The following is a 72,089-nucleotide window of genomic DNA, read 5'->3' as shown; positions in this document are numbered from 1 at the left end:
GAACTGTTAAAATTTCCGACCAAATTGTCTTAACGAATGTCTTGTATATTCCTGAATTTAAATTCAATTTATTTTCGGTTAATGCTTATCTTGAACATTGTCCTAACAAAGTTACTTTCACTTTTGATCAATGTTTGGTTCAGGATCCCTCCCTGACTTTTACGATTGGGACAGCTAAGAAAGTTGGACAACTGTTTTTCTTTGAACAGGATCATCGTCTTCTTACTACGGATATTTCTGTTTTTGCAAACACTACATGTAATTTGAAGGATCCCTGGCATTTCCGCCTTGGACATCCTTCTATGAACATTTCTACTATCTTAAACAATAGTTTGCAATTTTGTGACAAACCTATCAATTTTATGTGCTCTATATGTCATTTTGCCAAACAAAGGCGACTTCCTTTTCCATCTAGTAATAATTTTGCTAATTCTGCTTTTGATTTAATACATCTTGATATATGGGGTCCTTTTCATGTTAGTAGTATTGAAGGTTACCGCTATTTCTTAACTATTGTTGATGATTTTTCTCGCTATACTTGGGTTTACATGCTCACTTGCAAATCTGATGTTTCTTTCATTATTCCCCAATTTTTTTCTCTCATCGCCACTCAATTTTCAGTCAACATTAAAGCTGTTCGTTGTGACAATGCTAAAGAACTAAATCTATCAGCCTTCTACGCCACCAAGGGAATCTCTATCAACAATTCTTGTGTTGGTCGTCCTCAACAAAATTCTGTGGTTGAGCGAAAACATCAACACATATTAAATGTTGGTAGAGCCTTATTATTTCAATCTCATTTATCTTTACCTTATTGGAGTCATGTCATTAATACTGCTGTTTATCTCATAAATCGTACTCCATCCAAATTACTTAACAAGAAAACTTCTTTTGAGATACTATATAACAAAGCTCCCAATTATACTCACCTCAAAGTTTTTGGTTGTCTTGCTTTTGCTCGACATTAGAAACCAAACGGCACAAGTTCTCTTCGAGATCTCAACCTTACATTTTTATAGGTTACCCCCTGGTATGAAAGCTTATAATCTTTTAAATATCGAAACTCAAGAGATCATTTAATCTAGAGATGTTTACTTTCATGAAGATATTTTTCCCCTTGCTAACACTACATCTCCCACATCTATAAATGAATTATTCTCACTCTCTTTAATTCCTTCTACAGGACATTCACATACTTCCTCTGAGGACCCTCCACATGTTCCCACATCTGATGGAACTTCATCCCCTAACAGCTTACCTGTCACAAATATTACTCACGATGAAGTTCCATCCACACCTAAGAACATGTCTACTACTCCTCCTATCACTTCAACAATGGGAAGACTTTTATCTAAACCAAAACGTCTTTCTGATTACATTTGCAATACTACTACTGCTTCTTCTACTGCTCACCCTATTAATAAACATTTGTCTTACAATAGGTTGACACAGCCTTTTCGAGCCGCAGTTCTCGCTACTCATACAATTGTAGAACCCACCAGCTACAAAATGGCAGCAAAGGATCCTATATGGCGAAAAGCTATGGACACTGAAACTGATGCTCTAGAAGCCAATGACACTTGGATAGTTGTGACTCTTCCTGATGGTCACTATGCCATTGGCTGTAAATGGGTATACAAAATAAAATACAATGCTGATGGCTCTGTTGATCGATGTAAAGCTCGATTAGTTGCCAAAGGCTTCAACCAAAAACAAAGTATTGATTATCTTCACACCTTTGCTCCTGTTGCAAAGTTTAATACCTTAAAACTTATGCTTGCCATTGCGGCCATTAACAATTGGTCTCTGTACCAACTTGATATAAACAATGCCTTTCTTCATGGCGATTTAAATGAAACTGTCTATATGACACTACCAAAAGGGTATAAACCCAAGGGACAAATTCCCCCAAATGTTGTTTGTAAGTTAACCAAAAGTCTCTATGGCTTGAAACAAGCCTCTAGACAATGGTACTCAAAACTCAGCAATTACCTTCTATCCACTGGCTTCACCCAGTCCCTTTCAGATCACACATTGTTCATCAAAAATGATAAAGGTCTTTTTCTTGCCCTTCTAATATATGTTGATGACATTGTAATTACCTCTAACAATGATGATGCTATTTCTGATTTTAAACAGCAACTTAACTCTGTGTTTCAACTTAAAGACCTGGGTCCTTTACGTTTTTTCTTGGGATTGGAGATAGGTCGTTCTTCCTTCGGAATATCTGTCTCCCAACGCCCTTTTACACTTCAACTTTTAACTGACACAGGTTTTTTAGGAGCATCTTCTGCCTCTACCCCAATGGAATCCAACATTCGGCTCTCATCCGATGTTGGAAAACCATTAGACAATCCCAAAACCTATCGCAGCCTCATTGGTAAACTCCTTTACTTAACTATTACACGGCCCGATATCTCATTCGCCGTAAACAAGTTAAGTCAATTTCTATCCAATCCAAGGGTTCCCCACCTCACTGCTGCTCACAGAATATTACAATATCTCAAGGGTACCTTTGGTCAAGGACTATTCTTTTACTCAGCATCTTCTAGTAATCTATCTGCTCATGCTGAAACTGATATGTCTAGCAAAGACTTTCATCTCAAATTTTTTTCAGATGCTGATTGGGCCTCTTGCAGTGACACTAGAAGGTCTGTTTCTGGCTACTGTGTTTTTCTTGGCAGATCTCTCATCTCTTGGAAATCTAAAAAGCAGTCAACAGTTTCTCGCTCTTTTGCTGAAGCTGAATACCGGGCTATGGCTCATGCCACATGTGAGATCACTTGGTTTTTGGCGCTTCTTCGCGATTTTGGCATTCTTCACAAAGATCCCGCCATCCTATATTGCGACAACACCGCCGCCATTCATATCTCTGAGAATCCCGTCTTTCATTAACGCACCAAGCACATAGAGATTGACTGCCACGTCGTCCGAGAAAAGATCCAAGAAGGCACACTAAAGCATTCATGTCACCACAAAAAACAACATTGCTGATATACTTACCAAACCTCTTCTACCAAGCTATTTCCAATCAATTGTAATCAAAATGAACTTAAAAAATAAATATAGTTCATCTTGAGGGGAGGGTATTAAAGTTATTGGCCCACTGGGCCTCATACTCGGCCCATTCCTCTAGGGCAGCTGCCTCATTTCCCCTATATATACTTAAGTTGCTCTAATCATTTTATTCTTTTTGGCATATAGCCGGGTAAAGCATTATAGCAATAATAAAGAGTTTTCTTTCTATTATGTGATGAAAAAAAAATAAAAGAAATTTACATGGTACACTAATTTTTGCTATTTGTTTACAAAAATACTGTCAGATGGTATTTTTTCTTTTACTTTTTTACTGTGTTTTTTTTATAAGTTTCATATTGCAGTATATTATATTAAGTTTTCACTGGTATTTTTTAGTTGTTCTACTGTTGCTTTGAGTTGTTCTACTTTGTGTTTTACTGGTGTTTTATAAAAACGCATTATTTTGAAAAGATTTCTGTGTGATAGTATTTTTGTAAAGTTAACCTAAATTTCAGTATTTTTGTATGTTTTTTTTAAAAAAAAAACAGGTAACAAAGAAAGAAAGAAAGGACTCACTATAGGCATTTCAAGACTAGCTCAATGGTAAAAGAGAGATAGAAAAAGGGAGGGAATGGATTCGATTCAAACCTAAAACGGTAAGTTATTAATAAATTGTAATGCCACTAAGATATATTAAAAAAAAAAAAAAAGAGACATTTCATCGAACAAGTAGAATAGATACCAAAAAAATGAAAAAAGAAAAACAGTACTCAACCCCATATCTCGACACCACACAAACTCATTATATAGGTGTGCGTGTGTTGATGTAGTAGAAGTACCCTTGCGTCTTTGATTTTGAGAACGAGATCGACCAATGGGATTCGTTCAGCGATGGCGCGAGAGGCAGCAGCCATGTGAGTGCCAATGTCATCCTCACGTTGGCTCTGTGTTTTGACTAGATTTCACCCTAATTCTCTAGCTAAACAAAGAGTAGTAGCCATTTTTCTAGAACTCAAAAGATTTGAAAAATGGTATCTCACAGTTGACAGTTGGAGTCTTCTTTTTTCAATAGAATACATCATTTATATGGGCCATATCCTTCCTAGCCCAGTCCGTTGAGCCCCAACAAATTGCTCTTATTTATGAGTTGGCATTTTTACGCAAACATTTTTGTAGAATTTACACAAAATATGAGAAAAAGTTTTAGAGTTTACTTTTTTATGGCATAATTTTTTAAGTAGAAATTACATTATATATGGGAAAATTATAAAAGTTTATTTTTTATGGCATAAATAAATAATGCTAAGGGGTTATGTGTCTATTTTTGTTTTTTTAACATTTATATGGTTTTTTTTTTATACCATATTTTTATAAAAAAAGATGGAAATCCCATATTTGTAAATAATAATAAGTTTTTCCAGAAAATTCGTTGGCATGGGAAAAGTCACCGGTGCCGAAAAAGTCGCTGAAAAAGTCATTAGCGCCCGAAAAGTAATCGAAAAAGTCACGGTCGCTCAGAAAAGTCACCGTCGCTGGAAAAGTTGCTGAAAAAGTCACCAGAAGTAGATGTCTTAAATATAAACAAAAATCGAACCGGTTCTATAATATAATAAATGAAAATAAATAACACCAAAAAACTCAAACCGGTTATAATTGAAATATAACCGGTTCTGTAACATAAAGAGTAAAAACAAATAAAATAAAATAACCAAACTAATTATAATTAAATTAGAACCGGATCTATAACATAATGAATGAAAATAAATAACACAAAATAACTCAAACCGATTATAATTAAAATATAACCGGTTTTGTAACATAAAAAATAAAAACTAATAAAACAAAATAACTCAAACTAATTATAATTAAATTAGAACCAGTTTTATAACAATGTTATAATGAATAAAAACAAATAACACGAAATAACTCAAACCGGTTATAACTAATGTAGAACCGGCTATAAAGACATAATGAATGAGTATTTTTGAGGTAGATATGATATGGGTGTAATTATTTAGTGCATTGGAACATGTTGAATGGATTTTTTTATTTAAGCAATTTTATTTAACTGATTTTTGTTTGTGAGTTTTTTTCTTAGTTGCCTTACGGAACCAGTTTTTTTGTCTTAAATTTTTAACTAGTTGATAAATATAAACAATTTCTTTATCTTATATTTGAGTTATTGTGTGTTATTATTTGTGTTTATTTATTTTGTTATAGAATTGGCTCTTTTCATATTTATGCCTCAATATTTTCTAAAATTGATCTCTATTTTTTTTTTAAAAAAAAAAAATATAATCGATTTTATGAGGTATATTATGTGTTATGAGATTTTTATTGTAGAACTAGTTTTGTTTTTAATTTATGTTTCAGGTTTTAGGAACTGATTTCCCTTTTATTTTTTAATTCTAATATCGGTTTGAATTATTATGTGTTACTTGTTTGTATTCATTATGTTATATAACCGGTTCTATTTTAGTTATAACCAGTTTTGAGTTATTTCATGTTATTAGTTTTTATCCATTATAACACTGTTATAGAACCAGTTCTATTTTAATTATAACTGGTTTAAGTTATTTTGTGTTATTTATTTTTATTCATTATGTTACAGAACCGGTTATATTTTAATTATAACCGGTTTGAGTTATTTTTTGTTATTTATTTTTATTCATTATGTTATAGAACCGTTTTTTTTTTTTATTATATCTGAGATATTTGATCCCCACATTTTTTAAAAAATAATTATAATCGGTTTTATGAGGTATTATGTGTTATGAAGTATTTTATTGTGAAACTAGTTTTGTTTTTAATTTATATTTTAGTGTTTTAAGAACTGATTTCTTCTTTGTTTTTAATTGTAATCGGTTTGAGTTATTGCGTATTACTTGTTTGTATTCATTATGTTATATAACCGGTTCTATTTTAGTTATAACCGGTTTGAGTTATTTCATGTTATTTGTTTTTATTCATTATAACACTACTATAGAATCGGTTCTATTTTAATTATATTTGGTTTGAGTTATTTTATGTTATTTATATTTATTTATTATGTTACAGAAGTGGTTATATTTTAATTATAACCGATTTGAGTTATTAGTTTTTATTTATAAAACCGATTATATTTTTAGTTATATCTGAGATATTTACTTCTGGTAATTTTTCAAGTGACTTTTCCGACGAATTTTTCGGCGACGGTGACTTTTCCGGTGACACTAACTTTTTCGGTGAATTTTCTAGCGATGACGACTTTTCCAGCGACTTTTCTGGCAAAACTTATTGTTGTTTTATAAATATGGGATTTCTACTTATTTTTACAAAAATATAGCATAAAAACACTCATATAAATGTAGAAAAAAAATTCATAACCCTATAGTGTTATTTATTTATATCATAAAAAATAAATTATAACCTCAATTCCCATATTTATGAAAATTTTCCACATTTGGGTTATGAATTTTTTATTTTCTTTACATTTTTATGGGCTTCCCTATATCATATTTTGTAAAAAAAAATCAAATACCATATTTTAACTTTTCCCAAAGCCCAGAGCCTCTACTACTCAAAATCTTCTCATTTTCTTTCTCTCTCTCTTTCCCATTATCTCTCTCTCGGTTCTACCTATGCAGTACTAAAGTCTAGATTGGGAGCATCGTGCTTCGACCATGCCCACCCCCCAACGAACTCCAGGTCTGTTCCTTCTAAGCCAAATAATCCCAATCCCCCTCTTCTCCCTCTCTTGATATCACTTTCTCTCTATTTTCCCTTGTGTAGCGACGGCACACTCCAGAATTAGCCTTTGCCTGTGTCAATGGTTCAGACGGACCACAAAAATGTTGTGTTTTAAGCCCTAAATAAAACTCTATTTCAATGTAATCTCTATCATTTAAATATCAATAAAGAAACAGAAGTATTTTCATCTCTTATTGTGTCATTTGGTTCATGTTATCATTTATTTGTTTATTTGATTTATAAATTCATCTAAATCCTTATCACATTTATATTTTTGTTTATTGTGTCATCAGCACAGTGGAAAGTAATCAAGATTATGTGATTAAATTTATATTCCTAGATTTATCAGTACACAGGGTTTAAATGATATGATAATCTACAACATAGTTTACTTGCACATTGGATAAGTGCTATGTCCATTGCAGGGCATTGGTTAAAGTAAAACTTGGGTTGGATGCATGGAGTATGCATCTGAAGGGACCGATATTGAACTTTGAATCAGATATGTTAAACTTACCGTAATATGTATTCAATTCAATATCATGTAGTTGATCCTAGATCAAATGATCTTAATCCTGACATGGTTAGGTTCGATCTTAAGAGTATTATACATGTTCTTTTATTTGTTAGTTAAGCCAACTTTTTGGTCAGGGTGATACGTACATTTTGGGAACATGGTAGTGCAATTGAGTGGGAGCGCTAAACATGGATATGGAATCTATAGCTTCTACCAGGACATAGAAGTGAAATGATGATTTCCTTCGAGCTTGGCTAAACAGAGATAAATGGTTGAGTACTCATTTCAGTGATTATGTTTAGTTCACTAAAATATCATTTATAGGTGGCTAAGTGTTTTAAGGATAAAATGCATTGAAGGGTGTATTGGTAAATTAATCCCTATACAATGTAAATCATCTATAGAGGGTCATTGATTATTGGGATTATAACAATGGATAACTGATAGCGTATCTATATCGTGGAACATATAGAGCGTTCTATATAACTGAGAGTGCAACTCCAAGTTCTATGGTGGATGCAATAAGGAATTAATAAGTCAGTGAATTTACTTGGTAAGTTCTGGGTCTGCTTATTGGAAGCTCAGATATATAGGCCCATGGTCCCCATACTAGTTGAGACAATACTACTTGTAAGACTCAGTTAATTGATTTTGATTAATCAATTATACTTTTAAAATTAGACAATGTCTAGTTTATGAATTTTCACTAAGCAAGGGCTTAATTGTGAAGAAAGAGTTTCTAGGGTTAATTTGTTAATTAAGAGACTTTGTTAAGTCCAATTAATAAATATATTAAATGACAATATTATTTAATAATTAAATTTTAGATATTAAATAATTAGGATTGGCATTTAAGTGGTTAAATTGGAAAATTGGCATTTTTGAGAAAATAAGATAGAAAAATGAGAAAATCGCAAAATTGCAAAGTGAGCCCAATATCCATACATCTCCGACCACTATATATCATATTTACCATTTATTTTTTTATTATTTTAATGCCAAATAAATCTAACCTAACTCTAGGTGGTTTCCTATAAATAGGTAGTGATGGCTTAAGGGGAAAAGATGATGCATCTCATTCCTTCAGATAAAATTTGAGCCTCCTTCCTAACCCTAGTCGAAACCACACACTCTCTCTCTTCCTCTCTTCTAAACCGAGCCTATAGTGAAGGAGTGAGTGCCAACACACATCAAGTAGTACTCAATCATAGTGTGTAAGGCTGTGAAGAATCCAGTTTCAAGAGAAGAAGATTCAAACTCAGATCTTGGTAATACTCTGCTACAGAAAGGATACACGGGTTAGAGTGTTGGGTTTTGTGCCCTAAATAAAACTCATTTCAATATAATCAGATTTACTTATTAATAAAGATCAGAAATAACATTTTATGTTGCATGGTTCACATAATTTATTTCATGATTATTTAATGTATAAATTCTATTAAGTCGAGAACATATGTATTTGTTAATGATTATAGTGTTGTCAGCACAGTGGAATATAATCTTGATTATATGTTCGAAAGTTAATTCCCTGATTTGTGAGTTCACTGGATTTAGACTGGCATGATAATCAGCGATAGGTATTCTTACACCTTGGATAAGTGGTATGTCCTTTCCAGGGCATTGGCAAAGTTTACCAGTATCGGATGTATGGAGTATACATTGGAAGGGACCGATATGGAACTTTGATTAGATATGTTAAATTTACAGTAATATCTATTCAATTCAATATCACCTAGTTGATCCTAGATCAAATGATCTTAATCCTGATATGGTTAGGTTCGATCTCAAGGGTATTATACATGTTCTTTGATTTGTTAGTTAAGCCTACTTTTCGGTCATGGTGATGCGTACATTTTGGGAACATGATAGTATAATTGAGTGGGAGCGCTAACGAAGATATGGAATCTATAACTTCTATAGTTATTTAGAAGTGAAACGATGATTTCCTTCGAGCTTGGCTAAACAGAGATAAATGGTTGAGTACTCATTTCACTTCGCTGAAATATCATTTATACGGAGCTAAGTGTTTTAAGGATAAAATACATTGAAGGGTGTAACGGTAATTTAGTCCCTATTCAATGTAGATCATCTATTAGAGGATCATTGATCAAATTAGGATTATAACAATGGATAATTTATAGCGTATCTATATCGTGGAACATATAGAGCGTTCTATATGACTGAGAGTGCAATTCTAAGTTCTATGCGTGGATTCAACAAGGAATTAATAAGTCGGTGAATTTACTTGGTAAATTCTTGATCTGCTTATTGGAAGCTCAGTTATATAGGCCCATGGTCCCCATACTAGTTGAGACCATACTGCTTGTAAGACTCAGTTAATTGATTTTGATTAATCAATTATAATTCTAAAATTAGACTATGTCTAGTTTATGAATTTTCACTAAGCAATGGCAAAATTGTGAAGAAAAGAGATTCTAGGTTTTATTTGTTAATTAAGAGACTTTATATGTCTAATTAATAAATATATTAAATGACAATATTATTTAATAAATAATTTTTAGTTATTAAATGATTGAAATTGGCATTTAAGTGGTTAAATTTGAAAATTAGCATTTTTGAGAAAATGGGATGGAAAAATGACAAAATGGCGAAATTGGAAAGTGGGCCCAATCCACAATCCATGGCCGGCCACACTTAGTGTATTTTACCATTTATTTTTCTATTATTTTAATGCCAAATAATTCTAACCTAAACCTAGGTGGTTACTTATAAATAGGTAGTGATGGCTTCAGGAAAAAGATGATGCATCTCATTCCTTCAGAGAAAATTCTAAGCTTTCTTTCCTATACCCTAGCCGCCACTTTCCCTCTTCTTTTCTTCTTCAATTATTCAGCCTTGAGTGATAGAGTGAGTGCCCACACACATCAAGTGGTATCTCAATCATAGTGTGGAAGATTGTGAAGAATTTAATCAACAAGAAGGAGAATCAACATCAAGGAAGGAGAGAAAGAGATCCAGGTTCAGATCTTGATAATGCTCTGCTATAGAAAGGAATCAAGGGCTAGAGATCTGAACGGAAGGAGTCATTATATTCCGCAGCACCCGATGTAAGGTTTCCTAAACTTTATATGTGTTTATTTCATTGTTTTAGAATTCATATTAGGATGTTAATGAAACATACTTGTTAGTAAATCTAGATCCTCGTAAAATAATTTCCAACATAGAGATCTGAGTGGAAGGAGACATTATATTCCGCTGCAACACCTGTAAGGTTCCTGATACTTTATATGTGTTTATTTCATATCGTTTTAGAAGTTCATATTTAGGATGTTAATAACATACTTGTTAGTAAATCTAGATCCTGGTAAAATAATTCCAACAAAAACAAGTTTCATTAACCCCAAAAAGCCCAACCTTGACCCTCTTTCTCTATCTATCGGTTTCACTCTCGCCAGAGTCGAAGCTGTCCATGAAACAAGTTGTTGTTGATATAGTGTGGTGTATTCAAGGGGGTTCTCATATTCTTCGGTTATCAGAGTTTCCTCATATTCTCTATCCCTAACTATTTCATCTCCTTTCAGTTGGCTATCATATTCTAGCTTGATGAAAAGATGAGGTTGGAGAAGTGTTGGCTCTGTTTCCACTATATATCCAGGGCACGGTATTCAGTATGTTTGTAATGATCCAAAGGTACTTCAATCTATTTTTTTCTTAATCCTTTTTCTTTCTTGTGTAATTATATGTACCTTTTGCTGTTTTTGTTTTTTCTTGATTTGTTAGTTAAAGTATTACTGTTTTTTTGCAATGTATTGATTTGGAGCACCTGCATACTTTTCTAGGAAGAAAAAGATGAAAACTAAGAGTAAAGGAAAATGATTCTATTTATTTGAATGAATGAATACAATAGAGAGTGAGTGAGATTTTATATGTATAAGCTTCACTAGAGTAGAAATCAGTTACAACACAACTAATTAGCTACTCAGCAGTTCATTGAATAACAACTAACTCCATCTCACTATAGCAAAACTATAACTAACTTCACCTAACTATAGCACACTTAATACTCCCCCTCAATATGTGGAATGAATATTTTGTGACTCCATCTTGTTTATGAGTATTTGAAATTGAGTGGGAAATAATGGTTTTGTCAATAAATCAGCAACTTATTCTTTAGTTGAAACATGAACTGTTTTGATCACTCTTTCTTGAATTTTTTCCCCTTACAATGTAACAGTCTATTTCAATATGTTTAGTCCTTTCATGATAGACTGGATTGGCTGCGATATGTTATGCGTCATAATGAAAAATTGCTGGCCCTTTTTAATTGACTTCCAGCTCCTTCAAGATTGAACACATCCAAACAATCTTGCAAGTAGTATTTGCCATTGCTCGGTATTCAATTTCTGCAAAAGATCTTGACATCGCATGTTATTTTTTGCTTTTCCAAGAGACTATGGACTCTCCAAGAAAGATTCCAATACCCTGTAGTAGATCTCCTAGTGTTTGGACAAGCTGCCCAATTCGAGTCTGTGTAGGCTTCAAGCTTTATTTCAAACTTCGATGATAGGAAAATCCCTTGTCTAGGAGTACCTTTAACATACTGCAAAATTCTCTCTACTGTTGTCATATGGATGGCCTTAGGAGTTACAAGGAATTGACTTAATTTGTTTACTACATAAGACAAGTCTGTGTTATTATGATTAGATATTGGAGCTTTCCAATTATCTTTCTATACATTGTTGGATTTGCCAATCGATCATCTTTGGTGTCTTGGCTGAGTGTTAAGTTAGCCTCCATATGGGAGTGGTGACTAGTTTTGATCCAAGGTGTCTAAGATCTTCAAGCAATCGAAAAGCATAATGCCTTTGTGAAACAAAAATTCATTTGGCTGATCTTGCTATCTCCAAACCAAGGAAATACTTTAAGTCACCAAGGTTCTTTAGTTTGAAATTGTTGTTCAATCTCACTTTCAAAACTTCCAACTGAGGCAAATCATTAGAAGCTAGGATAACGTCATCTACATACACTAGCAATATGATGAAACCATTTCAAAAATGCTTTATAAAATGAGAGTACCAGTAGTTGAGTGATGAAAGCCCTCTTCAATTAAAGCATTGAATTTTTTTTCAAACTATTGACTAGAAGCTTATTTCAAGCCATATAAACACTTGTTTAACTTGCAAACAACATTAGATGGCAACTCCCCCTTAAGACTATACCCAGGAGATAGAGTCATAAAGACATCCTCATGTAAATCACCATGAATAAAGGCATTGTTTACATCAAGCTGGTGTAAAAACCAACCATTAATGGCTACTAAGGCTAAGACAAGCTTGACAGTAGCCAATTTTGTGACTGGTTGTTGTGATAAATCCAACACACAAGTATATGTTGTCGGGTTTTGTGCCCTAAATAAAACCCATTTCAGTATAATCAAATTTACTAATAAAGATCATAAATAACATTTAATGTTGCATGGTTCACATGATTTATTTCATGATTGTATATATAATGTATAAATTCTATTTAAGTCCAGAACATATATTTTTTGTTAATGATTATAGTGTTGTCAGCACAGTGGAATATAATCTTGATTATATGTTCGAAAGTTTATTCCCTGATTTGTCAGTTCACTGGATTTAGACTGGCATGATAATCAGCGATAGGTATGCTTACACCTCGGATAAGTGGTATGTCCTTTCCAGAGCATTAGCAAAGTTAACAAGTATCGGATGTATGGAGTATACATCGGAAGGGACTGATATTGAACTTTGAATAGATATGTAAATTTACCGTAATATCTATTCAATTCAATATCACCTGTTGATCCAAGATCAAATGATCTTAATCCTGATATGATTAGGTTCGATCTCAAGAGTATTGTACATGTTCTTTGATTTGTTAGTTAAGCCTACTTTTGGGTCAGGGTGATACGTACATTTTGGGAACATGATAGTATAATTGAGTGGGAGCGCTAGCATAAATTGGGAATCTATAACTTCTATAAGAATTTAGAAGTGAAACGATGATATCCTTCGAGCTTGGCTAAACAGAGATAAATGGTTGAGATCTCATTTCACTTCGCTGAAATATCATTTATACGGAGCTAAGTGTTTTAAGGATAAAATACATTGAAGGGTGTAATGGTAATTTAGTCCCTATATTATGTAGATCATCTATTAGAGGATCATTGATCAAATTAGGATTATAACAATGGATAATTAATAGCGTATCTATATCGTGGAACATATAGAGCGTTCTATATAACTGAGAGTGCAATTCCAAGTTCTAAGAGTGGATTCAAAAAGGAATTAATAAGTTAGGGAATTTACTTGGTAAATTTGGTTCAGCTTATTGGAAGCTCGGTTATGTAGGCCCATGGTCCCCATACTAGTTGAGACCATACTGCTTGTAAGACTCAGTTAATTGATTTTAATTAATCGATTATAATTCTAAAGTTAGACTATGTCTAGTTTATGAATTTTCACTAAGCAAAGGCAAAATTGTGAAGAAAAGAGATTCTAGGTTTTATTTGTTAATTAAGAGACTTTATATGTCTAATTAATAAATACATTAAATCAAAATATTATTTAATAATTAATTTTTAGTAATTAAATAATTAGAATTGGCATTTAAATGGTTGAATTTGAAAATTGGTGTTTTTGAGAAAATGAGATGCAGAAATGATAAAACAGCAAAATAGCATAAGTGAAGCCCAAAATCCAAAGCCCAGGCTGGCCACTAGTGTAGGCTTTTATCATTTATTTTTTCATTATTTTAATTCCAAATAATTCTAACCTAAACCTAGGTGGTTACCTATAAATAGATAGTGATGGCTCACATTCACACTTAACTCTGTTAGATAAGTTGAGCCGCCTATTCTATACCTTAGCCGCCACCCTCTTCTACTCTTTTCTTCTCTAAATTTTCGAACCTTGAGTGAATGAGTGAGTGTCCACACACATCAATTGGTATCTCAATCATACAGTGGAAGATTGTGAAGAATCCAATCAACAAGAAGGAGAATCAGCATCAAAGGAAGGAGAGAAAGAGATCCAGGTTCAGATCTTGATAATCCTCTGCTACAGAAAGGAATTAAGGGCTAGAGATCTGAACGGAAGGAGTCATTATATTCCGCTGCACCCAATGTAAGGTTTCCTAAACTTTATATGTGTTTATTTCATTGTTTTAGAATTCATATTAGGATGTTAATGAAACATACATGGTAGTAAATCTAGATCCTGGTAAAATATTTCCAACAACTGGCCTCAGAGCCATGGTAATGATTTACTTTCATGAAATATGGATTGAAACGATGATATGTGTTGATTTGGATGGTTTCATGTGTTGGGTTTTATGCCCTAAATAAAACTCATATCAATATAATCAGATTTACTTATTAATATAGATCAGAAATAGCATTTAATGTTGCATGGTTCACATGATTTATTTCATGATTATATGTACATAATGTATAAATTCATCTGAAACCCTTTTCACATACTTGATCCTGTTTATTGTGCCTTCAACACATTGGAAAGTAAACATGACTATGTGAATAAAGTTTCCTAGATTTATCAGACATAGGGTTTTACTGATATGATAATCTACAACAGAGTTTACTTGCATTTGGAGAAGTGCTATGTTCTTTCCAGAGCATTGGTTAAAGTAAAGCTCAGGTTGGATGCATGGAGTATGCATCGGAAGGGACCGATATTGAACTTTGACTTAGATTTATTAAACTTACCGTAATATCTATTCAAGTCAATATCGCCTAGTTGATCCTAGATCAAATGATCTTAATCCTGATATGATTAGGCTAAATCTCGAGAGGCTATTCGTGTTCTTTGATTTGTTAGTTAAGTCTACTTTTAGGCCAGGGTGATATGTACATTTTGGGAACACGGTAGTGCAATTGAGTGGGAGCGCTATCATAAACATGGAATTTATAGCTTCTATCTGGCGAATAGTAAGCAAAGGATGATCTCCTTCGAGCTTGACCAAAAGAACAGAAATGGTGGAGTACTCATTTCACATAAGCTGAAATATCATTTATTCAGGGTCAAGTGTTTTAAGGAATAAATGCATTGTAGGGTGTAACGGTAATTTAATCCCTTTACAGTGTAGATCATTCATATAGAGGATCATTGATCGCATTAGGATTATAACAATGGATAACTAATGATGTGTCTATATGGTGGAACATATAGAGCATTCTATATAACTGAGAGTGCGATTCTAAGTTCTATGCGTGGATTCAACGAAGAATTAATAAGTTAGTGAATTTTAGTAATAAATTCTTGATCTACTTATTGGAAGCTCGGTTATATAGACCCATGGTCCCCGCACAAGTTGAGATAATATTGCTTGTAAGACTCATATAATTGGTTTTGATTAATCAATTATAATTCTCAATTTAGACTATGTCTATTTGTGGATTTTTCACTAAGTAAGGGCGAAATTGTAAAGAAAGAGTTAATAGGGGCATATTTGTTAATTATGATACTTTGTATGGTTCAATTAATAAATATGATAAATGACAATATTATTTAATAATTATTTATAGTTATTAAATAGTTAGAATTGACATTTAAATGGTTGAATTAGAAAATTGGCGTTTTTGAGAAAATCAGATGCAGAAAAGATAAAACTGCAAAATTACAAAAAGTGAGGCCCAAATCCACTATGTAGGGCCGGCCACTTTTGTAGGGTTTTTCCCTCTGATATTTCATTATTTTAATGCCAAATAATTCAAACCTAACCCTAGTGGAATGCTATAAATAGATAGTGAAGGCTTCAGGAAAATTACACTTTTCTTTTGAGACTTCTGATTCAGAAAATCCTGAGCCTTCTCTCTCCCTATCTTTGGCCGAACCCACTCTCTCTTTCTTCTTCCTTAAATTTCGAAAATTCTTAGTGTATGAGTAGTGCCCACACACAGCAAGTGATACCTCAATCATAGTGAGGAAGATCGTGAAGAAAGACATTCAGCAAAAGGAGTTTCAGCATCAAAGATCCAGAGAAAGAGATCCAGGTTCAGATAATGATAATGATCTGCTACAGAAAGGAATCAAGGGCTAGATATCTGAACGGAAGGAGTCATTATATTTCGCTGCACCCAATGTAACGTTTCTTAAACTTTATATGTGTTTATTTTATCGTTTTAGAAAGTTCATATTTAGGGTGTTAATAAACATACTTGTGAGTAGATCTAAGATCCTGGTAAAATAATTTCCAAAAACTGGTATCAGAGCCATGGTAATTGATTTACTTGCAAGAAATTTGAACTTTAAAACGATTTTTTGTTTGTTTTTGGATGATATCATGTTGTATTGAGTGTTATTTGATGATTGATTGATGTTTGTGAATTTTCGTGAAAAATAATTACGATTCTGTTTCTGGAATTATTTTTATTGGATAGTATGGAAAAAATTAAGCAAGTTACTTTTTTACAGAACTCAATTTCAATTTAATTTGAATTAGTTATGATTTTTTGAAGATTCGAAAAAATCGGAGCTGTGCTGAAATTTTCCTATGATCGCGAAAACTGTCCGTACAGCTCACAATTTTTTCGTTTTTCTTCGTTTTTTCATGTTTTTTCATGGAATTAACTTCCGATTTTTTGTGTAGTTCTATATTTATACTATTACTATTCATAATTCAATTCTAATTATCATTTTGAATTAATTTAATATTTTTTAAATTTAATTCAAGATATTAGTGGAATTTGAATTTGAAAATAGTTAGTATCTATCTTTTTGCTTAATTATCTATCTTATTTTTAAATTTGATTATATCTTATCTTATTTTTAAATTTAAGGTCAGATTTTAAATTTTTTAAATTTTTAAATTATATATTTTTTTTTAAAATAATTTGACCTTATTTAAATTTAAAATAAGATAACTATAATCATGTAATTTTAAATAGATATAAGATATTTTGCTAACTTTTAAATTTTGTTATTTTATTTATTTAAATTACATTTAAAATCTGAAAAGATATTCATTTATCTTTTTTTAATTTTTTATTTAATTTTTATTTATAAAATAACATTTAAATTTTAAAAGTAGTTAGCAAATTTTGAAATGATATTTAGGTTGGTTGAAACCTAATTTTTCAAAATTGTAGGTTTAATTTTAAATTTAAATTATTTTTAAATTTTTGAATTTTTCAAATATTTTTTTTTTTAAATTTTCGAAAATTATTTTTTTATTTAATTAATTATTTTTGAAATTAATTATTTAATTTAAAATTAAATAAATCCTACATCCAACTATCCAGCTAACCTTGTTGCAGGAGTATGTGTTTTAGCTTATGTGTAAGTTTTCAAAACCTATTATTACTTGATTGCAAATAGCCATGGTTACTTTTTGCCAGATCTAATGATCTGATGGCTCCCTTGGTTAAGATAATAATTTGTAACAGGTATATTTACAATCTTCTTTCATCTGTGTATGACCTAGCAACATGATAGGACCCATCCAAAGTGTGCCTGTGTGAGCCTATATGTTTAATTTTATTATAGATGCATATAGGTTGTTGTTGCTAAAATAAATTATCATAGTTCTTGATAGAATTTATTTAGGCCCATTTAGTTATTGGGCTTATTCAATTAATAACAGTTGTTCTTATTAAGGTTAAATTCCTCTCTTTTGGGCCTTGTGTGAGAGTTGGGAGCCATAGTAGTGGGTACGACATACTGAACCCAGCACCCCCTCACATGAACCACCCCAATTGTGAAGGCCCATTTGCCTGATTTGAATAACTGTACTAGGTTAATTAAACTAGTTTAACCTAATAAAATTGATTAGCAACATAATTAATTTCATTTATTTTAAAATTAATTTAAGAAAAATATAGTTTAAAGAATTTTTATTCTAAGCTAAACTATATGTATTTTCTTGTATTTAATTAAATATAGAATTATAACCATCTAGATTCTTTCTGGAGCTTAATTTAAATTTTTCATTAAATATTCCTATTTAAGTTGATATGTAGTTATCTACAACTAACCAACTTAAATCTGAATATCTTTGGGATTCAAAATTTCAAAATTAAGTTGAGGAATTTTAGGCATTGGTTATTAAGATTCTTTAGATATTTTTTAAGTTAATATCTTTTCGAATATTAACTTAAAATGGAATATTTTTAAATTAAGTGGTTACAACTTAATTTTTGATATTTAATTAAATTTAAATTTGAAAAATATTTAGGTTCTAGATTTTTTCTAATACAACCTAAATTAGATATTTTTTCAAATTTTGTGGAAAAGATACTTAGTCAAATAAGATATTTTCTAGATAGTTATTTCTAGACTACTTATTATTTCTAATATTAAATAGGAAAATATTATACATTGTGAAATTAATTATTTAAATAATTAATTTTGGTACAATTAATTTTAAGTATATTTTTCCTAGTATTAAACAAGAGATTAATAATTAAGCCTTCTCTACACTTAATTATTTATTTCTTGAATTTAATACATTTAATTAATTTGAAAATTAAATATCTAAGTTGATTTTCATCATGATACTTACATATTTCTTTTTCATGACACTTAATTAAATAGAAAATTATTTTTAGTTGAAATTTATTTTTTCAACTAAATTTAAATAATTTTCAAAATATATTTTTTCTTTATTTTATTAATCCAATTTCGAAATTGCATTTCTTAAATGTTGGAATTTCGAATTTTATTTGAAAAATAGATTAAAGTTGTAAATTATTTATTTTAATTTTGGACCAACTTAAATCAATAATTTTTTCATTTAATGATTAATTAAAATAAATTGAATTAAAGTATATTATTAGAAAATGAATTAATTAGTCAAAGGAAAATCTAGATAGATGATATTTTTGCTTTAAGTATTTTTCTAGTGTATTTAATTAAATAGAAAATTAATATTTAAGTTGATTTTCATCATCATACTTATATATTTGAAATTTTTCTTATATATTTAATTAAATAGGAAAATTATATTTTTTGTTGTAAATTAATTTTATTAATTAATTTTGGGCCAACATTATATTAGAATAATTTTTCCAGGATTTATTTTTTATTTTAATATGCATTTTTTCGAAAATTGTATTCTTAATACTTTAATTTTTCGAAATGTAATATATATTTATAGAAAATTAAATTTGAGTTATAAATTAATTTAAATTAATTTTGTAACAACTTAAATTGAATATTTTTCTAAATATTTATTGGAAATTATTACTAAGATGGAAATAATTCATGTTATTTTCATATCCATCTAAGTAAAATTTATAAATATTAAATTAAAATTTATATTTAGAATTTTTCATTCTAAATTGGAAATTTTAATTAAATAAATATATATTTAAAATAAATAGAATAAATAAAGAGAATCAAAGAAAATACAACTCTTTTTAAATAATGAGCTTTTAATCAAAAGATATTCGATCTCCATTGTGGGTTTTACACCGCGTTTGTTTTAGTGACTAATCTTCCCTAATGGAGGAACGTTCATTAGCAATTTCGCACCGTTTAACCTCGCATGATAAGTAGTTTGTAAGTGTTTTGTATGGTATGGATCACCCTAATGGTGGCGACCATACTTGACTTGCAAATTGCGAAACAATGGTGGAAGCTCATAAGATAGAATTGCCTTGACTCTTGCCTAAACGGGACAACCTGAATTCCAATCTTGATCGAATAAAAGGTTGCTAGAATGGTTATCATTTTAGATGAGCTGACAACTCTATTCAATGGATGCTGCTTTGACTCTCGCCTAAACGGGACACTGTATCAGTTTGTTGAAAACCTTGGAAATTATTTAGGATTGTAAGTTTTAGTATTTTCACTTGTCATTCCTACTTACTATATGTTTATAATTTCTGAATTGTTTATATTGAACCATGTTATTTTCTGTTATTAAGTTGTAGTTTAATTTCGAATCTTCATTGTTGGTCCAACATGTTTGTTTATCTAATGAGATAAATCCCTAGTGGATTTTCACCATTAGACATACATAATAGTGTTAGATCTCGAAAGATAAATATTGTATATGCGACATCTAGTTGTTCATCAATTGATGACACCTTAGACTAGTATTTTTACGATATGAAACAAGAAGATTGTATAAATAAGATTACTTTGACTTTCGCTAATCGAAGCATCGTTGGATTCTTATTTTCAACGAAATTATCCTAATTCCTCTTAGCTTATTCATTTCGAATTAGCTCAATAACATATCATTGGATGAATGGTCTATAAATCATTTCATGTCATTATATTTTCTTTTAAGAAATTAAATGACGCATATGATTATAATCCCGAAATTCTATTCCCAATTGATATAAATCCTCAATCTTAGAAATCTCCTACTTTATGGGCAAATCTGAATTAGAGTTTGTATTAGTAGTGCTGGTCCATTATGAGTTTAAACAAGTAATGGATTGTCAAGAGAAGAAACTAAGAAGAAAAGCCAATAGAACTATGGTTTAAGCCATTCACGTGGAATAACCTAAAGTTTTCTATTACAAGGACATAAAAAGAAATTTTCGTTTATAAGTCTATTCAATGGACTTAACAAACTTCATGTTCCTAGTATTATAGGTTTGAGTTTATCTAAACCTATGGCTTGTGGTATACCTGGTAATTACTTACTCTAATGCAAGCAACTTACTTTAGTAAGATGCTGAAGCATTTTCTTTCTAATGGCAATCTATAGAAGCTTCACAACTTCTTAGACATAGATTTTATTTATCTAAGGAAAAGTCTCAACTATTCCAGAAAAGATAAAGCCATGAAAGAATTTCTTATATCAAGAGTGAGAGGTCTTAGATATGCTTTTGTATGCCTTAGACCAGACACTTGCTGTTGAGTGGGAGTAATGAGTAGGTATCAGATTAATCCAGGAGAAGAACATTGGAACACAATCAAGTAAATCCTAAGATTAAGAAGATGAACTATATGTTAGTCTATAAGGGTATGTTTAAAACTCTTAGACTACACCATATAAGATTTCGAAATTTGCCTTTGTGCTAGTAAATCTTTCTGATAAGATGGTGGTTACTCTGGGGGTGGAATAGTGATTTTGGAGAAGTGTAAAAACCTATCTGAAGTCTCTAGGTCTACCAGAGAGGGGCTGAATGTTAAGGTTGCAGGAAAGGTACTTATTCAGTCTAAGGAAAGTTCTATACATTTTTGGCATCATTCCGAATTGCCTAAAACTACTAGTGTTAATTTCCTGATTAACCAAAAGTAGTTGCCAAAGATATAGAATCCAGTATCCCAAGAGAGTAGACATATAGAGAGGAATTTCACATTATCAATGATTTTGTGATTAAAGGAAGAGTAATGGTGGAGAAAAGGTTGTGTTTAATTCAACCTTTCAGATCCTATTACGAGGAGTTTACTACTACTACACTTGATTTGTATATCAAGGTGTTGAGATTATTTGAAACGCACTTTTTGTTTTATATTAGTGCAAGTGGAAGTTTGTTGGGTTTTATGCCCTAAATAAACCTCATTTCAATATAATCAGATTTACTTATTAATATAGGTGAGAAATAACATTTAATGTTGCATGGTTCACATGATTTATTTCATGATTATATGTACATAATGTATAAATTCATCTGAAACCCTTTTCACATACTTGATCTTGTTTATTGTGTCGTCAACACATTGGAAAGTAAACATGACTATGTGAATAAAGTTTCCTAGATTTATCAGACATAGGGTTTTACTGATATGATAATCTACAACAGAGTTTACTTGAATTTGGGGAAATGCTATGTTCTTTCCAGAGCATTGGTTAAAGTAAAGCTCAGGTTGGATGCATGGAGTATGCATCGGAAGGGACCGATATTGAACTTTGACTTAGATTTACTAAACTTACCGTAATATCTATTCAAGTCAATATCGCCAAGTTGATCCTAGATCAAATGTTCTTAATCCTGTTATGATTAGGCTCAATCTCGAGAGGCTATTCGTGTTCTTTGATTTGTTAGTTAAGCCTACTTTTAAGTCAGGGTGATACGTACATTTTGGGAACACGGTAGTGCAATTGAGTGGGAGCGCTAGCATAAACATGGAATCTATAGCTTCTATCTGGCGAATAGTAAGCAAAGGATGATCTCCTTCGAGCTTGACCAAACGAACATAAATGGTGGAGTACTCATTTCACATAAGCTGAAATATCATTTATACGGGGTCAAGTGTTTTAAGGATAAAATACATTGTAGGGTGTAACGGTAATCTAATCCCTTTACAGTGTAGATCATTCATATAGAGGATCATTGATCAAATTAGGATTATAACAATGGATAACTAATGATGTGTCTATATGGTGGAACATATAGAGCATTCTATATACTGAGAGTGCAATTCTAAGTTCTATGCGTGGATTCAACGAAGAATTAATAAGTTAGTGAATTTTAGTGCTAAATTCTTGATCTACTTATTGGAAGCTCGGTTATATAGACCCATGGTCTCCGCACTAGTTGAGATAATATTGCTTGTAAGACTCATATAATTGGTTTTGATTAATCAATTATAATTCTCAAATTAGACTATGTCTATTTGTGAATTTTTCACTAAGTAAGGGCGAAATTGTAAAGAAAGAGTTTTAGGGGCATATTTGTTAATTATGATACTTTGTATGGTTCAATTAATAAATATGATAAATGACAATATTATTTAATAATTATTTATAGTTATTAAATAGTTAGAATTGGCATTTAAATGGTTAAATTAGAAAATTGGCGTTTTTGAGAAAATCAGATGCAGAAAAGGTAAAACTGCAAAATTACAAAAAGTGAGGCCCAAATCTAGTAAGCATGGCCAGCCACTTTTGTAGGCAATTTAAACTGATATTTTCATTATTTTAATGCCAAATAATTCAAACCTAACCCTAGTGGAATGCTATAAATAGATAGTGAAGGCTTCAGGAAAATTACACTTAAATTTTCTATTTTTCCTTCAGAGAAAAAAACTGAGCCTTTCTCTCTCCCTATCTTTAGCTGCCACTTCTTCTTTCTCTTCCCTCTTGAATTTCGAAATTCTTAGTGTATGAGTAGTGCCCACACACAGCAAGTGATACCTCAATCATAGTGAGGAAGATCGTGAAGAAAGACATTCAGCAAGAAGGAGGTTTCAACATCAAAGATTCAGAGAAAGAGATCCAGGTTCAGATATTGATAATGCTCTGCTACAGAAAGGAATCAAGGGCTAGATATCTGAACGGAAGGAGTCACTATATTCCGCTGCACCCAATGTAAGGTTTCCTAAACTTTATATGTGTTTATTTCATCGTTTTAGAAAGTTCATATTTAGGGTGTTAATAAACATACTTGTGAGTAGATCTAAGATCCTGGTAAAATAAATTCCAACACAGAGTTCATTAGATATAAAAGATCGTTGAACTGCATAGTTTTCTTAACTTTTCTCCACCCCTATCAGATCAAAAGATCCTTTTATTAAACAAATTCTTAATAATTGGATTAGAATTAACAATTATTAATAAACATAGAAATAGTTTCTAGTGTTTATTTAATATAACTCTATGAAGAGTTGTAAATATAATAGAATTTGCATCAATAATAAAAACACTCACACATACAAACATATTGTAAATATAATAGAATTTGCATCAATAATAAAAACACTCACACATACAAACATATAAATATAATGTGGTAATTGTTGATGAAGATAAAATAAATGAAGCTCAATCTCATACATTGCAATGTATAATTTCGAAAATAAACTTTATTAATAATAAAAAATGTATTGCAACAATATGAGAAAAACAGGGATAAATATCCCTAACTAAAATTTGAAATCCAAATTGTCTTTAAACTAGAACAATTAATTCAAAAATAAATTGAAGAGCTTCATCTTCATCTGGACGATTTCACCCTTGGTCCAGCTTTTCGATCCAACTCATCTGAGTTCAAGTAGCTTGGCCTATAGGAAGAAGAAAACAAATAAACAAAGTTAGTCCAGAATCATAAATCCAATTGGATAATAATTCACTAAAACTCATAAAGTTTATAAATAGAAATACCTTGTTTCTTTGCAAGAAGTTTAGGACACTGGGGTTTCCAATGACCTTTTTCATTGCAGTAGAAACACTTTCCTTTAAGTGTAGCATCACCAGAAGGAGCAGCCTTTTTATTTTTCATGGCTTTTGTTCGCTTCTTGGTGTTCTTCCACTTCTTCTTCGATTTGGGTTTCGAAGCAGAGGCAACATTTGCTTCAGGTTTCATCGTCCCATTACCATTCCCAGGATTGTGAGGTTTACTCCCTTTCTTCTTGGGTCCTCCAATCAAATTTTTATAAGTTTGAAGGTCATTGACTAATTCATGAAAGTCAATTTCCTTCTTATTCATGACATAATTTGATGTGTATGGTAGAAATGCTGGAGTCAGGCTATTCAAGATAAGACTTACTTGAGTAGCACTGTCCATTTCAGCACCATGATCCTGGGCTTCTTAGAAATAACTTGACATTAGGAGAACATGGTCACGCACGTTTTGATGAGGTTCCATCCGTGCAATAATGTACTTCTTAGTCGCGTCAAAGCGTGACTGAAGTGATGCCTTACCGAATAGCTCATTTAACTTCGTCATAACTTCAAGAAATTTCCTTCTGCTTTAGAAAACCGAGTTTTGAGGGTGTCAACCATGCTAGAAAGCATAAAGTATAGAGCTTTGTCATTTGCTTTCTGCCAACGCTCATACTTTTCTTTCACAGCTTTGGAAGTATTGTCCCCAGGCACTTCAGGTGACGGCTCAGTTAAAACAAACAAGGCACTTTCTGATAACATGGGATTCATTTTGATAATACAGGATACTACAAAATAATAGAAATCAACAAATAGAAATTAATAATGGTTTAACACAAAATCAATTCAGAAATTATAAGCACATAGCAAGTAGGAATGATATGAGAAAATACTTAAAAAATTCAATCCTAAATAATTTCCAAGGTTTTTCAACAAACTGATATCAGTGTCCCGTTTACGCGAGAGTCAAAGCTACCATCCATTGAATAGAGTTCTCAGCTCATCTAAATTGTTAAACATTCTAGCAACCTTTTATTCGATCAAGATTGGAATCCAGCGTTGTCCCGTTTAGGCGAGAGTCAAGGCTATTCTATCTTATGAGCTTCTACCATTATTTCGCAATTTGCAAGTCAAATATGGTCGCCACCATTAGGGTGATCCATACCATATAAAACACTTACAAACTACTTATCTTTTGAGATTAAACGGTGTGAAATTTCTAATGAACGTTCCTCCATTATGGAGGATTACTCACTAAAACAAACGCGATGTGAAACCCACAATGGAGATCGAATATCTTAATAATAATAAAGCTCATTCTTTAAAATGTATTTTCTTTATTATTCTAATAAATATACTCTCATTAAATTCGAAATTTAGAATTAAAATTCAAAAATAAGAATTTAATATAATATTTATAAAATTATACGTAGATGGTGATTGAAATAAAATTAATTTTTTCCATCTTAGTAATAATATTAAATATAAATATTAAGGAAATTAATTTAATTTGAATTAAATTAGATTAATTTGCAACTTAAAAATTTCCTTGAGAATATATTTATTGTATTCGAAAAATTAAGTATAATTATACAATTTTCGAAAAATAATAAAAATAGAAAAGAAATACATTAAGCAAAAATATCACCTATCTAGATTTTCTTTTGACTAGTTAATTCAATTTCTAATAATATAAATATATTTTAAATTTATTTATTTTAAATTAATCAATAGATGAAAAAATCATTGATTTAAGTTGGCCCAAGAATTAATTAAAATAAATAATTAATTTACAACTCAATCTATTTTTTAAAATAAAAAATTCGAAAATATTGCATGATTAAAATGCAAATTTCGAAATTGATTAATAAAATAAAGAAAAATATATATTTTTGAAAATTATTTAAATTTAAGTCGAAAAATTAAATTTCAACTTAAAAATAATTTTCTATCTAATTAAGTGTCATGAAAAATAAATATTTAAGTATCATGATGAAAATCAACTTAGATATTTAAATTTTCAAGTTAATTAAATGTATTAAATTCAAGAAATAAATAATTAAGTGTAGAGAATGCTTAATTATTAATTTATAGTTTAATACTAGGAAAAATATAAAATTGTACCAAAATTAATTATTTAAATAATTAATCTCACAATTTATAATATTTTCCTATTTAAATATTAGAAATAATAAGTAGTCTAGAAATAACTATCTAGAAAATATCTTATTTGACTAAGTATCTTTTCAACAAAAATTTGAAAAATATCTAATTTAAGTTATATAGAAAAAATCTAAAACTTAAATAATTTCAAATTTAGATTTAATTAAATATCAAAAATTAAGTTATAACTACTTAATTTGAAGATATCTTTTTAAGTTAATATTCGAAAAGATATTAACCTAAAAAATATCTAAAATATTCCATTTTAAGTTAATATTCGAAAAGATATTAACTTAAAAAATATCTTAAGAATCTTTAATAACTAATGCCTAGGATTCCTCAACTTAATTTAAAATTTAAATAAAATAAAGTGTTATCAAGATCTAAGCCCGAATGTCCTTCTTCTTCAAGTTTGATCCTTCACAGTCTTCCAATCTATGATTGAGTTACTGCTTGTTGTGTGTGGTCACTCACTCTTTCACTAGGGTTCAAAATTTATGAAGAAGAAAAGAGAAGAGGGATTTCGGCCAGGTATAGAAACTAGGGAAGGCTCAGTTTTTCTGAAGAGAGAAATTTCTGTCAGAAAAGGTTATTGAAAAACTTGTGATTTGACTGAGCCATCCCTTTCTATTTATAGGCAACTACTAGGTTTAGGCTAGGAATTATTTGGCATTAAAATAATGAAAATATTAATTTGAAATCCCACAATAAGTGGCCGGCCATGATGTAGTTAATGGGCCCCACTTGATTTTGCAGTTTTAACAAATTTTATTTCTATTTTCTCAAAAACGCCAATTTTCCAATTCTAACCTTTTAAATGCCAAAACTAACTATTTAATAACTAAAATAGATTATTAAATAATATTGTCATTTAATTTAATTATATAAAGTCCATTAATAAATAAATAAACCTAGAATCTCTTTTCTTTACAATTTCACCCATGCTTAGTGAAAATTCATAAAATTAGACATAGTCTAACTTTAGAATTATAATTGATCAATCACGAATCAATTAATGAGTCTTACAAGCAGAATGTTCTCAACTAGAATGGGGACCATGGATCTATATGCTGAGCTTCCAATAAGTGAACCAAATTTACCAAGTAAATTCCTACTTATTAATTCTTCGTTGAATCCACTCTTAGAACTTAGAATTGCACTCTCAGACTTATATAGATCATATTATATGTTTCACGATATCAATATGCTATCTCATTTAACCATTGTTATAATCTTATTGTGATTTAAAGATCCTCTATATAGATGATCTACATCGAGATGGGATTTCTTTACCGTTCTCACCCCTCAATGTATTTTGCCACTTAAAACACTTAGCTACCTGTAAATGGTGTTTAGTGATCCAATAATTAGTCAGTTAAACAAGAGCTCATCCATTTACTTCTATTTCCTAAGCTCGAAGGGAATCATCACTTGACTTCTATACACTAGTAGAAGCTATAGATTCCATATTTATGTTCAGCACTCCCACTCAATCATACTATCATGTTCCCAAAATATACGTATCACCCTGACCTAAAAGTAGGCGTAACTAATAAATCAAAGAACATGAATAACACTCCTGAGTTGAGCCTAAGCATATCAGGATTTAGATTCTTTTAATCTTAAGATCAACTACTGATACTGACTTTGAAAGATATATATAACGGTAAGTTTGTAATATCTTAACTTAGTTGCAATATCGGTCCAGTCCAATGTATACTCCATACATTCGAAACTAGTATACTTTACTAATGTCCTGGAAAGAACATAACACTTACTCCAAGTGTAAGTATACATCATCGCTGATTATCACATTAGTGTAAATCCAATAACACTGATGAAACAGGGACCAAGTCTTTTGATTCATATGATCACAATCACATTCCACTGTGTTGACGATACTGTAATTGTGAATAAACATATGATCTGGATTTAACGCATTTTGTGTATGATAGTAATAAACATATTAAACCATTAGCATGTAAAATTCATGCAAACATCAATCACTTCAAATTTCTTATATTGATAACTAATCAGATTGTAAAGAGTTTTATTTAGGGCATAAAACCCAACAGGATCATCATATGTCAAATAAGATGATAGAACACTTTTGGAATCAAGAAATAAATATCTCCTTTATTTGCTACTTTATTTTCAAACTTAGTCATTTTCTTAGAAAAGTAGTATTTGTTTAAACAAACACTTTCTTATCTATTGACTATGGGATGGTCCACCCCTAATCACTTAGAATAGCTAACAAACATGCAAACCATGGTTAACAGTTCTAGCTTTTCTTAAGATTTTGATTAGGTCATCCATGAATCTAGTAATGATTTACATTAAGTATACAACCATTACATCATTCTGAAATTGTATTACCATAGAAAGACTTAGGCAACGACTAGTAACTAATCATCAATATGCAAATTGAAATTTCTGGGGAAGTAAGTTTGGATATAATTCAAAAATCAATTTAATGATCTTTGAACTACATATCTACTAACTATTTCTCCACCCCTATCAGTTCGCAAGATCTTTAACCACTTACCTTAATGGTGTTCTACCATTGCTAGAAATTAATGAAATTTTTCAAACATTTCAAATTTCTTTGCATAAGGTATAATCTAGAGTGATCGTTTTAAGAATACAACGAAAAACTCATATCCACCCCTGAATGTACATCCATCTGCGAATGAGATGAACTTACTTTCAGTGGATATAGGCATATTAACTCTTTGCAGAGATTGATCTTTCCAAAACCACTATGAACAAGATACAAATGCCATAGATTAAAAAAATGATTGTGTCTTTTGATGACTTCGGTATCGTTACATCAAAGAGTTTAGAACAGTGCAAGTGGATCCTGGTCACAGAATACTAAACTCATATTCCATACTTTAATATACAGTTTTTGAATCCATTAATAGAAGATGGATATTAAACACTTGTGAAAGTGAAACTGTATTGTATTCTGGAATTAGAAATTTAAGAAAATTTCGGTTTGGAATCTAAAATTAAAGTCAAAGACTTAAATTTATACCAAATATAATGAGTAATTCTATCTTGGACAACCACTACTAATTTAACTCTAAGTCTGATTTGCCATATAAGTAGGAGATTTCTAAGATTGAGGATTTATATCATTTTGGGATAGAATTTTGGGAATATAACCAAAAGTGTCTTTAATTTCTTAAAAGAAAATAGAATGACATTAAATGATATATAGACCATTCATCCAATGATATGTTATTGAGCTAATTCGAAATGAATAAGCTAAGAGGAATTAGGATAATTTTATTTATAAATAAGAATCCAACGATGTTTCGATTAGCGAGAGTCAAAGTAATCTTATTTATACAATCTTCTTGTTTCATATTGTAAAAATACTAGTCTAAGGTGTCATCAATTGATGAACAGCTAGATGTTGCATATACAATATTTATCTTTCGAGATCTAACACTATTATGTATGTCTAATGGTGAAAATCCACTAGGGATTTATCTCATTAGATAAACAAACCAAGTTAGACCAACAATGAAGATTCGAAATTAAACTACAACATAATAACAGAAAATAATATGGTTCAATATAAATTCATACACAAGTAGGAATGAGAATAAATTCAGAAATTGTTAAACATATAGCAAGTAGGAATGAGAAGTGAAAATACTAAAACATACAATCCTAAATAATTTCCAAGGTTTTCAACAAACTGATATTAGTGTCCCGTTTAGGCGAGAGTCAAAGCTACCATCAATTGAATAGAGTTGTCAGCTCATCTAAAATATTAAACATTCTAGCAAACTTTTATTCGATCAAGATTGGAATTCAGCGTTGTCCCGTTTAGGCGAGAGTCAAGGCAATTTTATCTTATGAGCTTCCACCATTGTTTCATAATTTGCAAGTCAAATATGGTCGCCACCATTAGGGTGATCCATACCATATAAAACACTTACAAACTACTTATCTTTCGAGATTAAACGCTGCGAAATTGCTAATGAACGTTCCTCCATTAGGGAGGATTACTCACTAAAACAAACGCGATGTAAAACCAACAATGGAGATCGAATATCTTAATAATAAAGCCCATTATTTAAAAAGTATTTTCATTATTATTTAAAATATATTCATTAAATATCGAATTTAGAATTAAAATTCTAAATTAAAATTCTAAATTAAAATTTAATTTAATATTTAAAAAATTATACTTAGATGGTGATTAAAATAAGTTGAATTATTTTCATCTTAGTAGTAATTTTGATATATAAATATTAAGAAAATTATTTAAGTTGTATTAATTTAAATTAATTTGCAACTCAAAATAAATTTTCATGAGAATATATTTATTGTATTTTGAAAAAGAAAGTATAAAAACTTTATATTTTCGAAATACTTAAATAATAATTTCTTAGAAAAATACTTCAAGCAAAAATATCACTTATCTAGATTTTCCTTTAACTAATTAATTCAATTTCTAATAATATATTTTAATTCATTTATTTTAAATTAATCAATAAATGAAAAAATCATTGATTTAAGTTGGTCCAAGAATTAATTAAAATAATTAATTAATTTACAACTTAATCTATTTTTCAAGATAAATTCAAAATCATCTTGCATTATGAAATGCAATTTCGAAAATTGATTATTAAAATAAAGAAAAAATATATTTTGAAAATTATTTAAATTTAGTTGAAAAAATAAATTTCAACTAAAAATAATTTTCTATTTAATTAAGTGTCATGAAAAAGAAATATTTAAGTATCATGATTAAAATCAACTTAGATATTTAGTTTTCAATTTAATTAAATGTATTAAATTCAAGAAATAAATAATTAAGTATAGAGAAGGCTTAATTATTAATCTCTAGTTTAATACTAAGAAAAAATATACTTTAAATAAATTGTATTAAAATTAATTATTTAAATAATTAATTTCACAATGTATAATATTTTCCTATTTAATATTAGAAATAATAAGTAGTCTAGAAATAACTATCTAGAAAATATCTTATTTGACTAAGTATCTTTTCCACAAAATTTGAAAAAATATCTAATTTAAGTTGTATTAGAAAAATCTAAAAAAAATCAACTTAAATATCTTTCAAATTAGATTTAATTAAATTAAAATTAAGTTGTAACTACTTAATTTGAAAATATTCCATTTTAAGTTAATATTTGAAAAAATATCAACTTAAAAAATATCTAAAGAATCTTAATAACCAATTCCTAAAATTCCTCAACTTAATTTTGAATTTTAAATCCAAAATATATTCAGATTTAAGTTGATTAGTTAGAGATAACTAAATATCAACTTAAATAGGAATATTTAATGAAAAATTTAAATTAAGCTTCAGAAAGAATCTAGATGGTTATAATTCTATATTTAATTATATACAAGAAAATACATATAGTTTAGCTTAGAATATAAAATTCTTTAAACTATGGTTTTCTTAAATAATAAATGAAATTAATTATGTTGCTAATCAATTTTATTAGGTTAAACTAATTTAATTAACCTAGTACATTTATTCAAATCAGGCAAATGGACCTTCACAATTGGGGTGATTCATGTGAGGGGGTGCTGGGTTCAGTATGTCGTACCCACTTCTATGGCTCCCTACTCTCACACAAAGCCCAAAAGAGAGGAATTTAACCTTAAAATGAACAACTGTTATTAATTGAATAGGCCCAAAACTAAATGGGCCTAAATAAAATCTATCAAGAACTATGATATTTTATTTAGCAACAACAACCTATATGCATCTATAATAAAATTAAACACATAGGCTCACACAGGCACACAATTTGGATGGATCCTATCATGTTGCTAGGTCATACACAGATAAAAGAAGATTGTAAATATACCTGTTACAAATTATTTACTTGACCAAGGGAGCCATGAGTTAAAATCAGATCATTGGATTTGTCAACAAGTTAACCATGGCTATTTGCAATCAAGCAATAATAAGTTTTAAAAAATTACAAACAAGCTAAAAACACATACTCCTGCAACAAGGTTAGCTGGATAGTTGGATGTAGAATTTATTTAATTTTAAATAAATAATTTCGAAAAATTAATTAAATAAAAAAAATTTATTTTCGAAATTAATAAAATTATATTTAAAATTAAACCTACAATTTTAAAAAATTAGGTTTCAACCAACCTAAATATCATTTCAAAATTTGCTAACTATTTTTAAAATTTAATGTTAGTTTATAAATTTAAATAAATAAATAAAATAACAAAATTTAGAAGTTAGCAAAATATCTTACATCTATTTAAAATTACATAATTATAGTTATCTTATTTTAAATTTAAATAAGGTCAAATTATTTTAAAAAATATTTAATTTAAAAAATTTAATATCTGACCTTAAATAAGATAGGATATAATCAAATTTAATAAGATAGATAATTAAGCAAAAAGATAGATATTTACTATATTTTTAAATTCAAATTACACCAATATCACGAATTAAATTAAAAATAATTAATTAATTTAATTATGATATTTAGAATTGAATTAGGAATAGTAAATGTTTAAATACAGAACTACACAAAAAATCGGAAGTTAAATCCATGAAATAGCATGAAAAATCGAAGAAAAACAAAAAAATTGCGAGCTGTACGGACGGTATGCTGTGCATACACGTCCGCGCGTGCAAGGGAGTGCACAGTCGAGGTTTTTCGGTGCAGGGAGGGTTCCAACATGATTTCCGCGCGTGGAACCCTGTTGCACGATTCCTGATTTTTTTGAAACTTCAAAAAATCATAACTAATTCAAATTAAATCGAAATTGAGTTCTGTAAAAAAGTAAATTGCTTAATTTTTTCCATACTATCCAATAAAAATAATTCCAGAAACAGATATTCAATTATTTTTTACGAAAAATTCACAAACATCAATCAATCATCATATAACACTCAAGACAACATGATACCATCCAAAACATCAAACAATCGTTTTAAAGTCCAAATTTCTTGCAAGCAAATCAATTACCATGGCTCTGAGGCCAGTTGATGGAAATTATTTTACCAGGATCTTAGATCTACTCACAAGTATGTTGATTAACACACTAAATATGAACTTTCTAAAACGATGAAATAAACACATATAAAGTTTAGTAAACCTTACATTGGGTGCAGCAGAATAATATGACTCCTTCTGTTCAAATATCTAACCCTTGTATCCTTTCTGTCGCAGAGTATTATCAAGATTTGAACCTGAATCTCTTTCTCTGATTCTTTAGTGCTGAAACTCCTTCTTGCTGAAAGTCTTTCTTCATGATCTTCCTCACTATGATTGAGGTATCACTTGCTGTGTGTGGGCACTACTCTAATCACTAAGTATTTCGAAATCTTAAGGAAGAAGAGAGAGAGAGAGTGGTCGGCCAAGAATAGAGAGAGAGGCTCAAGTTTTTCTGAATGAAAAGTGTAATTTTCCTGAAGCCTTAACTATCTATTTATAGCCTTAACTATCTAGGTTTGAATTATTTGGCATTAAAATAATGAAAATATCAGAGGATAATTCCTCTAAAAGTGGCCGGCCCTAGTAATGTGGATTTGGGCCTCACTTTTTGCAATTTCGTAGTTTTATCTTTTCTGCATGATTTTCTCAAAAACGCCAATTTTCTAATTCAACTATTTAAATGTCAATTCTAACTATTTAATAACTATAAATAATTATTAAATAATATTGTCATTTATCATATTTATTAATTGAACCATACAAAGTATCATAATTAACAAATATGCCCCTAAAACTCTTTCTTTACAATTTCGCCCTTACTTAGTGAAAAATTCACAAATAGACATAGTCTAAATTGAGAATTATAATTGATTAATCAAAACAAATTATATGAGTCTTACAAGCAATATTATCTCAACCAGTAGGGGGACCATGGGTCTATATAACCGAGCTTCCAATAAGCAGATCAAGAATTTATATCTTAAATTCACTGACTTATTAATTCTTCGTTGAATCCACGCATAGAACTTAGAATTGCACTCTCAGTATATAGAATGCTCTATATGTTCCACCATATAGACACACCATTAGTTATCCATTGTTATAATCCTAATTTGATCAATGATCCTCTATATGAATGATCTACACTGTAAAGGGATTAGATTACCGTTACACCCTACTATGTATTTTATCCTTAAAACACTTGACCCCGTATAAATGATATTTCAGCTTATGTGAAATGAGTACTCCACCATTTATTTTCGTTTGGTCAAGCTCGAAGGAGATCATCCTTTACTTACTATTCGCCAGATAAAAGCTATAGATTCCATGTTTATGTTAGCGCTCCCACTCAATTGCACTACCGTGTTCCCAAAATGTAAGTATCACCCTGACCCAAAAGTAGGCTTAACTAACAAATCAAAGAACACGAATAGCCTCTCGAGATCGAGCCTAATCATAACAGGATTAAGATCATTTGATCTAGGATCAACTAGGCGATATTGACTTGAATGGATATTACGGTAAGTTTAATAAATCTAAGTCAAAGTTCAATATCGGTCCCTTCCGATGCATACTCCATGCATCCAACCTGAGCTTTACTTTAACCAATGCTCTGGAAAGAACATAGCATTTCTCCAAATGCAAGTAAACTATGTTATAGATTATCATATCAGTAAAACCCTGTCTCTGATAAATCTAGGAAACTTTATTCACATAGTCATGTTTACTTTCCAATGTGTTGACAGCACAATAAACAGGATCAAGTATGTGAAAAGGGTTTCAGATGAATTTATACAATATGTACATATAATCATGAAATAAATCATGTGAACCATGCAACATTAAATGTTAATTCTGATCTATATTAAAAAGTAAATCTGATTATATTGAAATGAGTTTTATTTAGGGCATAAAACCCAACAGGTAGTGCAATTGAGTGGGAGCGCTAACATAAATATAGAATCTATAGCTTCTATCTGGCGAATAGAAAGTAAAGGATGATTTCCTTCGAGCTTAACCAAACGAAAATAAATGGTGGAGATCTCATTTCACTTAGCTGAAATATCATTTATACAGGGTTAAGTGTTTTAAGGATAAAATACATTGTAGGCTGTTACGGTAATTTAATCCCTTTACAGTGTAAATCATCTATATAGAGGATCATTGATCACATTAGGGTTATAATAATGGATAACTAATGACGTGTCTATATCGTGGAACATATAGAGCGTTCTATATACTGAGAGTGCAATTCTAAGTTCTATGTGTGGATTCAACGAAGAATTAATAAGTCAGTGAATTTAAGATATAAATTCTTGATCTACTTATTGGAAGCTCGGATATATAGACCCATGGTCCCCATACTAGTTGAGACCATACTCCTTGTAAGACTCAGTTAACTGATTTTGATTAATCAATTATAATTCTAAAGTTACACTATGTCTACTTTGGGAATTTTCACTAAGCAAGGTCGAAATTGTAAAGAAAGAAATTCTAGGTTTATTTATTAATTAAGAGACTTTATATGTCTAATTAATGAATATATTAAATGACAATATTATTTAATAATTAATTTTTAGTTATTAAATAATTAGAATTGGCATTTAAATGGTTGAATTTGAAAATTGGCATTTTTGAGAATAAGAGATGCAGAAATGATAAAACAGCAAAATTGCATAAGTGAGGCCCATTATCCAAGCCCATGGCCGGCCACACTTATAGGCTTTTATCATTTATTTTTTCATTATTTTAATGCCAAATAATTCTAATTTAAACCTAGGTGGTTACCTATAAATAGATAGTGATGGCTCTCATTCACACGTGAACTTCTATCAGATGAAAACTGAGCCTCTATCTTTTCTCTATAGGCCGAACCTATTCCCTTCTCTTTTCTTCTCTAAATTTCGAAATCCTTGAGTGAATGAGTGAGTGCCCACACACATCAAGTGGTATCTCAATCATAGTGTGTAAGACTGTGGAAAACCATCCAACAAGTAGGAGAATCAGCATCAAAGGAAGGAGAGAAAGAGATCCAGGTTTAGATATTGATAATGCTCTGCTGTAGAAAGGAATCAAGGGCTAGATATCTGAACGGAAGTAGTCATTATATTCCGCTGCACCCAATGTAAGGTTTTCTAAACTTTATATGTGTTTATTTCATTGTTTTAGAATTCATATTAGGATGTTAATGAAACATACTTGTTAGTAAATCTAGATCCTGGTAAAATATATCCAACAACTGGCCTCAGAGCCATGGTAATGATTTACTTTCATGAAATATGAATTAAAACGATGTTATATGTTGATTTGGATGGTTTCATGTGGTTTATGTGCTTATTTCATGGTAATAAATTTAGGCTGTCACAGAACCTAATTTGGATTTTTTATGAATTAGTTATGATTTCTTGAAGTTGAACGAAAATATCAGGATTTGAATGCACACACGCGCGCGCACGCTCTTGGGCTCGCTCGGACAAACACGCTTCAGACAACATGCTTGTCCGATCATGCTCGGTCAAATGAGGCTGCACGCAGCCTCGTTCCTCGGCCAAGCTTCCCCTTCCGCGCGCGCAAGGGTATGCATTGCATACCCCTGTGCCTCAAATCTTGTTTTCGTCATAACTTTTGATTCAAAAATCGTTTTTCATTGAAACAAAAGCCAAATTTTGGTAGAATTTTGTGTAGAAATTTTCTTATATTTCTAATTCCAGGATACAATACAGTTACACTTTCACAAGTGTTTAATAACCTTTTTCTATCAATGGATTCAAACTGTATGGAATATGAGTTTAGTATTCTGTGACCAGGATCCACTTGCAATATTCTAAGAACTCTCTGATGTAACTAAATCTAAGTCATCAAAAAGACACAAACACATTTTTTTAATCTATGGCTTTTGTATCTTGTTCATAGATTTTGACAAGATCAATCTCTGCAAAGAGTTAATATGCCTATATCCACTGAAATTTGTTCATCTTATTAGTAGATGGATGTACATTCAGGGGTGGATATGAGTTTTTTCGTTGTATTCTTAAAACGATAACTCTAAATTATACCTTATGCAAAAAAATTTAAAATGTTTGAAAAATTTCTGATTTCTAGCAATGGTGGAACACCATTAAGGTAAGTGGTTAAAGATCATGCGAACTGATAGGGGTGGAGAAATAGTTAGTAGGTATGCAGTTCAAAGATCATTAAATTGATTTTTGAATTATATCCAAACTTACCTCCCCAAAAATTTCGATTTGCATATTGATGATTAGTTACTAGTCGTTGCCTAAGTCCTTCTATGGTAATACAATTTAAGAATGATGCAATGGTTGTATACTTAAAGTAAATCATTACTAGATTCATGGATGACATAATCAACATCTTAAGAAAATCTAGAACTGTTAACCATGGTTTGCATGTTTGTTAGCTATTCTAAGTGATTAGGGGTTGACCATCCCATAGTCAATAGATGAAAAAGTGTTTGTTTAAACAAATACTACTTTTCTAAGATAATGACTTAAGTCTGAAAATAAAGTAGAAAATAAAGGAGATATTTATTTCTTGATTCCAAAAGTGTTCTATAATCTTATTTGACATATGATGATACCACTGCCTTTGTTGTTTTGACACAACCAAAGAGGTCAATACCATTTAGTTTTCTTAGACATAATTCACGGTACCTTGTCGTAGAGGGAGAGTTTCAAGGAACTTCACTTCTTATGACTTGGAAGACACTTGTGATTAAAATCAATTGTAAGTTTAAACAAGTAATGGATTGTCAAGATAAGAAACTAAGAAGAAAAGCCAATAGAACTATGGTTTAATCCATTCACGTGGAGTAACCTAAACTTTCTATTACAAGGACATAAAAGGAAGTTTCGTTTATAAGTCTATTCAATGGACTTAACAAAACATCATGTTCCTAGTATTATAGGTTCGAGTTTATCTAAACCTATGGCTTATGGTATACCTGGTAATTACTTACTCTAATGCAAGCAACTTACTTTAGTAAGATGCTGAAGCATTTTCTTTCTAATGGCAATCTATAGAAGCTTCTCGACTTCTAGGCATAGATTTTATTTATCTAAGGAAAAGTCTCAAATATTCCAGAAAAGATAAAGCCATGAAAGAATTTCTTAAATCAACAGTGAGAGGTCTCAGATATGCTTTCGTATGCCTTAGACCAAACACCTCCTGTTGAGTGGGAGTAATGAGTAGGTATCAAATTAATCCAGGAGAAGAACATTGGAAGACAATCAAGTAAATCTTAAGATTAAGAAGAGGAACTGTATGTTAGTCAATAAGGGTGTGTTTAAAATTCTTAGACTACACCACATCAGATTTCGACACTTGCCTTTGTGTTAGAAAGTCTGCTGATAAGATGGTGATTACTCTGGAGGTGGAATAGTGATTTTGGAGAAGTGTAAAAACCTATCTGAAGTCTCTAGGTCTACCAGAAAGGGACTGAATGTTAAAGTTGCAGGAAAGGTACTTATTCAGTCTAAGGAAAGTTCTATACAACTGTGGCACCATTCCAACCTGCCTTAACTACTAGGGTTACTTCCTGAATAACCAAGAAGTAGTTGCCAAAGGTATAGAATCCAGTATCCCAAAAGAGTAGACATATAGAGAGGAATTTCACATTATCAATGATTTTGTGATTAAGGAAGAGTAATGGTGGAGAAAATTTTGTGTTTAATTCAACCTTTTAGATCCTATTACGAGGAGTTTACTACTACTACACTTGATTTGTATATCAAGGTGTTGAGATTATTTGAAATGCACATTTTGTTTTATATTAGTGCAAGTGGGAGTTTGTTGGGTTTTATTCCCTAAATAAAACTCATTTCAATATAATCAGATTTACTTATTAATATAGATCAGAAATAACATTTAATGTTCCATGGTTCACATGATTTATTTCATGATTATATGTACATAATGTATGAATTCTATTTAAGTCCAGAACATATCAATTTGTTAAAGATTATTGTGTTGTCAACACAGTGGAATATAATCTTAATTATATGTTCGAAAGTTTATTCCCTAATTTGTCAAAACACTGGATTTAGACTGACATGGTATAATCAACGATAGGTATTCTTACACCTTGGATAAGTGTTATGTCCTTTCCAGGACATTGGCAAAGTTTACCAGCATCGGATGTATGGAGTATACATCGGAAGGGACCGATATTGAACTTTGATTAGAGATATTAGAATTTACCGCAATATCTATTCAATTCAATATCACCTGTTGATCCTAGATCAAATGATCTTAATTCTGATATGATTAGGTTCAATCTCAAGAGTGTTATTCGTGTTCTTTGATTTGTTAGTTAAGCCTACTTTTGTGTCAGGGTAATACGTACATTTTGGGAACACGGTAGTGCAATTTAGTAGGAGTGCTAACATAAATATGGAATCTATAGCTTCTATATGGCGAATAGAAAGTAAAGGATGATTTCCTTCGAGCTTAACCAAACGAAAATAAATGGTGGAGATCTCATTTCACTTAGCTAAAATATCATTTATACATGGTTAAGTGTTTTAAGGATAAAATACATTGTAGGGTGTGATGGTAATTTAATCTTTTTACAGTGTAAATCATCTATATAGAGGATCATTGATCACATTAGGGTTATAACAATGGATAATTAATGACGTGTCTATATCGTGGAACATATAGAGCGTTCTATATACTGAGAGTGCAATTCTAAGTTCTATGCGTGGGTTCAACGAAGAATTAATAAGTCAGTGAATTTAAGATATAAATTCTTGATCTACTTATTGGAAGCTCGGATATATAGACCGATGGTCCCCATACTAGTTGAGACCATACTGCTTGTAAGACTCAGTTAATTGATTTTGATTAATCAATTATAATTCTAAAGTTAGACTATGTCTACTTTGTGAATTTTCACTAAGCAAGGGCGAAATTGTAAAGAAAAGAGATTCTAGGTTTATTTATTAATTAAGAGACTTTATATGTCTAATTAATAAATATATTAAATGACAATATTATTTAATAATTAATTTTTAGTTATTAAATAATTAGAATTGGCATTTGAATGGTTGAATTTGAAAATTGGCATTTTTGAGAAAAAGAGATGCAGAAATGATAAAACAGCAAAATTGCATAAGTGAGGCCCATTATCCAAGCCCATGGCCAGCCACACTTATAAGCTTTTATCATTTATTTTTTCATTATTTTAATGCCAAATAATTATAATTTAAACCTAGGTGGTTACCTATAAATAGATAGTGATGGCTCTCATTCACACGTGAACTTCTGTCAGATGAAAACTGAGCCTCTATCTTTTCTCTATAGGCCGAACCTCTTCCCTTCTCTTTTCTTCTCTAAATTTCGAAATCCTTGAGTGAATGAGTGAGTGCCCACACACATCAAGTGGTATCTCAATCATAGTGTGTAAGACTGTGGAAAACCATCCAACAAGAAGGAGAATCAGCATCAAAGGAAGGAGAGAAAGAGATCCAGGTTCAGATATTGATAATGCTCTGCTACAAAAAGGAATCAAGGGCTAGATATCTGAACGAAAGGAGTCATTATATTTTGCTGCACTCAATGTAAGGCTTTCTAAACTTTATATGTGTTTATTTCATTGCTTTAGAATTCATATTAGGATGTTAATTTAACATACTTGTTAGTAAATCTAAATCCTGGTAAAATATATCCAACACTCCCCCTCACATGAACTACCCCAACTGTGAAGGCCCATTTGCCTGATAAAAATTTTAGCAACATAATTAACTTTTAAAATATATGAAATTTATTTTTCATTTTAATATTTTAAAATTAATTTAAGAAAAACACACTTAGTTTAATGAATTATTTTCTAGATAAACTATATGTATTTTTCTTGTATTTAATTAAATATAGAATTATATCTAAGTAGATTCTTTCTGAAGCTTATTTTAATTATTTCATTCAATATTCCTATTTATGTTGTAAATTATTTATTTCTAACTAATTTTATTTATCAACTTAAATTTGAATATCTTTTGAATTTTAAAATTAAGTTGAGGAATTCTAGAAATTGGTTATTGAATATTCTTAAGATATTTTTTAAGTTGATATTTTTTTAAAAAATATACATCAACTTAAAATGGAATATTTTTCAAATTAGGTGGTTACAACTTAATATTGATATTTAATTAAATTTTATTTGAAAAATATTTAAGTTGGATATTTTATATTTTTTTTCTATAACAACTTAAATTAGATATTTTTTCAAATTTTAGAAAAACACTTAGTAATTGAAATATATTCTAGATAGTTATTTCTAGTACTAGTTATTTTTTTTTCTAATATTAAATTAAGAAAATATTTTAGATTAAAAAATTAATTGTTTAATAATTAATTTTGGTACAATCTAAGTTAATATATTTTCCTAGTATTAAACTAGAATTAATAATTAATTCTCCTCTATACTTAATTATTTATTTCTTGTATTTAATACATTTAATTAAATTAAAAATTTAAATAACTAAGTTGATTTTCATCATGATACTTAAATATTATTATTTTCATGTTATTTAATTAAAGTAGAGAATTATTTTAAGTTGAAAATTTTCTTTAAAATTTCAGAATAACTTAAATTTGAATAATTTTTCAAAATATATTTTATTTTATTTTATTAATCATTTTTTTATTTTGAAATTACATTTCTTAAATGCAGAAAAATTTCGAATTTTATTTGAAAAATAGATTAAAGTTGAAAATTTTTTTTGGACCAACTTAAATCAATTTTTTTTCATTTAATGATTAATTAAAATAAATGAACTAAAATATATAATAATTAGAAAATGAATTAATTAGTCAATGAAAGTCTAGAGAGATATTATCTGTTTTTGCTTGAAGTATTTTTCTAGTATATTTAATTAAATAGAAAATTAATATTTAAGTTGATTCTTAATCATCATAATTAAATATTTGAAATTTTTCTTTAATATTTAATTAAATAGGAAAATTATATTTTTTGTTAAAAATAAATTTTTATTAATTAATTTTGGGCCAACATAAAATTAGAATAATTTTTCCAGGATTTATTTTTATTTTATTTTAAAGCATTTTTCCAAAAATTGTATTCTTATATACTTTAATTTTTCGAAATGCAATATATATTTATAGAAAATTAAATTTGAGTTGTAAATTAATTTAAATTAATTTTGAAACAACTTAAATTAAATAATTTTCTAAATATTTATTGGAAATTATACTAAGATGAAAATAATTCATTTTATTTTCATATCCATCTAAGTATAGTTTATAAATATTAAATTAAAATTTATATTTAGAATTTCATTCTAAATTGGAAATTTTAATTAAATAAATATATATTTAAAATAAATTGATTAAAATAAATATTAGAAGAAAATACACTTTAAATAATGAGCTTTATTATTAGGATATTCGATCTTAATTGTTGGTTTTACATAGCTATTATTTTAGTGAGCAAGGAACGTTCATTAGCAACTTGGCGCCGTAGAATCTTGAAAGATAAGTATTATTTGTAAGTGTTTATTTTAGTATGGATCACCCTAATGGTGGCGACTTTAATAGACTTACAAAAGTATGAAACAATGGTGGAAGCTCATAAGGTAGAATGGCCTTGACTCTCGCCTAAACGGGACAACGCTGGATTCTGATCTTGATCGAATAAAAGGTTGCTAGAATGTTTATCATTTAAGATGAGCTGACAACTCTATTCAATGGATGGTATCTTTGAATCTCGCTTAAACGGGACACTAATATCAGTTTGTTGAAGACCTTGGAAATTATTTAGGATTGTATGTTTTAGTATTTTCACTTGTCATTCCTACTTGCTATATGTTTAATAATTTCTGAATTGTGTGTGAATTTATATCGAACCATGTTATTTTCTGTTATTAATTGTAGTTTAATTTCGAATCTTCATTGTTGGTCTAACTTGGTTTGTTGTTCTAATGGGACAAATCCCTAATGGATTGTCAACCATTAGACAAACATAATAGTGTTAGATCTCGATAGATAAATATTGTAAATGCAACATCTAGCTGTTCATCAATTGATGACACCTTAGACTAGTATTTACAATATGAAACAAGAAGATTATATAAATAAGAATAACTTTGACTCTCGCTAATCGAAGCATCGTTGGATTCTTATTTAAATTCGAAATTATCCTAATTCCTCTTAGCTTATTCTTTTTCGAATTAGCTTACATAACATATCATTGGATAAATGGTTTATAAATCATATAATGTCATTCTATTTTCTCTTAAGAAATTGAATGGTGCAATTGATTATATTCCCGAAATTCTATCCCGAATTGATATTAATCCTCAATCTTAGAAATCTCCTACTTGTATGGGCAAATCAGACTTAGAGTTAAATTAGTAGTGGTGGTCCAAGAAAGAATTACTCATTATATTTGGTATAAATTTAAGTTTTTGACTTTAAATTTTAGATTCCAAATAAAGATTTTATATTTCTATTTCCAGAATACAATACAGTTACATTTTCACAAGTGTTTAATAACCATTTTCTATCAATGGATTCAAATTGTATGTTAGTATGGAATATGAGTTTAGTATTCTGTGACCAGGATCCACTTACACTATTCTAAGAACTCTTTAATGTAACTAAACCTAAGTCATAAAAAGACACAACCATATTTTATAAATCTAAGGCATTTGTATCTTGTTCATAGTGGTTTTGACAAGATCATTCTCTGCAAAGAGTCAATATGCCTATATCCATTGAAAGTATAATCATCTCATTCCCAGATGGTTGTACATTCAGGGGTGGATATGAGTTTTTCGTTATATTCTTAAGACGATTACTCTAGATTTTACCTTATGCACAAGAAATTTGAAATGTTTGAAAAATTTCATGAATTTCTAGCAAATGTGAAAAACCATTTAGGTAAGTGGTTAAAGATCTTGCGAACTGATAGGGGTGGAGAAATAGTTAATAAATATGCAGTTCAAAGATCATTAAGTTGATTTTTGAATTATATCCAAACTTACCTCCCCAGAAATTCGATTTGTATAATGATGATTAGTTACTAGTCGATGCCTAAGTCCTGCTATGGTAATACCCTAGCAAAAGGAAAATTTCAGAATGATGGAATGGTTGTGTACTTAGTGTAAACCATTACTAGATTCATGGATGACCTAATCGAAATCTAAAAAAAAGCTAGAACTGTTAACCATGGTTTGCATGTTTGTTAGCTATTCCAAGTAATTAGGGGTGGACCATCACATAGTCATTAGATAAGAAAGTGTTTGTTTAAACAAATATTACTTTTCTAAGAAAATGACTAAGTCTGAAAAATAAAGTAGCAAATAAAGGAGATATTTTTTCTTGATTCCAAAAGTGTTCTATCATCTTATTCTACATATGATGATCCCACTGCCTCTGTTGTCTTGACACAACCGAAGAGGTCAATACCATTTAGTTTTCTTAGACATAATTCACGGTACCTTGTCGTAGTGGGAGGGTTTCTAGGAACTCACCTTCTTATGACTTGGAAGACACTAGTGATTAAAATCCTTTGTGAATTTAAACAAGTAATGGATTGTCAAAATAAGAAACTAAGAAGAAAAGCCAAGAGAATTATTGTTTAATCCATTCACATGGAGTAACCTAAAGTTTTCTATTACAAGGACATGAAAGGAAATTTTCGTTAATAAGTCTATTCAATGGACTTAACAAAACTTCCTGTTCCTAGTAATATAGGTTTGAGTTTATCTAAACCTATGGCTTATGGTATACCTATTTAATTACTTACTCTAGTGCAAGCAGCTTACTTTAGTAAGATGCTGAAGCATTTTCTTTTCTAATGGCAATCTATAGAAGCTTCTCGACTTCTAGACATAGATTTTATTTATCTAAGAAAAAGTCTCAACTATTCCAGAAAAGATAAAGCCATGAAAGAATTCTTTGAATCAACAATGAGAGGTCTCAGATATGCTTTAGTATGCCTTAGACCAGAAACCTGCTGTTGAGTGGGAGTAATGAGTAGGTATCAAATTAATCCAGGAAAGAAACATTGGAAGACAATCAAGTAAATCTTAAGATTAGGAAGAGGAACTATATGTTAGTCGATAAGGGTGTATTTAATACTCTTAGACTACACCACATCAGATTTCTAGACTTGCCTTTGTGCTAGAAAGTCTGCTGATAAGATGGTGATTACTCTGGGGGTGGAGTAGTGATTTTGGAGAAGTGTAAAAACCTATCTGAAGTCTCTAAGTCTACCAGAGAGAGACTGAATGTTAAAGTTGCAGGAAAGGTACTTATTCAGTCTAAGGAAAGTTCTATACATTTTTGGCACTGTTCCAACATTTCTTAACTACTAGTGTTAATTCCTGACTAGCCAAAAAGTAGTTGCCGAAAGTGTAGAATCCAGTATCGCAAGAGAGTAGACATATAGAGAAGAATTTCACAATATCAAGGTTTTTGTGATTAAGGAAATGTAATGGTAGAGAAAATATTGTGTTTAATTCAACCTGTCAGATCCTATTACGAGGAGTATACTACTACTACACTTGATTTGTATATCAAGGTATTGAGATTATTTGAAATGCACCTTTTGTTTTATATTAGTGCAAGTGTGAGTTTGTTGGGTTTTGTGCCCTAAATAAAACCCATTTCATGAATATAATAAGATTTACTAATAAAGATCAGAAATAACATTTTTTGTTGCATGGTTCACATGATTTATTTCATGATTGTATATATAATGTATAAATTTTATTTAAGTCCAGAACATATATTTTTTGTTAATGATTACAGTGTTGGCAGCACAGTGGAATATAATCTTGATTATATGTTCGAAAGTTTATTCCCTAATTTGTCAGTTCACTGGATTTAGACTGGCATGATAATCAGCGATAAGTATGCTTACACCTTGGATAAGTGGTATGTCCTTTCCAAGGCATTGGCAAAGTTTACCAGTATCGGATGTCTGGAGTATACATCGGAAGGGACTGATATGAACTTTGATTAGATATGTAAATTTACCGTAATATCTATTCAATTCAATATCACATGTTGATCCTAGATCAAATGATCTTAATCCTGATATGATTAGGTTCGATCTCAAGAGTATTCTACATGTTCTTTGATTTGTTAGTTAAGCCTACTTTTGGGTCAGGGTGATACGTACATTTTGGGAACATGATAGTATAATTGAGTGGGAGCGCTAACATAAATATGGAATCTATAACTTCTATAGGAATTTAGAAGTGAAACGATGATATCCTTCGAGCTTGGCTAAACAGAGATAAATGGTTGAGATCTCATTTCACTTCACTGAAATATCATTTATACGGAGCTAAGTGTTTTAAGGGTAAAATACATTGAAGGGTGTAACGGTAATTTAGTCCCTATATTATATAGATCATCTATTAGAGGATCATTGATCAAATTAGGATTATAACAATGGATAATTAATAGTGTATCTTTATCGTGGAACATATAGAGCGTTCTATATAACTGAGAATGCAATTCCAAGTTCTAAGAGTGGATTCAATAAGGAATCAATAAGTTAGGAAATTTACTTGGTAAATTCGGTTCAGCTTATTGGAAGCTCGGTTATATAGGCCCATGGTCCCCATACTAGTTGAGACCATACTGCTTGTAAGATTCAGTTAATTGATTTAATTAGTCGATTATAATTCTAAAGTTAGACTATGTCTAGTTTATGAATTTTAACTAAGCAAAGGCAAAAAATTGTGAAGAAAAAAGATTCTAGGTTTTATTTGTTAATTAAGAGACTTTATATGTCTAATTAATAAATACATTAAATGACAATATTATTTAATAATTAATTTTTAGTTATTAAATAATTAGAATTGGCATTTAAATGGTTGATTTTGAAAATTGGCGTTTTTGAGAAAATGAGATACAGAAATGATAAAACAGCAAAATGGCATAAGTGAGACCCAATATCCAAAGCCCAGGCCGGCCACTAGTGTAGGCTTTTATCATTTATTTTTTCATCATTTTAGTGCCAAATAATTCTAACCTAAACCTAGGTGGTTACCTATAAATAGATAGTGATGGCTCACATTCACACTTAACTCTATCAAATGAAAGTTGAGCCTCCTATTCTATACCTTAGCCGCCACCCTCTTCTTCTCTTTTCTTCTCTAAATTTTCGAACCTTGAGTGAATGAGTGAGTGCCCACACACATCAAGTGGTATCTCAATCATAGTGTGGAAGATTGTGAAGAATCCAATCAACAAGAAGGAGAATCAGCATCAACGAAAGGAGAGAAAGAGATTCAGGTTCAGATCTTGATAATGCTCTTCTACAGAAAGGAATCAACAGCTAGAGATCTGAACGGAAGGAGTCATTATATTCCGCTGCACCCAATGTAAGACTTCCTAAACTTTATATGTGTTTATTTCATTGTATTAGAATTCATATTAGGATGTTAATGGAACATACATAGTAGTAAATCTAGATCCTGGTAAATTATTTCCAACATATGTATCGTTTTAAAAGTAATACTCAAGTAAGTGAGATTGTTCTCACGAGGACTGTATTTAAGTACCAATCAATTGAATTCTTAGTTCTATTTGGCAATCGAATAAATAATTTTGAAACTAAATAAACTAAGCAAAATTAAATAAAATAAACAAATAAAAAGTTTAACAATGGATAAAAAATTAGGGATATGATTTCAATTACTTTGGTTATCCAATTGTTAACACTAATTAACTATTTTTCATCCACCTATGTGATGACAGATTATAAATTAACCTAAACTCTCTCCAGATCATAAAAGTCCTAAATTGCATGTCAACTATTGTATCTTTGATATAGTACAACAAATAATTCACATTAAGCAATAATTTAAGGGTCACACAAGCTATATGATACTCGTTTCACATCAAAACTTACGTTTATTCATTTAGAGTATTTTCAATACTCACTTTTCATATTTTGTATTGAGATCATAGATCATGCATAATGTGGCCAATATTAAACATATGTTAAGTACAAAGATGAATAAATCACAATAATAAGGAAGAAAGAACAATAAACTAATATTAACTCATCAAATAATCTCAGACAATATCCATCAAATTCCTAAATTGGGAGTTTAGCTCATAATCAAATCCATAATTAAACTAAACACAAATAAAAACATAAGAAATCAAGAGAAAAGAAGAAAACTAGATGGAAAGTTGTCACGAATCACCCACGCTCGCTCCAACAGCCTTCTTCTTGTGTTTCTAGGTTCCATTCTGTCCATCTCTATATGTTTTGCGACCCCCTTTCATTAAATAGAGTTTTTCAACCCAAAAACGATAAAAGACGAAGTTCTCCTTGACCCTTACGGAGTCGGCACCGCAGCGACTATACAAAAGTGAAAAAATGGGTTTTTTGTAGTCCTTTGTTGCAGCCATAAGTCATGCTCGACGCGACCACAAATGTTAGTCGCAACTAAAATGTTCTTACTTCAACCTCTTTCATTAAAATATGCATAACTTTCACATACTAACTCTAAATGAGTTAATTCAAGATGTGTTGGAAAGCTGAAAAAGAGATCTAAAACATTTATGTTTTTATTTTTCCCAAAATCTGACGAAAACATAGTCAAATTTAGGTTTGAAGTTTCAGCTTTATTTCTTGCAAAATTTTCTCTATTTTATAGATCACCGTTTTTTGAAATTTGACCAATTTATACATTCCAAGTATCGAAATATGAAACCAAAGAAAATAAGAGTAATTCTATTCCAAAAATAATAACAAAGATGAAAAAAAAAACTATAAAAGGTGAGCCAAAACTTTTAGCCTAACCAATTCCCCCAAACTAAATCCTTACTCGCCCTCGAGTAAGACTGAAAACTACAACCAAAAAAAAACACTAACTAACAAACAATTAACTAAGCCTTCAAACGATCAAACCGCTCCTACAACCTGTAAAACTTCAATTAATTAATTAAACCAGAATTTCAATCCCAAAAATTCTAATAATTAATTTGGATGCTTACTTTGAAAACATCATATTCAATCTACTCTATCCAATCTTTCCACAGTCCAGTGATCAATAAGCTTGCATGACTTACCTCTCTCCTCCAATGTTAACAAACCTAGTTCAGAATCAGAAGGACTTTCAAGGTTGTAATCAAAATGGCTTAGGTAAAGGGTAGTTGAAAGTCATTTAAGCTCTATTATACCATAAGCACATTATAAACTAATCAATCACTTGTATATAAACATACTATCTCGAAATTCATCAAATTTACAATGCATGGTTGAGAGCCTACTGAAAATGTTTCCAACATCACTTTAATTATTCAACATTTTTTTTTCTTTTTTTTCTATTTTTTTCATCATCATTTTTTAGAACATAAATAACATTAGTGATGTTGAAAAATACTTTTACAATTCACGCATTGTCTTAATCACCCACTTATAACAATAATTTCGCACACACACAATTTATCTCCCATAAACTTATTTTTAAGCTTATGGTATAATTCAAGGGACAAGGAAAGAGAATTGCAAGTGGATTCAAAATTAGTCTCACAAAGTGTGGCTAAAAACAATTGAACAGACTAAAACTCAAGCAGGTAAACTAAAGATAAAAAAGATAAAGGTAAGCTTGAAAAGGCCCAAACAATCTAAAGAAAATTCCCTACATCATTTTTTAAACAAGCATTGTCAAGGATTTTGCCTCAAGAAATAATTCATGCAAGTTCTATCCTATTCAATCAATCTTACCACAAACCAAAGTAAAACAATTATGATACAATCCAACTATTGACAATTTACATCAATACAAAATTTTCACAAGCATCCAAATTAATCTCAGGAGTTAAAGAATCAAGCGCATAGTTTACAATTTCAGCCCATTCCATAAATAAAATTGCAGCAAAACTGACATTGACTTAATTAACCACTAAAACAAACAAATAAAACTAAACAACAAAAAATAAACTTAAGCCCCTCCTACATACTTAAAATTTCACATTGTCCCCAATGTGAAACAAAAAATTTCATGTCTAATCTTACGGTCATTACAATTATCCCACGTTAAAATGATTTCGTCTTTGACTCTAATTCTTAGGTGGCTTCCTCCACCTTGCTGTCTCTCTAAAGTACCTTGACCAAAGCTAAGGTCTTGTTCTTGAGAACCTTATCGATTTTATCGAGGATTGAACTGGTTGTTCGTTATAGGATAAGTCTAACTGCAACTCTAAGGCTTCATAACTCAGGACATGGGTTGGATTTGATAAGTATATTCTCAACATTGATACATGAAAACCTCATGGACTGTTGATAATCCTAGATGTAGAACTAGACAATATGCTACATGACCAACCTCTTCGAGAATCTTGAATGATCTTGTAAAACAAGGGCTCACCTTACCCTTCTTACTGAAGTGCTTTACACCCTTCAAAGGTGAAACTCGTAGGAAAACATAATCTCCTACCTGAAATTCTATATCTCTACACTTTGGATTTTTATAACTTTTCTACCTACTTTGGGAAGCAAACATCCAAGTCTTGATCTTTCCTATAGCATCACTGGTCCTCTGAACTGATTCTTGACCAATGCACTTTATTTCTCTAGTATCATCCCAGTGAATCGAAGAACGTCACTTCCTACCATACAACATCTCATAAGAAACTATCTCTATTGTAACTTGATAACTATTGTTATAGGAGATTTCTATCAATATGAAATACTTACTCCATGAATCCTCAAAGTTTATCACACATGCTCGTAACATATCCTTCAGTATTTAATTGGTCCTCTCAGACTGACCATCTATCCGAGGGTGGAAATTTATACTGAACTTTAGCTTTGTACCCATGGCCTTTTGGAGGCTCTCTAAAAATATGGAAGTGAACATAGAATTTATGTAAGATACCATCAACATCGGAGCCCCATATAGACGAACTATCTGTTGGGTTTTGTGCCCTAAATAAAACCCATTACAATTTGATTAGTTATCAATATAAGAAATTTGAAGTGATTTATGTTTGCATGAATTTTACATGCTTATGGTTTAATATGTTTTAATATATGCACAAAATCTGTTAAGTCCAGAACATATATTTATTCACAATTACAGTATTTTCAACACAGTGGAATGTGATTGTGATTATATGATTCAAAAGACTAAGTCCCTGTTTCATCAGTGTTTTGGATTTACACTGATGTGATAATCAGCGATGATGTGTACTTACACTTGGAGTAAGTGTTATGTTCTTTCCAGGATATTGGTAAAGTATACTAGTTTCGAATGTATGAAGTATACATTGGACTGGACTGATATTGAACTTAGTCAAGATATTATAAACTTACCGTTGTGTCTTTCCAAGTCAATATCAGTAGTTGATCTTAGATTAAAAGAATCTAAATCCTGATATGCTTAGGCTCAACTCAGGAGTGTTATTCATGTTCTTTGATTTATTAGTTAAGCCTACTTTTGGGTCAGGGTGATACGTATATTTTGGGAACATGATAGTATGATTGAGTGGGAGCGCTGAACATAAATATGGAATCTATAGCTTCTACTGGTGTATAGAAGTCAGGTGATGATTCCCTTCGAGCTTAGTTAAATAGAAGTAAATGGATGAGCTCTTGTTTCAATGACTAATTCATAGATCACTAAAACATCATTTACAGGTAGCTAAGTATTTTAAGGGGCCAAATACATTGAGGGGTGAAAACGGTAAAATTATCCCATCTCGATGTAAATCATCTATATAGAGGATCTTTGATCACATTAAGATTATAACAATGGTTAAATGAGATAGCATGTCTATATCGTGAAACATATAGAATGCTCTATATAAGTCTCAGAGTACAATTCTAAGTTCTAAGAGTGATTTCAACGAGGAATTAATAAGTAGGGATTTACTTAGTAAATTCGATTCCCTTATCGGAAGCTCAGCATATAGATCCATGGTCTCCATTCTAGTTGAGACCATACTGCTTGTAAGACTCAATAATTAATTTGTAATTAATCAATTATAATTCTAAAGTTAGACTATGTCTAATTTATGAATTTTCACTAAGCAGGGGTGAAATTGTAAAGAAAAGAGATTCTAGGTTTATTTATTAATTAAGAGACTCTATATGTCTAATTAATAATTATATTAAATGACAATATTATTTAATAATCTATTTTAGTTATTAAATAATTAGTTTTGACATTTAAATGGTTAGAATTGGAAAATTGGCATTTTTGAGAAAATAGAATAAAAATTGTGAAAACTGCAAAATCCAAGTAAGGCCCAATAACACCTGTGGCCGGTCACTTGAGAAGCTTTTTTCAATTAATATTTTCATTATTTTAATGCCAAATAATTACTAACCTAAACCTATGCTGGGTTTTATGCCCTAAATAAAACTCCATTTCAATGTAATCTATTTTATTCAAAATCAAAAAAGAAACAGAAGTATTTTTCATTCATTTGTGTATGTTTTGGTTCACTTTATCAATTGCTTGTCTATTTGATTTATAAATTCATCTTAAACCCTTTTCACATACTTGATCCTGTTTATTGTGTTGTCATCACATTGGAAAGTAAACATGACTATGTGAATAAAGTTTCCTAGATTTATCAGACACAGGGTTTTACTGATATGATAATCTACAACAAGAGTTTACTTGCATTTGGAGAAATGCTATGTTCTTTCCAGAACATTGGTTAAAGTAAAGCTGAGGTTGGATGCATGGAGTATGCATCAGAAGGGACCGATATTGAACTTTGACTTAGATTTATTAAACTTACCGTAAAATCTATTCAAGTCAATATCGCCAAGTTAATACTAGATCAAATGTTCTTAATCCTGTTATGATTAGGCTCAATCTTGAAAGGCTATTCGTGTTCTTTGATTTGTTAGTTAAGCCTACTTTTAGGTCAGGGTGATACGTACATTTTAGGAACACGGTAGTGCAATTGAGTGGGAGCGCTAACATAAACATGGAATCTATAGCTTCTATCTGGCGAATAGTAAGCAAAGGATGATGTCCTTCGAGCTTGACCAAACGAACATAAATGGTGGAGTACTCATTTCACATAAGCTGAAATATCATTTATACGGGGTCAAGTGTTTTAAGGATAAAATACATAGTAGGGTGTTACAGTAATCTAATCCCTTTACAGTGTAGATCATTCATATAGAGGATCATTGATCACATTAGGATTATAACAAGGGATAACTAATGATGCGTCTATATGGTGGAACATATAGAGCATTCTATATACTGAGAGTGCAATTCTAAGTTCTATGCGTGGATTCAACGAAGAATTAATAAGTTAGTGAATTTTAGTGCTAAATTCTTGATCTACTTATTGGAAGCTCGGTTATATAGACCCATGGTCCCCGCACTAGTTGAGATAATATTGGTTTTGATTAATCAATTACAATTCTCAAATTAGACTATGTCTATTTGTGAAATTTTCACTAAGTAAGGGCAAAATTGTAAAGAAAGAGTTATTAGGGGCATATTTGTTAATTATGATACTTTGTATGGTTCAATTAATAAATATGATAAATGAAAATATTATTTAATAATTATTTATAGTTATTAAATAGTTAGAATTGGCATTTAAATGGTTGAATTAGAAAATTGGCATTTTTGAGAAAATCAGATTCAGAAGTGTTAAAACTGCAAAATTGTAAAAAACAAGGCCCAAACCCAATAAGCCATGGCCGGCCACTTTTGTAGGTAATTTAAACTGATATTTTTATTATTTTAATACCAAATAATTCAAACCTAACCCTAGTGGAATGCTATAAATAGGTAGTGAAGGCTTCAGGAAAATTACACTTCTGATTCAGAAAACCTGAGCCTTTCTCTCTCTACCTTGGCCGCCACCCTCTCTCTCTCTTCTTCCTTGATAATTTCGAAACCCCTTAGTGATTAGAGTAGTGCCCACACACAGCAAGCAATACCTCAATCATAGTGAGGAAGATCGTGAAGAAAGATCATCAGCAAAGGAGTTTCAGCATCAAAGATTCAGAGAAAGAGATCCAGGTTCAGATCTTGATAATACTCTGCTACAGAAAGGATACAAGGGTTAGAGATCTGAACGGAATGAGTCATTTAATTCCGCTGCACCCAATGTAAGGTTTCCTAAACTTTATACGTGTTCATTTCATCGTTTTAGAAAGTTCATATTTAGGGTGTTAATCAACATACTTGTGAGTAGATCTAAGATCCTGGTAAAATAATTTCCAACAACCTAGTAGTTGCGTATAAATAGAAAGTGATGGCTCAGTCAAATAACAAGTTTTTCAACAAGTTTTCTTCAGATTGCTTTTTCAGAAAAGCTGAGCCTTCCACTTTCTCTTTCTATAGCCGACCCTATCTCTCTCTCTTTTTCTCTTCACAATTTTGAAACCTTAGTGATAGAGTAGTGCCCACACACAGCAAGTGGTACCTCAATCATAGATTGGAAGACTGTGAAGGATCACACACAAAGAGAAGGACATTCAGGCTCAGATCTTGATAATACTCTGTGACAGAAAGGATACAAGGGTTAGAGATCTGAGTGGAAGGAGACATTATTCCGCTGCCACCAATGTAAGGTTTTCTTAACTTTATATGTGTTTAATTATCGTTTTAGAAAGTTCATATTTAGGGTGTTAAACAACATACTTGTGAGTAGATCTAAGATCCTGGTAAAATAAATATCCAACACTATCCCCTTCACATACAACTCTGCATATTGATCCACTGCATAAGTTATTTTTACTGGTAAAAAGTGTTCACCTAACACACAATTTAGCTTCCCATAGTTTTTGTCCTTCCCCTCTTACTGTTCCAAGTAAAAAAACTCCCATTGAATTTCACATCTTCTAACCACAATTGCTAACACACTACTAAAAAGGAGCGCACCCATTAATATTACCACGAAAATGGAACCTTTTTTTATTTATAAAATTGAGTTAGAGTCACCACCCACAATCCAAGGATCTTTATTATTCCCAACAAAATTCTCTAAGGCTTTCCATAAATCAAGCTTCCCTTTATTATCATTAAAAGTATACACAACCAAAACCGAAACAGCAAAACTAGGACTCTTTTTTGGCTTCACATAACAATTAATCCATTGACTAGACCCTCCTTTTATATCAACCTCAAAAGAGTTCGAATTCTAAGCAATCACAAGTCTCCTATTAGGATGATAAGTATGATTTGAAGTAAAGCACTACTATTCTTGGAACATATTAATGTACAAGTTCCCCATACGAGCCCTGACCTTTGTTTCGAAGAGACCAACAAAACTAATATGATCTTATTATGCATCATTCTCATATCTTTTTATTTGTTAGTTTTATTAATCCCCTTCACATTTCTTAAAAACAACCTATCTATTTATTGGTAAAGAATCTCGCCCTCCATCAATAATGGACCTCAACTCATAATCAACTTCTCCAACTTAGACCTCTACAACATCTTTTTCTTCTAAAGCTTAAAAAGCATTGCTAATTTGAACTTTAGAAGGTATAGCAACAATGATTTTTTCCCCTTGATTGCGTGAAAATCTTGGCCATTTGAAACTACTGTTTTAGGAGCATCGACCACCATAAAAACTTTAGTCTTCCAAATTTTCTTAACTCGTCCTATCTTTTTCTCTTTCCTATAAACCTCTGTAGTGTGTCCAATACCTTTGGATCATATTTCTTTAGTTTTCATTCATAGGTAACGTCAACATTTATTTATATAAATTTTTATATATAACAAAATTTTAAAATTTAAAATTATATATTTTTAATTTCTTTTTAAAGAAAATTAAATTTTACTTTTTTTTTGATGAATCAAATGAGTTATAATTATTCAACCAACAAACTTTTAATTACATCCTAGAAGCGCCTTCCAACCTGAAATATTATCAAACTTATAAGTGATCACTCCAATTTCTATCATGTATATATAGATATTTTCTTTGACATTTAAAATTGTATTCTACTTCTGACTTCAAACATGATTTGTTTCACAATAACACGAGGACATTAGACTCTATGAAGCCAAAATGCTTGATTAGGATTTTTCCAAATATGGTATAACACAGCAGCCATTACTGTAGAAAAAACCTTCTTCCTCCACCTAGATAGCTTGCTCCTCCGAATCCATTTTCAAGAGATTTTGAATGGTAGTGGCTGAAGTGACCCAGTTCAACTAACTTTTTAGAGTCTCCAAGATTTTAATACTATTTGTGCAACCAAATAAGAGATGTTGGGTAGTCGTTTCATGGCTACCACAAACTACACAAACATTATCTATTACGATATTCAACATAGTGAACCAAAGAATAAACTTACGCTTCTAAAGACTAAGTCTATCCCATACTTCCTTCTTCCAATCAACTTTGGGTGAAGGACTACAAAGCTTAGTATATCCATCACCAATTTTATAATTCAAAGAAGCAAAACTTTTTAAATCAATGACAGGAACTAGACTATCTTTTACCTTGCATATTTGTTTCCAATACCAACTGCTATTTCCAGGAGCTTTATAGGCCCACTAATCTTCCTTGCCTATGTAAACACAATGCGCCCATTTAATCCAAAGGTTGTCCTTCTTTGAAGTTAATGCCCACACAAATCTCCCAATCCTAGCAATATTCCATGTAATAATGTTCCTGAATCCTAATCCACCCATTGATTTCGGAATGCAAAGCTTACTCCAAACAACTTTCTCTGCATCATTAGACTCTTCTATTCCTTTCCACGAAAAACTCCTTTATAAAGTATTTATTTTTTTGACAAAACATTAAATCACTAAATATAAAATTTTACATTGTTATATTATTATTAATAATTTTTTATTTTAATTTATTTAAAAATCGTACTTGACTCGTTTTTATTTCGTGTCAACTTGTGTGGACTTATTTTTTACCCGCATCTAATTTTCTCAATCCTAACCCGTAAAATTCGTGTCGTGTTCGTGTACTATATTGAACCTGTTTTACCACCCGTAGGACTCCCCCACACGCACCCCAATAAGCCCTATAGCCACTTGAGCTAGCATCACGTGGTTTAAATCACTCATTTGTACTTAACTTTATTATATTTATATAAATAGATGAGTTGATTGATATTAACCTCTTAAGAAAGAAAAAGAAATATATATATATATATATATGGGTGACTATTCAATGGTTACATTTTTATTGTAACCATATGGTTACATTTTTCTTTAACCTGTAATAGCAGGTTACTAATAGGTGGACTTTCCTTTTTTAGATTTAATTAATTATAATTAACTATTTTCTTAAAATAATTAATTAAATAGACATTCCTTTTTTAGAATTATTTAATTATAATTAACTATTTTCTTAAAATAATTAATTAAATATTTAACAAGACATCTTTTAGTAATTAATATTTATATTTAAATCCTTAGTTGAATTATTTTAATAATTAAGCCATTTAATTATAATATTTACAAAAAAATTTATTTTTTTTACAAAAATTAAACTTCTTTTGACACAAATTAAAATTCTCTTCTTATAATAAATTTTCAAATAATTAATTATTTTTAAATAATATTTAATTATTTTGTTACAATTATATGAACTAAGTATGAGGCCTCAAGCTAATCAATCGATAACAAGTGCAGCCATTTTTTTTAAAAAAAATCCTTCAACTTATTTCATTTTTTACTTTTTAAATATCTAAATAAAAAAAATTAAATAATTATGCGTAATAATTTAAAATTAAGATTACAAGTATAATAAAATTCAAATTATGAAATTATATGTGTATAATTTTAAATTATAAAAAACTTTGTTATAAAATTTTAAATAATTTAAGTATAAAAAAATAAATTGCTAAAAGATCCTTATTTAATAATAAATTGCAACAAATTAATTAATAATAATACTTAATTTAATTTTAAAATATAATTAATTTTAATTAAAGTTTTAAAAGGAAATAAATTAACAGGTTAATATCAGGTTACAGGTCATTTTTTTTTATTTTATTTAATTTCCAAATTAATCACAACCATTTAATGCTGATCCAATGGCTAAAAAAAACGTAACCATGATGGTTACAATAAAAATGTAACCATTAGAACCTCCTCCATATATATATATATATATATTTATATATATAAATATATAAATAAATGATACATGTATAGGCGAGTGTGCATGGTCCGACTCCACTCCATTTGGTCGTTTCGTTTGGTATGACAAATGACAATTTCTAATATCTATAGTTAAGGTGCAATATTTCAAGCATCAAAAGGGGGAGTGACCTAACTCCTCACAAAGTCCCACCAACACAATTAATTATCGTGGAAGACAAACATCAAAATGGTAATACTAATTTATTAATTGAGTCGATGAATGTTATAAATTTCGTATGTATATATTTCGATTGATTTATAATTATAGCTAGGCTCTGAATATATGGCAACAAAAGATATTGGAGTGATCACCGCTGTTTACAAAGCAAGCTTACATTGCCCCCAGTGTGCTCTTGATATCAAGAGGCCTCTTTTATGTGCTCAAGGTACGAATATATATATATATGTAAAAAATTCTTAATGGATATTATACATTGATTGATGATTACTAAATAATTTAATTATAAATATTAAATTATTAGATTTTGATTCAATAACAAATAATAAAAAAAAATTAAATTTTTATATTTAATTTAACTATTTAATTAAAAAAAATATCAAAAAAAAATATTACTTTTGACACTATATTAAAAATATGTTTATATACAAAATACTTAATACAAATTCATCTTTTTTTAGTCAAAAAAACATTTTTTCTTAATTTTTTTTTTCAGCCAATAAAATAATCCCAACTCATATAATATAAAAATGAGATATTTTTTAATTAGATAAAAAACTAAGCATAAAAACTCAATTTTCCATAATATTATTCATGAATGGGTAATACCCATTAAGAGTATATAAATATATATATATATAAATATATATATTATAGGCTTAATTTTGTTTTCGGAATTTTCCAATATCTTTATGAAATCAAAATCTCTCAAACATTTTAATTAATCTATAGAATTTTAATTAGAATATTACACTTAGATCAAATTAGGATCATGATTGAAGAGAATTTTTCAAATTAAGTATCACTTTTTTTCAATAATAATTTGTTTTTGTTGTTGGATATATATTAATAAACATATTTTATTTAATTAATTAATTATTTGGAGGTATATATATATATTCATGCAGGTATTCAAAATGTTGAGATCGAAATGGAGAAATGTGAAATAAGGGTGAAAGGATGCTTTGACCCCATTAAAGTTCAGAAACGAATTCAGAAATTGAGCAAGAAGAAGATTGAGTTGATTTCGCCCAAAGTGCAGATCAAAGAAACTACCATAATTGAGAAGAAAGTGACCAAGGAAATCAAACAAGTACGTAAATTACTAAAATATATATAAATATTTATATTATTACCAACATGTCTATAATTTATCACTGTCTCCTCCGTACGTGATGACTTTTAATCATCATGAACATATATTATTTACATTTATAAATGATTTTGAATAAATAAAAAGAAAAAAATTAACCACTATATATGTATATAGCCAATTAATCGGGCAACAATTTAAGAATATTACTAGATTTGGGGTAAATCTTTGAGAAATGATTCATATATATATATATATATATATATGAGTATTTATTGGGTATAGTGCCTAGTTCTATATTTGGCATCTATAATTAATTAGTAATATTGTTAAAATTTATTTTCAAGTTATATAAGACTTAATATTTAATTATACCAATCAATTATAATATGGTATTGAGAAATGATAGACTTATAATATTTTTTAGCATTTATATGTACATATATCTTTGGGGTATAACTATATATATATATGTGTGGGAGAGTGTTAACCATATAATTATCATTATAATATACCAAATCGCTTCTCTTTATTGTTTATTTTTCTTTTATCTCTTTATCAATTTGGAAGTTATCCATCTCTCTCCACGTTAGAAGAATTTTTAATTAGATTAATTATATAATATATATATATATATATATATATATATATGTATACTACATTAATTTTGCTCGCTATACGCGGCTTCCACAAAAACATAATTATTTATTTTTAATTCAAAAAGCAAAAGTTTAAGAAAACGTTTAAGGTCTTTTTCTAATCAAATCGATGAAACATGTGCATGAAAACAGCATCATTATTTGAAACAAAAAATTAATAATTAATAATAAATTATTATTATTAAGTTTTTTTGATGTATCATGTCCACCGACGTTAAATTAATATAAATTATCATCTTGGTTGTTTAAAACCAACTTGCAACAATCGAATATTGTACAAATATTTAATTAATATAATGAATGACCTCTCTGTGTCTGACTATATATGGGACAATTAAGTATTATTAACGTTAATCTCAATGATACATATTGTACATATATTTTTATATATATTCTCCTCTTCTTTGTTCCGATTAATATATTAATAAACATGATATGCTCAAATTATTTTTACTAATTTAAATTTGGGCTATTTACAAAAATATGGGAAAATAAAGATAAATTTTGATATATATGGCATAAAAACTTAATTACACTAAATATGTCATTTTTTAAAAAAACTTACAAATATGGGAAAAAGTCTTGAGGAATGCCATAAAAAACTTTAAATTTGTGTTTCTTTTTATTTATTTTTTCTTTTTTTAAAAAAATAAAATACTAAAATAAATAAAAAATGATCTCAACTATAGATATTATTTTTTTTTACAAAAATTAAACTTGTTTTTTTTATTTAAACTACTATTTTTTTTTCTTTGTTTTTTTTGTTAAAAACTAATTATTTCATTAAAAGCAGCAAAAAAAAAAAAAAAAACCAGTTTCATCAACATCATCCTGAAGAAAAAACATTATAAAAAATTATAATCTAAAGATAATATAAACTTTAAAAATCAGTTTCATCAACAATGAAAGAAACTATTAATTTCATTAAAAGAATAAAAAAAATAGTTTCATTATGTTATTAGAAATTTTTTCAAGTTACTTTTTTATTATTTTGTTTCTAGGTTGGAAACTTACACTTATATTTTGTTATTAAATTATTGGTATGCATTATGTGTTGTTTTGATTATATTTGTGATTAGTATATTTTTTTTTTTTTTTTTTTTTGTATATATGTGTGTGTGTGTGTTTTTATTTGATTGTCTGATGAAACTGGTTTCAATTAACTTTATTATTAACATTTGTATTTTGTTATGATTTTTTATAACGTCAAAACTGGTTTCACATGTCGAAACTGGTTTCACAGGTTTTAACTGTTCTGTAATGGGGTTGCTCAATTTTTATGATATTATTGTATATTTTTTAGTTTGTATAAAACCAGTTTTATTATTGTATGATATTTGAACAACAATTTTTATTTTATTTTAATTAATCAGTTTTTGACACACACATTATTTTATTATTTTCATAACTGGTTTTTTTAAGTAACTAGTTTTTATAACTAATTTTTTTTTATTGTTGTTCATAATTGAGTTTTATTCAATTTTTTATTAGTTTATTTCAAGAAACTGGTTTTTATTTGTTTGTTTTTATTTTGGTTGTTTTACTAACTGGTTTCTCACATTCCATTGTTTTCTTTTTTTTGGTTATTCTTTTATGGTTTTTATTGGACTTTTGTCTCTTTAATTTTCTTTGTTTCTTTTTTTTCTCTTTGATTTTAATTTATGATTCTCTTTGTTATATTTGCTGCGTATTGTATGTTTAAATTAACTCTAATTTTTGAGCAAGCAAATAAAAAATTAAATGCCAAAATAAAGAATGAAGTTAGAAGTTTGATTATTAGGTATTGATATAAAATTTATATGTTCGAAACTGGTTTTTAAATTTAGTATCGTTAATTTGTAAAAGTTTAGTTATTAGACATTGTGTATTTTTATTATGTTATTGATGAAACTATTTTTTTTTTTGCCTCTTTTAATGAAATAATTCGTTTCTTTTAATATTGATGAAACTGGTTTTTAAAGTTAGTATCGTCTTTAGATTGTAATTTTTTTCATTATCTTGTTGATGAAACTATTTTTTGTATTCTTTAAATGAAATTATTAGTTTCTTTCAATGTTGATGAAACTAGTTTTTAAAGTTTGGATTCTTTTTAGATTATGATTTTTTATATTGTTTTTTTTTCAGGATGATGTTGATGAAACTGGTTTTTTTTTTCTGTTGTTTTTAATGGAATAATTAGTTTTTAACAAAAAAAAAATAGTAGTTTAAATAAAAAAACAAGTTTAATTTTTGTAAAAAAAAATGAAATATAAAAATGTACACTTATTATATATATTAAGAGAAAAAAATTAGGTTGAGAAAAAAAATTAAAAAAAAAAGAGAGACACAAAGAGAAATTAGAAAAAAAAAATAGAGAGAGATAAGAGAAAGAAATAAAAAAAAAAAAGTAGCAACTGACTTAAAAGTTGAAAAGAAAAAAGAGAGCCAAAATTGACTAAAAAATATATAAAAAAGACAAAAAAAAAAAAAACTTTTTGAAGCTTCAATAAGTAAAAAATAAAAAAAAAAATTAATAAAAGTATAAAAGTAAAATGTTCTTGTCAAATTAAAAATGTAATGTTTGAAAAAAAATGTAGTATTTGGTGTAAATTTTCCAAATAAAAAGAAACCCTAAAATGTAAGTGTAAAATAAATTAAAAAATAAATAAAAATAATTAAGCTAAAAATAAAAACATAAAATATGGGATTGGATAATAAGTTTATAAAAATAGGGCATATCAAATACCATAAAAAATCTTAAATGTGAAAAAATGCCATAGAAGAGTGGCAAATCTAAAAATGCCATATTTTTTTAACTTTGTTATGAAATCTCATATTTCATGTAATTTTCACTTTAAATTTTGTGCATATATATAGCTGGTATATTTTTTTATATATATATATATATTGAAAAAGCAATACATTCTTATATAATAAATAGTACTCTCGACTATATCACAATTTTTGTGTAGTGTGACGTGAATATTCGCTTTGAGCTTTTTATAATAGATTTGGTTAGGATTTTTTTTTTTAAAAAAAGGAAAAACCTGTGATCAAATTCCTGATATATAATATACGTAATGCATATATATTTTTCAGCTATTATAGATTGATATTTTTTAAAGAACTGCTAAAAAAACAACAATGGTATTTAATACTATCTAAAGTGTTATATCGCGCGCTATTAGTATCGTACCCTAATCACAATGCTCTTTTCTTTACCATAATCATTTTTTATTTTTCAGTATGAAATCATGCTTCCATAGGAACTATATGTTAATTTATATTTATCTCTTATATATAATAAATATAAGAAAATTAAGCACATATTATATATAACTATATATATATAATACATATATATATATAAATATTTATTGTTCTAAACAAATAAACATATTTTTTTTTTAACATGAAGCCAGTTTTACGGACAACATTAGTGAAGGTACACTTGCATTGCCACCAATGCGCGAGGGACCTGGAAGAGAAGTTAATAAGGCGAAAAGGTACATAATTATCAACCATAATTAATTAATGATCCAATTTTGGTAAGTAATTAGTATAACTATATATGTAGATAATTAATTATACGATTAAATGACTGTATAATAATATATATATATACGTTCATATATAGGTATTCACAGTGTTAAAGCAGATATGAAAACTCAAATTTTGGTGGTGGATGGGAGCATTGAAGGTGAAAAACTCGTATCGTTCTTAAGAAGAAAGGTGCATAAACACGCAGAGATTATTATAAGTGGAAATAAAGAAGAAAAGAAAGTGGAAACTATTAAGCAAGAAAAAGAAGAAATTATTACTTCTATTGACTCTGGGAGCAAGGTTGAGATTAAGGAACAAGTAAAGGTAGTGGAAGCAAAATCTAAAGAAGGAAATGCTCCTTATTTTATTCACTATGTTTACGCTCCCCAACTTTTTAGTGATGAAAATCCAAATGCTTGTACCATATCCTAATTTATTTAATTATATAAATTTTTATATATGTAAATTATTAAGGCCTATGCTAGTATTATACATTATTATTATTATATCTTGATCGATGTTTAAAAATAAACTTATTCCTCCATCGATCTATGATGTTATAATTATAATAAGTCATTATTTATATTGATTTTCTATTATGTTTTGTTCAACCATGCATGTGATGTGTGACATCACGTTGTTGCTCTATATCTTATTATATTTATACTTAGAAATTTGCTATATATACAATATAAATAAAAGAATAAGCTTAATACTTGGGAGAGGTTTTAATAGTTACAATTTTATTGTAACCATCATGGTTACATTTTTTAAGCCATTGGATTACTATTAGATGGTTGTGATTAATTTGAAAATTAAATAAAAATAAATAATAAATAACTTGTAACCTGAAAGTAACCTAATAATTTATTTCCTTATAAAACTTTAATTAAGATTAATTATATTTTAAAATTAAATTAATTATAATTATTAATTATTTTTTTGCAATCTATTACTATATAAGGATATTTTAGCAATTTATTTTTTTACACTTAAATTATTTAAAATTTTATAGCAAATTTTTTTATAATTTAAAATTATACACATAATTTCATAATTTAAATTTTATTATACTTGTAATCTTAATTTTAAATTATTACACTTAATTATTTAATTTTTTTATTTAAATATTTAAAAAATAAAAAGTGAAATAAATTGAAGAATTTTTTAGAAAAAAAATGGCTACACTTGTTATCGATTGACTAGCTTGAGGCTTCATACTTAGTTCATATAATTGTAACAAAATAATTAAATATCATTTAAAAATAATTAATTATTTAAAAATTTATTATAAGAAGAGAATTTTAATTTGTGTAAAAAGAAATTTAATTTTTGTAAAAAAATAAATTTTATTGTAAATATTATAATTAAATGGTTTAATTGTTAAAATAATTAGAGTAAAGATTTAAATAAATAAAAAATTATTTATAAATATTAATTGCTAAAAGAGGTCTTGTTAAATATTTAATTAATTATTTTAAGAAAATAGTTTATAATTAATTAATTCTAAAAAATGAATGTTTACCTATTAGTAACTTGCTATTACAGGTCAAAGAAAAATGTAACCATATGGTTATAATAAAAATATAACCATGGAATAGTCACCCAAATTATATAATTATATGATGATCTAGCAAATTCTAACTAAATTGACCAATTTGAGAAAAATCCCTCAATAAAAATAAATTAGAGACAAACTACCTTCTTCTTTTTTTCCCATGTCTCATTTTTTACAATTAAACTACGGTGATAATAGAGATCGAGCAATGTCATCTTTACGATCATAAGATCCATGTTTTCTAAATATAATCATTTGTTGTATTATATTTTTCTGGGCATATTTTTACACACATAGTTTGAAATTGTTTTTTTTTTTTTTCTCAAATCCATACATTCTCAACTATTCATTATTGTATTACTCTATTTTTCTATTTTTCTGTTAGTTTGTTTTTTTTTTTTTTGTTTCATTTGTTTATTATATGATATACTGTTGAAGTTTTATTTATAGTGTGCATATGAGGCCAAGTATTGCTTGTCATCATATTATATTTGTAATATAAATAATTTAATGTTATAACTTTTATTATAACGAATGAGATTGTTTAAATTTTATGTGAAAATTTATCATAAAAGATCATTGAGTGATGCATAATACTATACTCATGTAGTAATTAATTATGACCTAATTAACGATGACAACAAAAAAGACATCGCTAAAGACTATTTCATACACACGAAAGAATATGACAATATTTTGTTCCCTAATTTCATTTTTCTTCTTTCAGGTGTATGGAAAAAAAATCTTCAATAAGAAAAAGCAAATTACTGTCTTAATTTTTACTGTCTTTGTTAAATACTCGAAAGCATAACAGTGGGGCGTTGATGAGTTTTTAGGCAAGGTCGAGCGATGTCGTCCTTGCAGTCGTAGGGGATGTTTTATATGAGTAGTTGATTTGTTGTATATTCTTATTCTGGGTTTGAAATTTATTTTGTAAGTAGTTTTAGTTTTGTTCTTTTTGTAATATTTAGTATGCATATAACACCAAATATATTTGACGTCATACTATATATTTGTGACATCTATAATTTGATGTCATAACCCTTATTATAACACAAGGTTGTTTAAATTTTATCATAAACTACCCCTTTTATAATCAGGTGAATGTACATAACGTACATTACAAAAAAATCAATACTTTTGGATCAATGACATTATTAACGATGACAACAAAAATTAAATGTCGTCGATAAAGACATTCAATATCATGCGAAACAATTTATGACGACATTTTTTATTTCTTAAATTCATTTTCCTCTCTCACAATTCATTCGAATGAGGGACTAGCTGCCTTTGACTCAAAGAGGGTAGATCATGAGCTTGATAGACTGTTGGAATCAGAATCAAGTCTAGGACCTAATGATCAGGATCTAATAGAGCGTAGTGATGATCAAATTTTTTTAATTTATATATTTTGTACTTTAATTAGAACAACATACTTAAATCTTATAGAAACCACTTTACTAGTTTCTAATGAAATTTAAAAATTAATTATTCATATATAGTTTGGTATCAATTAAATTAATTTTAAATTTTTATTGTAAATATATAAATATAATGTGCAATATTCATATATAAGAAGCAACTTTTGACCATATCTTTTCATATTATAAAAATTTTGAGGTAAATTAATATGAAATTAGTGACCAATTCATAGGTATTTAGAGCAATTACATATGTCATTGTTAGAGCTCTCTGTTTGGTTGTTGTTAAAATGTATTAGCAATGAATTATCAGCATCGACTATTAGCATTGACTCGTTCATCACTAATAACTTTGGCGATGACTTCGAGAGAATTAGCAACAATAATGATCATTACTATAGACCTTTTATTGTTCCAGAATTACTAAGAGTATCTCCAATGATAGTATTTGAGAGAATGCTTGATGAGATGAAAAGTTTAGGTGATAAAATATAAGGATGTTATATAATTCGAGATAAAAGAATGTTATTCTTGAAATTTGACCACATAATGGCATTGATGCTATGTTTTTTTTAGATAAAAAATTAAAAGTGGAATATATATATAATAATAATTTAATAAAAAATGATTTATATATATAATAATGTTTGAGATTATAATTATAGTATTTTTAAAATATGTTATACCATTATAGTATTTTTAGAAGTAAGAGTGCCAAAAATAATATGGAAAAAATAAATAAATATTATATATTTGGAGGATGTGGAGATATAACACCTTTAAAGATTAATGCTACTATTGTAAATGCTCTAAAATGCAGCATTGGTACCTAGCACTCTCTTCTGTGTCATACCGCTATTGGTGTAATTAAATATCGGGTCTCATAAAACTTAAGAAAATAACTTTCAAGGAATATCACTAATCAATCGTGAGGCGCCACCTATAGAAAATGTCCAACACTACTGATGTCCATTAACAATGCTCTTTACTATTGTAGTGTAATGATGTATGAATCGTTCTTGTTTCATGTTTTATTTAATTGGATTCTTATTGAGCTAGAAGAATACTACCAGAAAAGTCACTACAACAATAATAGGATATAGGTATTAGAATATTTCTAATTAAGGAAATAAAATAATATTATTGATTCTGATAAATGAATATTTTATATTCATTGAATCTGGACAGAATCAATTACGTAATATTCTATATATGGTCAGATTTCTATATTCATTACCTGATTTGATTTCCTGAATTAATTGTCAAAATATTCTGACAATTAATGTGGCACAGATACTGATGGAGTATCTCACCTATAAATATAGGGTCTCGGTCCCCGAGCTCCTCACTCATTCTGTTCATAACAACAAAATCCATCTAAAGAGAGTTGAGAGAGCGAGGAAGCCCGATTACCCACATCAACCAGTTTTCTTTGCAGATCAAAGCTTATGTGGGACTAAAGCTCAAGAATCAATGGCTGGAGGTATTTCGATCCTTATTCATAGTGTATATATGTTTGATTTAATTCCGCATTTTATACATAAACATATATATTTCAGTTTATACATATAAATGTCTAACAGTTGGTATCAGAGCGGATTATATATCTCTGCCTTGATTTAGTTTGAGTTTAATATATATATATGTATATACGGTGTTCATATATATATATATATTATATATTCGTTTTCGGGTTCGTATATACATTCATATTATATATATACATTTTCATACGTATATACCTATATACATTCAGTTTATATATATATTCATATACATTCTGTTTATATATACATTCAGTTTATATATATATATTCATATACTGTTTATACATATATATAGATATTTTCTTCATTTCATTAGGTATATATATTGTATATATATATATGTTCATATATTTATTATATCATATTGTTTATATACCTAAATGCTATATATAAATATATACATTTCATGATTATATATATACATACGGTACATTATTTTATTTTCTGTATATATATATGTATGGATATATGTTTATATATACATTATACATTCTGAATCAATACATTCATATATTAATGTAGATTGTTCTAAAGCATGAAAACTCATTTAGAAAAAACAAAGAAAGCTCAAAAAAAAAAAAAAATATTCGGACCCGAAATTTTTGGTGATTTTAAAGTCTTTGTTTTACGTGTTTTCGATGCATGAAATCTATATGAATGTCTTAATTTTTGCATTTAGATTCATTTGGAAAAAAAAATTGGAGTTTTTGGTCCGTTGGTTGTTTTATTTCATTTTTTTTTTCGGTGTTTATTTCGAATTCTATATACATCACTATATTCATATAGTATTATAGATCGATCTAAACATGTGAAAAATAATTGAAATTTGAAAATTAATTTCTTAAGAACTCATACGGACTAGAAATTTTTTATTAAAATTAAAGTCCAATTTTTACGTGTTTTAATTGCCTAAAACCGACATGAATCTCTTTATTTATGCATGGAGATTCAAATGGGAGTGATTCCATGAATTTTTATCGTAGGAATTCGTTTTCCTGTTCGGGATTGGGTCGGGGCATTTTTTTTTTTTTTTTAAAAAAAAAAAAAGGAAAATTCCAAATTTTTATTTATTTGGAATATTAATTATTTTCCTATTTTGTGTTAATTTAGTCAATAAATTACATTCATTCAATTTCCATTTTTAATTTAATACATATATTTAGAATTAATATGTTATTTAGTATAAATTGAAAATAGAAATTTGTTTTAAATTGGTAATTAATTACATGATTTATTTAGGCATGTAATAATTGTGCGTTTAATTATTTATTACCAAATTTATGTAATTTATTGTTTAAATTAATAAAAGTTGAAAAAAAAATTTGCCATTAAGTATATTCTTTAATTTTGCATTTAATTCATTTCATATAATTAATTGTACTAATTTGTATATTTACCTTATTTATACAAATTAATTATTAGTGCAAATATTTAAGATATTATATTGTCATAAATGCATAATTAATTATATATTATGGAATTAAGCATTTAATTTATTATCATACAATAATTGTATTAATTTGTATTTATTTGGCAAACTTATTTTTAATACAATTAATTTTGATTTGTATGATTTAAATGCTATACATAAATTCCTTTTATAGTGCTAGATATATTTAGAAATATTCAAACATTAAGATAGGTTGAATATTTTATATAGCACATTAAGTTTCATAAAACTTCATAAAATTATTCATAAAATATTCATAAAACTTCCTAAAATGAATAAAATATGAATAAAATGTAAGTAATTTTTTGGTTTGACATAAGAAAACATGAACTTGGGACAAATGCTCATATCTAGAACGGTTTTTAATGATCTTCGGACGACCACACTAGGAGCACTAATCTCAGTGATTGTCTATTATGTTAATAACGAAATTACTTTTAGGTAGAGCCCAATACCTAATGTCAAAGTGAAAATATAATTTTATATAATTAGGGAGTAGCCACAGCATCCTTATTTGTATAAAATTATATATTAATTAAAATTCACCTTAATGGACATAAATTGTAATTAATTATATAGGTATAATAATTTTACCCCACAGGGATTTTATTATATTTGTATAATTAATTAGGATAATATGTTAAATTAAATTCTCTTAATTTACCCCACAGGGAGTTATGGGGATTTAATTTAATAGTGTTATCACAAATTTAATTAAAGATAGATAATAAACCTTCATTTTCCTAAACTAATTGTTTAATTAAATCTATCATAAGGTTCATCTAATTTTATTAAATTTAAAATTTAGCCCACAGGCAATTTTGAATTTAGTAAAATTTTAATCTTCAGTTTATACTTTGGTGTCTAGTGAACCACATAATTTTAAATAATTAGGGAGTAGCCACAACATCCTTAATTATATAAAATTATATATATTAAGTGGATTAAGATCACATAATGGACATGAATTATGTGAACATAATAATCTTACCCTACAGGGATTTTATTATATTTACATAATTAATATGTTAAATTAAATTCTCTTAATTTATCCCACAGGAAATTATGTAGATTTAATTTAATAATTTTATCATAAAGTATAAAATTTTGAAACATTTATAAATAATTAAGTGTTTCATACCTTTCATTGAGATAGAAATATTAAACTTTAAGTTTTTCATAAATTGTGTAAATCTATCATAATCTACATCTAAATCTAATCTTCTTAAATTAAAAATTTAGCCCACAGGCAATTTTTGTTTAATAAGATTTCATATGTAAGCATGTTTGTTCATTGGTAAAAACATGATTCATTTAAACCTCAAAACTATATATGTAATTTTATTACATCACTATTCATAAATTTCTTCCATACCAGTAGAAATTTCCAAAAATTTATTCTGATAATTTAATCTAAAATGTACAGTTTTTACTGTATAATTAAGAAAAATAAATCACACTTTAATATCACCAATAAATTTTAATTTATTGTGTATGAATTCATTCTAATATAGTTATTAACACATAGTGGATTATTTTAGATTGTTATTCCACATTCATAATTTCTTGCAAGGTTTACAAATAAACCTAAGAAAGTCAGTAACTGTGAGCAAATCTTATCCACAGACAAGATAAGTTCTCACATTTAGAAGTTTAAGGAACAAGCAATATAGTAGTGGCTTTGTTTTAAAATTGGCAAAGACCTTTATGTTCCAAGATTCTATTGAAACTTGATTTAGACACATTTAGAGGTCTTTACTACAAATGATGTCATTCATAAAGATATGCAAGTTCAATCTGACAATAAGAAATGTGTTATTAATAAGAATTCTTCTACATTATAGCACCAAAAATTATGGAACATATCTCCATAAATAGAATAAATGTTAGTAAATGGTGGGGATATTCATTACACTTGATTTTACTAACTTTATTTAGAACTTGTGTGAATTTCATTAAAAATATGTATTCCAACAAGTCAAAATCGGTGCATACTAGAATTCTATCATATTAGAAATCATACAAGTCAATTAATTTTGAAGACATAGACTCAAATTTTGCATCTCTTTTTTAACGATTACTCACATAAATAATTTTTCTACAAAAGTATAGATTTATATGTTTCAAAGACATTTAAA

The 72,089-nt window shown here is 28.8% G+C and overlaps 1 protein-coding gene across 1 annotated transcript; it reads left to right on the top strand.

Annotated features, from left to right (window-relative positions):
• Positions 1–58,771: 58,771 nt before the first annotated feature.
• LOC115702526 (heavy metal-associated isoprenylated plant protein 4) lies at positions 58,772–65,301 on the top strand. Its single transcript, XM_030629957.2, has 4 exons — positions 58,772–58,906; positions 59,607–59,791; positions 63,848–63,935; positions 64,067–65,301. Exons 1-4 carry the CDS (start codon positions 58,804–58,806, stop codon positions 64,402–64,404), a joined length of 714 nt encoding a protein of 237 aa, XP_030485817.1. The 5' UTR covers positions 58,772–58,803; the 3' UTR covers positions 64,405–65,301.
• Positions 65,302–72,089: the final 6,788 nt, after the last annotated feature.

The sequence above is a fragment of the Cannabis sativa genome, chromosome X (genome assembly GCF_029168945.1).
Source record: "Cannabis sativa cultivar Pink pepper isolate KNU-18-1 chromosome X, ASM2916894v1, whole genome shotgun sequence".
In the NCBI taxonomy this organism is placed as follows: Eukaryota; Viridiplantae; Streptophyta; class Magnoliopsida; order Rosales; family Cannabaceae; genus Cannabis; species Cannabis sativa.
The sequence above is the reverse complement of the archived record's forward strand: the minus strand, read 5'-3'. Positions and strand labels throughout refer to the sequence as shown.

What these genes read in the sequence shown, in the direction of transcription:
- LOC115702526 (XM_030629957.2), top strand. Translation starts at nt 58,804, where the DNA reads ATGGCAACAAAAGATATTGGAGTGATCACCGCTGTTTACAAAGCAAGC. An exon ending in GCCTCTTTTATGTGCTCAAG is followed by an intron (nt 58,907 to 59,606) that starts GTACGAATATAT and finishes ATATTCATGCAG; the next exon opens with GTATTCAAAATGTTGAGATC. An exon ending in TGACCAAGGAAATCAAACAA is followed by an intron (nt 59,792 to 63,847) that starts GTACGTAAATTA and finishes TTTAACATGAAG; the next exon opens with CCAGTTTTACGGACAACATT.